Source organism: Trichosurus vulpecula, chromosome 2 (genome assembly GCF_011100635.1).
Source record: "Trichosurus vulpecula isolate mTriVul1 chromosome 2, mTriVul1.pri, whole genome shotgun sequence".
Taxonomy (NCBI): domain Eukaryota; kingdom Metazoa; phylum Chordata; class Mammalia; order Diprotodontia; family Phalangeridae; genus Trichosurus; species Trichosurus vulpecula.
The window spans coordinates 394,542,151-394,614,239 of record NC_050574.1 but is presented as its reverse complement, the minus strand read 5'-3'; the positions used below and the strand labels follow the sequence as shown (position 1 = coordinate 394,614,239).

The 72,089-nt window shown below is 37.8% G+C and overlaps 1 protein-coding gene and 1 pseudogene across 1 annotated transcript; one reads left to right on the top strand and one right to left on the bottom strand.

Annotated features, from left to right (window-relative positions):
- The first annotated feature begins 20,841 nt into the window (after window positions 1-20,841).
- Window positions 20,842-66,863, top strand: TUBGCP5 (tubulin gamma complex associated protein 5). Its single transcript, XM_036746373.1, has 23 exons — window positions 20,842-21,120; window positions 27,264-27,317; window positions 27,672-27,780; window positions 30,338-30,434; window positions 30,737-30,816; window positions 31,370-31,505; window positions 36,207-36,324; window positions 37,097-37,186; window positions 38,170-38,263; window positions 39,185-39,431; window positions 39,595-39,797; window positions 44,602-44,717; window positions 49,741-50,009; window positions 51,171-51,369; window positions 52,074-52,262; window positions 52,583-52,765; window positions 58,248-58,332; window positions 58,430-58,550; window positions 59,063-59,241; window positions 60,071-60,196; window positions 60,796-60,884; window positions 64,276-64,376; window positions 66,191-66,863. The coding sequence occupies exons 1-23, from the start codon at window positions 20,975-20,977 to the stop codon at window positions 66,235-66,237; spliced, it is 3,078 nt and encodes a 1,025-aa protein (XP_036602268.1). The 5' UTR covers window positions 20,842-20,974; the 3' UTR covers window positions 66,238-66,863.
- LOC118840235 lies at window positions 63,275-64,254 on the bottom strand (annotated as a pseudogene).
- Window positions 66,864-72,089: the final 5,226 nt, after the last annotated feature.

Genomic DNA, 72,089 nt, shown 5'->3' with positions numbered 1-72,089 from the left:
AGTTTCCTGACTATTTCTCATAAACTATGAGAAAACTTTTAAGGAAATGCAATAAAAATCAGTCGATGAACGATCCTTGAAGAATCAAAATGACGTTAAAGATATAAGGAATGGTGTATAGAAAAAATAAAGACATAATAAATATATACCTAATATTGTATACAAGATTCACTTCATACTCAGATTAATATTATATTTAATACTCAAAGAAATTATAGACATCTTTGAAAATAAAACATCTGTACCAGGGGTGGGGAAGCTGTGGTTGAGGCCACATGTGGCCCTCTAGGTCCTCAAGTGAGGCCCTTTGACTGAATCCAAACTTCACAAACTAAATCCTAAATCTTAAAAGAATTTGTTCTGTAAAGTTTAGATTCAGTCAAAGGACTGCACTTGGGATTTGTTCTGTGAAGTTTGGATTCAGTCAAAGGGCTGCACTCGAGGACCTAGAGGGCCACATGTGGCCTCAAGGCCGCAGCTTCCCCACCCCTGATCTATATAGTCCCTAAATAGAAGCAACTATAAATATTGTATGGCTCCTATCATTGCCCTAAAACTCCCAGAGTAATTTTCCAAGTATTTCTATTTTTATTTGGATCTGAGCTTGGAAAAACATTTTAAAAATAGATAAACTTGGAGGCTATATTAGATGGTGTAACAGCGATGCTGAAATCCATGTTTACAGAAGCCCTGTCCTATCTTACACTGTTCTGCCCTGACACAATTTGATATTAGAAACACCTCACGAACAACAAATGATAATCTGTCAGCAAAGTAGTATTGAACTGATTTTATCTTGCTTGCCTGCTGCCAGAAATAGTAGTAAACACAATCTACCAGTAAATGAGGTATTTGAAACATGTTCATAACTGTACAGATCTCCTCTGGAGTTTCTGAGTAATTCTCTGACTATTCTTTCTCATGACATACTTGGCTTACTTATGTATTTATGTGCGTCTAAGTTTCCTTGCCAAAGAGTATAGTAGGAGTTTTGTCCATTCTCCTGTAGAGATAAACTAAGGCTGCTTTTCTTTTTTAACATTTTTTTTTTAAATAACTGTGTGAAGGGAGGGAAGAGAACAGAAATGGTTGGTGTTTACTTCTTTAACTCTTCCATTCATGATGCTCACTAAACCCCAGAGGAAATATATATAGAAGTTCATTGACTGACCTCCCAGGAGAAATCATTAGACTCTGGCAGTGACCTTAAGTGTCCTGCTTCAAGAACTGATAACCTCTTTGTAGAGTTATCTAATACGTTAGTACATATGAACACTTGAGACAAACCCTGACAATGATGACTTTAACAACCTTTCCCTAATTTTGATACAGACATTTACTGCTTAAAGGATTGAAAATGACCTACTTAATCTACTAATATTGGTGTCTTATAAATATGCTCTCAGTAAACATTTAAAGAGGCCTATTAATGCAGGGTGAATAAATAGATGTAGATTCAGCCACTTGTTTTTTGTCATTAATCATGCTCACAGGCTTTGCCAGGATAGTTAAGAAGATAAGAAAACTAATAAAGTGGTGATTTTGCTTCAAGAAGATCCATAAATTATTCTAAGAGGCAAATAATTACAGTCTATTTTGTGTCTGTATGACTTTTTAGAATGCAAATGGGCAAATCTGTATAAATTTTAAATGCTTGAAGCAAGTTAAGGAGAAGAATGCCCATAAACATCGGTTTGACAGCCAGAGGGTAAATATGGGCTCTCTTCCAAAACCTGGGCAAGTTCCTCATAGATTATTTAAAATTCCATGTTTACAGAGTCTTTATCTGGGCAAAGAATCATATTTTCCTAAATCTCACAGAAAATATGAATATATATGTGTATACATACAGACAGACAGGGAGAGAGAGGTACTTATAAAGAATTTTGGCATAATTTTATTCTTGAAAGCTTTTTAAATGGTTGTGCAACACCATACTTAGAGGTAAAACAGATGTCTTAGGGTAGGGGTGGGGAATTTGCCTTTTTTAACATTATTGTGCTCCAAGCAGCTAGTTGGGGCAGTGCGCTATGCCTGGAGTCAGGAAGACCTAGGTCAAATCTGGCCTCAGACACTAGTTTATGACTTTGAACACGACACTTAACCTCTGTTTGCCCCAGTTTCTTCAAAAGAAAAGTGGGGACAATGATAGCAGCTACTTCCCAAGGTGGTTGTGAGGATCAAATTGATGAGGTGTTTGGGTGCTTGTGCTTGGACCCCAATTCCAAGATCACATTTCTCCCTAGCCTCAAAACACTATCCCTGTCAGTGTTCTCCCCAGCCCAAGGACACTACGTCTAACAATTACTCATGAGTGGGCCCCAGTAAGACAAACTACCTTTCCCCACAATTATTCATGAGTGGGCCCTGGTAAAACAAACTATCTTTTCCCATCACAAGAACAAGCTGACCTCTGAAGAAATTCTCTTGTAAAAACAGGACTATCTTGTAATGTCATGTATTGATTCCCAAAGTTATCATATTCAACCCAGAGGTCAAGCTATGAACATCAATTCTCAAAGCTGTCTTATAACAGATCAAAAATACACCCCTGAGAAACTCCTTCCCCTGGTTTCTAGTAGTGAATGACACCTGTGACCAAGGTTGTAAGTTATCACCTAATTAGCATATCTGCCAGACAATCCACTACTTTTCCTATGTAAGCATCATTCCTACTAAGTGTCAGGCTCCTTAGGGAGCTCTGCCCACCATATTGGTGTTGCAATAAACCTTTGCCACCTTGACTTAAAGAATGCTTGAGTCTGGGAATTCATTCGAGATGACCCTGTCTAGTACTCCAGTCCTTGAGGGGTCTCTGAACCCCTTAAACCGCGACAAAATGATATAATATTTGAAAAGCATCTAGCACAAAGTAGGTACTTACTAAACATGTATTTCCTTCCTTTAAATATCTTCTGTAACAGGACATGATAAAGGATACTAACTACTTGTTGGGTATGTTATAGTGAGGATTCTGTTCAGGTATGGGTCGGACTGGATAGCCAATGACGTCTCAACACTCAAGTTCTCCGATTTTGGAATTCTGGATTAGTATGTGGAAGCAAGATGTGTTAGGGGGTGGGAGTATTCATACTTTCTGCTGTTGGCAGTGATGGGTTGTTTCTGGTCCAGATTAAAAAAAAACACTTTAGATCAATTACAACATAAGTAAAGAACAAAAAAAGTGTTACGTTCATTATACTTGGGCTTTCAATTGATATTTATCATTTATGAGCTTTCCAAGAAGTTAATTCCTAACTTTCAGTCACTGTAGCTTAAATGCATGACATCATTACTGAATGAAGAAGTTTAAAGAACCTCACATGATGTTTAAGTGAACATCAAAGAATTGATTTATGGAAAGATTAGGATAGGAACTTAAAAGTAGATATGAAAGCTAGGTAACATTGATCTTCCAAGCTCAAAACCAAACCTTCAGTAAACCAAAGCCTTGTGCTTCAAAAGAAAGAATCTAACAAACAAGTGGTACAAGCCCACAGAAGGGTGGATGACTCACCCCGGGATTTAGTGAGCTCACATCACCAGTGCTTCGAGGTCCCTGTCTCAACATGCTTTCATCTTACATACGATACATTACTAAGTTTATATTAGAGCTGTTTGTGCCTCCCGTTCTAAGGCTTCCTTTTATCTATTCTGTATTTGTTTTATATGTAATCGAGCTTTCATCCAGTCCTGTAGCATTTGGAATACTGCTGGGTATGGAAGAGAAGAAAGGCCTCTAGATTGGTGGAGATAACCCAAGTAAAGGATGGAGTTGATGCAAGAGCTTCTTGGAAGAGAGACAAATGTAGTTTGAGATAGATTCCAGGGAAGAGAGAGAGAGAAAGAGACTTTGAGAGTTGCAGCAATGTAAGGGAAGCCAGTACCTCAATCTGTCTCTGATTTCTACCTTGCCCCTCTAGCTATTCCAGAGATTTTCCCCCAGGTGATATTGGGTCCTCTCTAATGGTTGAGCTGAAATCTCATCTCATTCCCATCTAAAGAGCTCATTCACTTTTGTGTATTTTCTGGTTTATCCTCAACTACATAACCTCTTCAGTTTCTATTGACTGTTTCACTTGGATAAAAGGATTGCTCCTTATTCTCTTTTTTTTGCATAACCAGAGTTTGTTAGGAAAGGAGTTAAGCTGGCCAGCATAAGCTAAGAGCTGTAGAACAGAAAAGCGGATTTTGTTCTGAACCACTCAACCAGTGATATTTAGAGGGTAGGGGGGCAGGTAGATATTGTGGTCTGATACCCCTTTTGGAGACAGTCAAGGGAAAGAGCAAGTACCTAAACACAGTAGGAAATGCCAATCTCTCTTCAAGAGAGGAATGCCAGATTCCAGGGATACCTATCCATGCTATTCGTGAGCCATCTTTAGACAGCCTAGGACACATACATATATTGTTCTTGTCATCGTTCAGTTGTTTCAGGTGTGTCTGAGTCTTTGAGACCCCATTTGGGGTTTTCTTAGCAAAGGTACTGGAGCGGTTTGCCATTTCCTTCTTCAGCTCATTTTACAGGTGAGTAAACTGATATAAACAGGGTGAAGTGACTTGCCCAGGGTCACACAGCTAGCAAGTGTCTGAGGCCAGATTTGAACTCAGGAAGACGAGTGTTCTGACTCCAAGACCAGCACTCTATCCACTGTATAGGATATACACATCATACACATATGTACTGATTTACATATGTCACCTCCCCCATTAGAACATAAGCTCCTTGAGGAAGGAACTGTTTCCCTTTTTCTTTGCATCCCCACTTAGCACAGTGTTTGGTATATAGCAGACCTTCACAGCTTGGCTCAGGATTCAAACTTAAAATGGGCTAAACTTCTTCAGGCCACAGATAGCCATTTTCAGTGGCTCACTTTCCAAGTAAAGTATAATCAATAATTAAACTACTTTGCAAATAAACCATATTAATATCAATTAATTACACTTATTAAGATTTTTATTTATCATGAAATCATATTAATATTTAAAAAATCGCTTTGCCAAGTGGTACAAGTTTTAATACATTTTTCAGGTTTTCTTACCATTTACATTTAGTTAATGGGACATAGTACACTTTTTGTGAGAGATCAGTTTATCATACTCCGGAATCAGGTTTGAAATTGATGTTTTCAAAATATCTTCCCAGTGTTCATTGGTTAGAATTGATTGTTGTTTGTTTTTATTCAAGTTCAAAATGGAGAAGGTTTGGGCACATATGTAGGAACTCCTGAATATGCTTGTAAGGGGGTGGGGGGAGCAGTTTTGTTTCCACAGAGTTGAAAGCATTCCTCTTCCTCCCCTTCCCCACCCCCCAGCTTTACCAGAATGTAAGTCAGGTGACTGGTTAGAACTAGTTCTTGTCAAAGCTATGGGGTGAAAGGTTAAAGGCTTGTACTCACGCTTAAATGAGCCATTTGAGGAGGGCATGATGTAGGCAGTCAGGGGGTTGTATCAGGCCAATGAAGAGCCTGTCAGGAGATTCAAAGGGAGAGTCAATAAAAGGACTGGCGTCCATCTGAGTCCTTTGTACTCTCCTGTACTCTGTTCAGGGGACATGCCCATTTATTCAGACTGAATAAATGTAAAACATAATTAAAGCGCCCCTGCTTGGGTGGTGTCCTTTCTCATGAGAAAGCAATAAAATTCCTTTTTGCCTTCTCTCAAGAACAGTCTCTGTCTATTTTTAATGTGAGCAATGTTCTCAGACCCACACGTGCTGAAAACCTAGAAAGCACCATCCTGCAGATTTTTAAACTTTCCCTTGTCCAAACTCTTGTAGAGTTGAAGTTGTGTTGAAGGCTGGTTTCTCTGTGTTTATTTCCATAAACTGTTGAGCACTGAAGTTCGATAACCTCTAGCAGTAAATGCGCAGGGAGTTCTTGTGGATCCACAGAGAAAGGATCTTCAATAAACTTAAATTTAGTGTCGTTTTCTTTGGATAGTGTCAGTCTTCTGTCAGATTGTCGTTTGATATTTTTTCCTAACTCAGCATGCTTACACAGCAGAATATGTTTCATACGCATAGTAAAAGTGGTGCATTTCTCCTTTTGACAGTTGGCTTTTGAATAGCTTCAGTTTCATTTTGAAAGCTTTACTGCTTTTATCACCCATTTTACAAGACACCCTAAAAATTTTAGTTAGAACCAAAAAATCTCCACAGCAGCTGCTCACATACAAAGAAATGCTGAATTGAGTGTCTGGCCTTGCAGAGAGCGCCAGACACTCATCTAACTTGGAGGGCCGCTGCATAGTGAGGGAGGGGAAGAAGCCCTGGCGTCGTTGGCACTCATCGCATAGGGGGCGTAGGCTGCCTTGGCACGTGGCTGCAGTCACTTTGTCTCTCTTCAATGCCAATAAAGACTGAAAACACAGCAAAAAGATACGCCTCTGGCTCCTTTCAAACTAGAGACAGACTGCTGATGGTTGGTTGCCTTGGGTCACGTGACAAACAGGAGAGCATATGCGGTGGCAAACCACAACTCCCCCCCAAGTTACAAAAGGGGCACAATATTCACTAGTGGAAGGCACATTGAGCAGGGCACAGATAAGGCACTCATTACATCCTTACTTTCTTTTACAAAATTCTTTGGCAGGCCATGTGTTATGTAGGTCTGGTGTATACTAATCCTTGATAGAAGGATTTGTTCTATAAAATTTGGACTCAGTCAAAAGGCTGCACTCAAGGACCTAGAAGGCCACATGTGCTTGCTACACCAAAGAGCCTTAGGAATAGCCACACCTCCTGAGGCCACCAGTCTTGCTTCCTGCCTGATTCTTGTTGTCATCAAGGGCAATACTTGTGGAGAAAGAGTTAGCTATGCCCTCCACCACCAACACCAATTGCCATCAATGGGGCAGACAAGCCAGCCTACCTAGAGCAGCAAGGCACCCTAGAGAAAAGATGGGGTACTATGTACCATACATCAAATCCCTACCACTACTCAACCAGTACCTCTTCTCAGATAGGTGGATATAGCCCCGGATGTTGTACATAAGAACTGGGAATTCTAACACTCTTCAGACCACTAGCTCTGCTTTCAGTCTGACCCAAGCAGCCAACACTGGATGGAGGGAGGCAACTGTTATGGAGAACAAGATATTCCTGCCACCACCAAAGCCTATACCACCCACTGAGCAAAAGCCAAGATGGGCAGATGATCCTAAGACCCCAGGGAGTAGCAGCACCTGCCTGTCCCCAGACCACTAACCTTGGTTCTAGCATGACCCTTATAGTCCTCATCCGGGGAAGCACCCCCAGAGAAGGGATCTACCATTCTCACCGCCACCAACACTAACGGCCTACCAACCGCTAGCAACAAACAAACTTACTAGCCCAAGAGCTCTGGAAAGAGAAGTGGGATATCGTTTCCCCCGTGATACCCCACTCGCACCCATCAACCCTGCATTTAGCCCACTCCAGGAAAGTGATCCTTGTGAAGACAGCCTGGCAACTTGCAGTTGCTGCAGTCTCTCACTTTCATAGCATCCACAGCCACTGAAGACCCAGAAAAGAAAGTTCTCTCACACCAAAATCCTTAGGCTACTCAACATTAGACAGTGATACAGTTTGATCAATGGAAATGAACTCAAGAAGATTCATTTTAACTCAATACTTCCTCGAAAGCAATTGATTGAAACAATAGTGTTAACAGCTTCCTGTTTGCTAATTGTTTGCTAATTGTAAGACGAATGGGGAAAGCAGTGGCATATATTCTTAATAAGTAAAAAAAGAAGAACACAGTTTTGAATTGCTGAAGCCACCATGGTATCATTTAGGAAACATCTTATTACAGTGCTAGATAGTAATGTTAGAAGGTATGTGCCTTATTTATGAGGGTGTATGATGGCCTCTAGTGGTGCGTATATGAAAACTATACAGCTATATAATTTAAAACTCTAGTTCCTAGACATTGATTTTTTCTTGTTACCATCTTTGTAAATGGTGTCCCCTTTGTCTTTTGGATGGCCCACTAATGTAGGCAGATTTTTAAATGAGGTTACTTTTCATCAGTATGACCAGAGGAAAAACTATATACTGCAAAAGGGAATATTAGGGAGAACAATCTGGGTATTTTTCATATTTGTTGAGTTTTTTAAATAAAATGATTATATAAGGGACAGATGTTTTAGAAATACATCATAATAATGATGTATATGAATCTACCAGTAATCAGAAGGCAACGCAAAACCCTAAATGGTGGTTAAAGGACAAAATATTAGCACCAATTTTCCTTCAAAAGACATTCACTGAGAAGGCACATCCCATTTACAGAGGAAAGTTGTTCTGTGAAAAACTACAGGCAAGTTTTGACACAATTTATACAAGATTTGTTAATATTTAATAGCATGTATTTCAAGCTCTTTTCCATTTCCCTACAAAGATTTTAAGGTCTTCCCAATCATAAAAAGCCTTCCCTGTCACCCCTTCTACCTATTGTTCTATTTCTCTCTTTTTTATTTATAGAGTTCTTGGGAAAAGGTATAAGTGTGCTGATCAGGTAAATGCCTGATCAATTTAATAAGTTGAAAGGATAACTTTATTTGTGATGAAAAATGCTATTCACCTCCAGAGAATGAACTCTTAAGCATGGATTGAAGCATATTTATTTTTCGCTTGCTTTATTTTTGTTGTTTTTTTTTTGCAACATGGGTAATATGGAAATATGTTTTGCATGACTTCACATGTATATATATTGTTTACCTTTTCAGTCAGTGGGGGAGGATTGGTAGAGAAGGAGAGAATTTGGAATAGAAAATTTAAAAATGAATGTTAAAAAAAAAAGAAAAAAAAGGCCTTCCATGGAGGTAAATGTATACCCTGGCTCCCTGGCACCTTGCTGAGAGGACATAGAGTTTCACAAATTAGGACTGCCTCCAAGATGATTGAGGACAGAGAGTCAAGGGGGGAAAGACTGTTGTTGAAGGGGCAGTCCTTTCCCTATAATCTATAAAAAAAAAATGAGCTACGAAATGGCTCTGCTTTTTTTTAACGTGGTTTCTTCTCCCTCTCATTCTTGGACTTCCAAACTGGAGTACAGTAAACATGAGGGAAAGGGAAGGGCATTTCTGTCCTGACACTCAGGAGTAGAAACTGGCAACATGCGGGGGAAATACAGGGTGACTCTGTGCTTACTCAAGTGCCCTGGACTCCCAGGTCCTTGACATCTTTTGCCTTCTTAGTTCTTTTTCTAGGGCATAGTTTAAAGACTAAAGTTCCTGAGAATGGACTTTCAGTGCTCAAGAATCAGAAACAACTAGGGCATTGATGGAGTTCTGCAGAAGCATACGGTATCAGTAGACGTGTGCTTGCATGTTACCTGAGAGAAGACAGTGGACTTTTCTAGACTTAGTTGTCACCTCATCTTCAATCCCAAATTTGAGAGTTCCTGAGTTTGATCATTTGGGCACTGGCCTCCTAGAAGGAGGCAACTTTCCTTAATAACATGACTCCTAGTGAAACCCGGTAAAAGAGAATTACCCTGCAGCTGAAGGGCCAAAGTGGAGACAAGAGATCCAGACCTTGGCTAACTCCCTTCTTGCTATGGTTTGCTCAGACAGTGTAGACCAGATACAAGGAATTGTTTGTTCAGCAAACATGTGCATACTTTTGGGAGAAGGTGATCCTAGTAAGTCTTATGTATCACTTTGGTGCTTTATGTTTCTCAATTTGTTTATAGCATCCTCTGAGTCTTTGGTATCTTTGCATTTTCTGAGGTAGTGGAATAAAGGCTTTCCCATACCCAATACCCATATAATACATTGAATGTCTGTAAAGATGTTGGAGATCCTGTTACCCACATTTTGGGAAACCTAGACAGAAACTCTACCTCAACTTTATTTTAGAAGTTTTCTTCTCCAGGTGAGGACAATGATCTAGCTTTTTAGGATGTAGCTCCTGAACTGTCTAAAGTCTTTGGGAAGCCCTGGGTAATGTATATTTATACCTGGCATTTTGTTAAAAACAAAAGAAAAAAAAACAACAAACCTCTGTATAAAAAAAAGTATAGTTGAGCAAAACAAATCACACAGTAACCATATTTGAAAGTGAATGTCTTTTTCTGTACCTTGAATTCATCACCTCCCTGTGATGAAATGGGTAAAATGCTTCATCATAGGCCTTCTGCAGACATGGTTGGTCATTGCTTTGGTCTTAAGTCTTTCAACACGATTTTCCATATAGTGTTGTTATTCTTGTGTGAATTGTTCTCCTGATTCTGTTTACTTCACTGTACATTAGTTCATGTTCTCAAGATTCTCTGAAATTATGTCTACGATCATTTCTTATGGCACAGTAATATTCCATTCCATTCATATACCACAGCTTGTTCAGTCATTCCCAAAATTATAGGAACCTCATTAGATTCTATTGCTTTTCTTTCCTTTCCTTTTAAGCTAACCTTCAGGGTCAGGCAGTTGTTTGTTGTTTTGTGTGTGTATGTGTGTGTGTGCTGGTAACTATTTTATCCCTGATATTCTCCTCTTTAACTTCACTTTCACTTCTTTCCATGTTGAGTTTGTTGTATTTCTATACCCAACTCTGTGTGTATGTGTGTACTCATTTTTTGTTCATTTCAGATAAGTAAGTTTCATCTGATGCCCAATTCCCCCCTCCCCATTCCTCTATATTTTTATATTCTTCATGAATACCAATTAAGACAATTGGTTCCATCCCCTGTTCCTCCTTTCTATTACTGTCACTCTCCCTTTTCTTTCCCTTTTGAATCTCTCAGAACAAAATCAATCCACACCCAAGCTCTCTGTTTTCCTGATTTAACTCCCTTAAAACTTTTTGAGGACATTAATGTTCTGAAAGGACATTCGTTCCTTCTTCCCTTATTAGAATGTTAGCACAGTATAAATTGCATAACCCTTCTCAATTGGTCAAATAAATTTGTTTTTCTAGGTTCCTTTGACACTTGTGCTTGCGTTTCACGGTTGCTTCTTAGGTTTGGTCTTATCGTCAGAAATACTTAAAAGTCCTCTATTCCATTAAATATCTATTTTTAAATTAAATATTTTTATAAATATCTATAATATTTTAAAATTAAATATCTGTTTTTTCCCCATGTAGGATTATATTCACCTTTGCAGAATGTAATTCTTTGTAAGCCCATATCTTTTGCCTTTTAAAATATTATATTCCAAGTTCTCCACTCCTATCTAATAGATGCTGTTGGGTCTTATGTGATCATAACTTTGGTTCTTTGATATTTCAAGTTTTTTCAGGGTACTTGAAATAGTGGGAAAAAATGACCTGGAAGCTCTGGATTTTGGTTATGAGATTACTAGGGCACTTCCTTACGGGTTTTCTTAGTTTTCTTCCTTTTTTTTTTTGAACTTAATAGTATTTTTTTCCAACCACATGCAAAGATAGTTTTCAACATTCATTTTTGTAAGATTCTGATTTCCCCTCATTTCTTCACATTGTCTGATGAATTATTACTCACCTTTTAAAATTAAATTCATATTCCATCTCTTCATGAAGCTTTCCCTGATCTCTTCTCCTTTAGATCTCAGAAAATACTTTGTCTTGCTCTGACACATTTGTCATGGAATATTATATATTATTATTATTTTCATCTTTTCCCCCACTAGCTTGTAAGTTCCATGAAAACAGAGACTGGGTCTTATCTGAACTGTGTCGCAGTGCTTTACACACTGTAAGAGCTTAGTGAATATTTGTTGAATGAATCAATGTGCTATTTGACATAAAATTTTAATTTGTTAATCAGGTCCCACTTGTGCAATGTAGATTATTTTTCTGTCTTGGGATCTATTTCCCTGATTAAGAAAGAAAAGCTAAAGAAGTTTAATGTATTATTTTAATGGGATACTTAATGAAAATCAAGCTGCTGCTTCTGATTAAATGACTTAATTAGGAAGCACAATTCCATTTTACATTACCCAAAATGACAAAACCACAGGAAGGCCTCCATCTAGATTTCAAGTTGCAATCCAAAGCCCTATTCTTTCTTAGTCCTCTAGTGGGTATTCCCAGGATGTTAGCTCTTTATAAAATTTTTATTATTATTCTGATCTTGACAAACAGGATTATACATGTACATAATAAATTCAGCACATTAGTTCAAAAACAAGGTTCTACTTGTCTGATTCCCTTTTGACTTCCTTCTACTCTCTTTTGTGCATTTAATACAAATGCTTCCTTGACCCTAATATCATTCTTCCTTTTTCTTTTTTTTATCACTATTACTAGCCTCCCTTTCTGTCCCCTACCAAAAAAAACCCAAACAACCAAACCCCAACCCTTCCCTTTTAACAAATAAGTATAGTCGAGCAAAGCAAATCTGCCTATGGGACATGTCTGTACCTCTAGAAGATCATCTCTTTGACAAGAAGTGGGGAGTATGCTTCATCATTGCTCCCTAAGAGTCTTGTTTGTCATGATTAGAGTCTTTAACTCTTTTAAGGATATTTTTCTTTACAATGTGATAATCAGTCTATAAATTGTTCTTATTTTTCTCATTTCATGCTGCATCAGTTCATACAAGTACTCCAAGGTTTTTCTGTTGCTTCTAAAATTTCTTATGATGCAATATGTTCCATTACATTCAAAGGCCATAATATGTTCAGTCATTCCCCCACTAAAGGTCACCCACTCTCTTAGTTTTCAGTTCTTTGCTACAAGAAAAAATGCCGCTATCAACATTTTTGTATACATTAGGAATTGAGGAAGATTTGGATGGAAAGATAATGAGTTTGGTTTTGGTCATGTTGAGTGTAAGATGTCTATGGGGCATCCAGTTTGAGATCTCCAGTGGAGTATGAAGGTTAGGAGAGATATTAGCACCGGATGATTGGATCTGAGAATTATCACCATAGAGATGACAATTTGATCTAAGGCAATTGATGAAACCACTCAGTGAAATAGTATAGAAGGAAAAGAAGACCCAGGACAGAGACTTGGGGGACACCCACAGTTAGCAGGCTTGATCTACATGAAGGTCCTATTAAGAAGACTGGAAAGCACCAGTCAGATATGTAGGAGAGGCAGGATACAGAAACCTGGAGAGAAGAGAGTATGAAGAAGAAGGTGGTCATCAGAATCAAAGACTGCAGAGATGTCAAGAAGGATGAGGACTGAGAAAAGGCTCCACCGATCAAGATACTCCCTGGCCAGGTGCAAGGTAGAGTGAGCTTTGACAGAAGCTGAGAAGATCATTTGAGGTAAGGTTTGTTTAAAGATACTGGAGTGATGATGCGTTCATCTGGTATGTTTTGCCTTGTACCTCTACAAGCAAAGCTCTGATAGCCACAACTGATTCAGTAGCCCCTGCCGATTCAGTCAACCGTGGGAGGTAGGTGCTATTACCATCCACATTTTATAGGCAGGGTACAGGGACCCTAATCATGGTTCAAAGGAAGACACCAGTGTTTGTGGCCACTCACAGATCAGAGCATAAGCCAAGAGAGCAGTGACCACACCTCTCCTTGGATCGTGCCACCTTGGGAGAACTGGGGGTTTGTAGACCCCCAGAACTAGCTCTGATAAAAAGCACCTGGAAGGAAGGAAGTCTCTCTTGGAGAAGGGTGGGGGAAGATGAAATTGGACATGACTATTCTGCCTCCCCTGCAGTCACACACAAGACACAACTGCAGACAAGACACAACTATAGCCCCTTGCCACCTGTGGTCCTTCTCTCCATTTGGGGCACCATACCTTCACATGTGGGTGTTCTGTCTGAAGGAATATAATTTTTGGTTGCTTATATTCTATAAGATATTTTGGGGCTCGAGGGCTGTTTTTTTTTTTCTAAAAGCTGGGACGATTTGCTTTTTGTCCTGTGCAGTTTTCATTTATGATTTCTTGAAATGCAGCTCTGAAAAAACAGGCTTTAAAAAAATTGGTTTTAAAGGAGTACAATGATTCTCTGGACCAGCCCATTGTGTTTCAAATGGAGCTACTTGACTCTTTGTAGAAATCCAAACCACTCTGGCTTTCATTGAAAGGCCAATAGTAGCCCCTAGCCCAAGCCTCAATGGCTCATTGTTTAGGTTTTGGTGGCTTAGAATGAGAAACTTAAAAAAAATTTTTTTCAAGTTAACTATTTCCCTTCTAATTTGAATTGCGTTGATTTCACTAGTGCAAAACCTTTTCAATTTATTTAATCAATGCATATATATAACCCATATCAAATTACTTGCCATCTTGGTGGGGAGGGAGGGAGGAAAAAAATTTGGAACTCAAAAATCTTTTAAAAATGAATGTCAAAAATTGTCTTTACATGTAATTAGAAAAAATAAAATACTATTAAAAATTTAAAAGTTTATTTAATCAAAATTGTCCATTTGGTCCTGTGGTATTCTCCATCCTTTTTTTGGTCAAGAACTCTTCTCCTATCTATAGTTGTGAAAGATCTCTCCTCTTCTCAAATTTGTTTATGATGTGATGTTTTATATCTAGGTCATGATTATTTGCAAGAGGATTACATATGAAGTTTCAATTTCCATTTCATACCACAAGCTTTAAAAAAAAAAAGGATATAGTAATTCCACACTGCTTTCATAACTGTCCTGCTTGTCTGTGTTTCCTTCTGAACTTCCTTCAAGCCCCATTCCATTTAGCATAAGGACCAACAGGCATCAAAGGGAAGAGGGAAAGAAGGAATATCCTCTATAGGCATACAAAAGGCATTTTTCTGATAAGACCAGCATTTTCTGGGTGAGACTTTCTGGACTTCTTCCCCAGACAAAACCTGATTTGCCCCAGCTTCCCTTATGCAGCTTCCTAGCCTAGGAGCATAAAGGATCCCAGATGCCTGTAGTGGGTACCTCTCCGACTGGGCTGCCTAAGACCACTGGAGAAGCCATATCCTGATGACAACATACTAATCAGATATATTTCAAGTTTCCAGATGGAGGTGAAGGAAAACAGAAGAGCTGAGTGCCACTGTAACTTTGCTGTATATCCTTGCTGTGTTTGGGTAAAGTAAACCTCCCTCATTCAATGACTCATTTCTCAATATCGAACATGAAATAAGAGGGTGCTGGCTTTAAAGTCAAGCTTATAACAATTGGGAAAGCTGTTTCTTCTTTTTTAAAAATTTCTAATTAATTAATTAATTTTTAGTTTTCAGCATTCACTTCCATAAGATTTTGAGTTCTAAATTTTCTCCCCTTTCCTGCCCCCCTCCCCAACACGGCATGCAATCTGATATAGGCTCTACATATACATTCATATTAATCATATTTTCACATTAGTCATGGTTGTAAAGAATTAGAACCAATGGGAGGAACCACAAGAAAGAAGAAACAAAACAACAAAAAAAGGGTGAGCAAATTTTATGCTCTGATCTTCATTCAGACTCAATAGTTGTTTCTTTGGATATGGGTAATCATTTTCTATCATGAATTTTTTGAAGTTGTCTTAGATCTTTGCATTGCTGAGAAGAGCTTAGTCTATCAAAGTTAGTCATCATATAATGTTGCTCTTACTGTGTACAATGTTCTCCTGGTTCTGCTCACTTCACTCAGTATCAGTTCATATAAGTCTTTTCAGGTTTTTCTGAAGGCCTCCTGCTCATCATTTCTTATAGCTCAATAGTACTCCACTACATTCATATACCACAACTTGTTCAGCCATTCCCAAATTGATGGACATCCCCTCAATGTCCAATTCTTTTGGCCACCACAAAAAGAGCTGCTGTAAATATTCTTGTACATGTTGGTCTTTTCCCCTTTTTTATGATCTCTTTGGGATACAGCCCTAGAAGTGGTTTTGCTGGGTCAAAGGGTATGCACAGTTTTATAACCCTTTGGGCATAGTTCCAAATTTCTCTCCTGAATGGTTGGATAAGGTCACAACTTCACCAACAATGCATTAGTGTTCCAATTTTCCCACATCTTCTCCAACATTTATCATTTTCCTGTTTTGTCATGTTACCCAATCTGATAGGTATGATGTGGTACCTCAGAGTTGTTTTGATTTGCATTTCTCTAATCAATAGTGATTTAGAGAATTTTTTCATATGACTATAGATGGCTTTAATTTCTTCATCTGAAAATTGTCTGCTCATATCTTTGACCATTTATCAATTAGGGAATGACTTGTATTCTTATAAGTTTGACTCAGTTCTCTATATGATAAATGAGGCCTTTATCAGAGATATTGGCTGTAAAAATTGTTTCCCAGCTTTCTGCTTCCTTTCTAACCCTGGCTGCAATGGCCTTGTGCGAAAACTTCTCAATTTAATATAATCAAAATCACCCATTTTACATTTCATAATGGTCTCTATCTCTTTGGTCATAAATTCTTCCCTTCTCCATAAATCTGACAGATAAACTATTCCTTGCTCTCTTGGTTTGCTTATAGTATCAGCCTTGATATCTAAACATGTACCCATTTTGACTTTGTCTTGGTATAGGATGTAAGATGTTGGTCTAGGCCTAGTTTCAGCCATACCATTGTCCAGTTTTCCCAGCAGTTTTTGTTAAATAGTGAGTTCTTACCCCAGAAGCTGTAGTCTTTGGGTTTATCAAATAGTAGATTAGTATAGTCATTTACTATTGTGTCTTGCGTACCTAACCTATTCCATTGATCTACCACTCTATTTCTTAGCCAGTACCAAGTAGTTTCGATGATTGCTACTTTATAATACAATTTAAGATCTGGGATGGCTAGACCACTGGGGAAACTGTTTCTGAGTGACCTGGACTTCTCTGGTGAGTAAACCCATTTACTCAAGTAAAACAGTAACCAAAGACAGGGAAATCACATAGATTAGAATAAACCAAAGAATGCACAATAGTAAAGGAACTCTGGGAGTGAAATAATACACCTCAGCTAAACCAAAGGAAGAGATTGATTTCACTGTTGGATTCTCTAGTTTCAGATGCAGAAATGTAAGGGACATTTTGGCGAACTAGCTTCCCCTACATGTCAGTAACTCTGAGAGTCCAGGAGCCATTCAAGAATTCCCGTTTGCTTCTCACGACTGCCTATCTTGAAGTCCTTTTCCAAAGTGTGATCTCCAATAGTTTCCTTACAACTCTCAGAATCGTATGAAATGTTACGCTCAGCATTTTCTCAGTTAATTAAGAGTCACATCTCCCTCGGCTTATACAGCATGACATTTATAGGGTTTATTCCTCAGAAAAACCAATTGAGGCTTGACAGAAGGGAGGATAAACATACATCCTGTGTGTGTATTGATGGATGGACACCAAGTTATTTTATACATTCTGTAATTATTTTTTAAGGAATTTCTCTTTCTCTAGGGTTTTGTTAATAACGTACAGGTAGGTTGTTCTGGGCTGGGCCTGACTCATGCCAAACCTCCTGGCAGTTAAGATTTGATATTTAAACAAAATGAGACACTTGTCGATAATTCAATAGTTAACAAAAGGTCATTTACTTAGCCATAGCAGGAACATATTCAACAAAGAGATATTTAGAATCCTTTAGTTATATCAATTTAATGGTATTGTTTTGATTTCAATTTCGTTAATCTCTTCTTAATGTGAGAAATGATGGGAGCAGTTTTGTTTCCACAGAGTTGAAAGTATCTGCCCCTACCCCCCAGCTTTAGCAGAATATAAATCAGGTGACTGGTTCTAATCAGAGCAGTGATCTAGGTGGCTTCTGGTTGGGTGAAAGGTTAGAGGCCTGTATGCATGCTTGACGAGCCATTTGAGGAGGGCATGATGTTACATCTGGCCAACGAAGAGCCTGGAAAGAGATTCAAATTGGTAGTCAATAAAAGGACTGGCATTTGTCTGAGTCCCTTGTACTTTCTCCTATACTCCATTCAGGGGATGTACCCATGTATTCAGGAGGAATACATGTAAGATATAATTAAAACCTTCCTGGTCTTCCGATGAGTAGTTTATTCCTAAACTAAGTATGTTTCTAACATTAACCTTCAGAATTTCCATTTTTAGTTTTTTAAAAAATTGTTCTTTTTCTAGTTGCATGCCCAATGTAATGGCCTGTTCTTTCCTTTTTTTGATGAAAGTGTTTAGAGATATCAATTTTCCTTTAAGAACTGCTTTGGATGTATCTCAAGTTTGGTTTGTTATGTCATTTTCTTTGTGAAATTAATCTTTGCTTCTATGATAAGCTCTTTGACCTACCAATTTTTTAGGATGAAATTATTTAATTTCCATTTGAATCAGAATACTTTCTTCAAATACTATATATTATAATTTTATTGCATTATGTTTAGTAAAATATATGTTTAAGTTTTATGGATTTATGAGGTTTTATTCTCTAGCACATTTCAGTTTTTGTAAAGGTGCTATGCACTACTGAGATATACATATGCTCCTTTCTATTCCCATTCAGTAATTACTAGAGGTTATCTCATTTTACTGAGGTTCTATTCAAATATTTAACTTCTCTCTTGTTTATCTTGTTAGATTTATTTAGGTTTGAAAGGAGTACAACCATAATTTTGTTTTCTATTTCTTCCAGTAACTCAATTAACTTTTTTTTAAGAAATTAAATGCTATGTTATATTAAGTATTGATAACATTTACTTGCTTATGATACCTTTAAGCTTAATGTAGTTTCTCTCTTTTGTCAGTACCTTATCTGACTCTTAGTAACATTGCCGTATCTGACATCATGATTGTCATCTCTGATGTTGTGAGTTCACTTGAAGCATAATAAATTCTCATTTTATCTGTATAAATCTTTATATTTCTTTTTTTTTGTAAAATACCTATTGTTGGATTTAACTTTCTATTCCATTATGCTTTCCTCTAGTTTATGGGTAAGTTCATTCAATTTACATTCATGGTTATCATTACTTAACGGTCAAGTCAAATCAACAAGCATTCATTAAGTGTTTATAAAATGCCAGGTACTATGCTAAGTGGTCCAGATACAAATACATGCAAAAAGAAAAGGTCCCTTCACTCAGTGGAGCTTGTATTCTAATGGAAGAAGACAACACTTTAAAGGAAGCCAAGAAGGCCTGAGGTGGAAGGTTTCAGGAGGAATTCCCCAGTGAGAAAAGGGGAATACAGGAGTTAAAGTAGAAGGCTGCTGAAGCATAGTACTCTAGGTCAGAGGATGAAGGATGGCTCATCATATCCTCCTCTATTTTATGCTCTCTGTGCCTATGCCCACACCCCAAAAGAGGGCGGCTAGGTAGTTCAGGGGATGGCTAGGTAGTTCAGAGGATAGAGTGCTGGAGTGGCTGGAGTCAGGAGGACCTGAGTTCAAATATGGCCTCAGACATTTACACTTACTTGCTGTGTGACCCTGGGCAAATCACTTAACCTTATTTGCCTCATTTTCTTCATCTATAAAATGAGCTGTAGAAGGAAATGCCAAACCACTCCAGTATCTTTGCCAAGAAAACTCCAAAGGGTGTCACAAAGAGTCAGACATGACTCGTCAGCTAAACAAGAACAACAGAAGAGGTGAGGAAATATGAACAACACCTAGTGATCTAAACTGTAGCTGATTCCATTCTACGGCTTCTCCTTTCTTCCCCTCATTCAGACCCTGATCACGGGCTTTTAGCCTTTCTTTCCCTTTAATCTTCTCTTTATAACACCTGTCATCCACTGTTTTTCTTTTAATGCTTTATGTCATTTTTCATATCACCAAAATTTTCTTAAGTATTCCTTACCTGCCTTATTTCTAGAGAGCTATCTCCCATAATAGATAAAATATATATTCATATATTGTCTTATAATCTATATATTATATATATATACATACACACATATATAAACATACACAAGAATATACATATGTGTGTATATGTGTATATAATCAGCTGAGAGTCTGCAGTGGATAGAGTGCCCAGCTTGGAGTCAAGATTAATCTTCCAGAATTGAAATCTGGCCTCAGACACTTACTAGCTGTGTGATGTTGGGCAAGTCACTTAACCCTATTCGTGCCTCAGTCCCTCATTTATAAAAGGAGGTGGAAAAGGAAATGGTAAACTACTCCAGTGTCTTTGCCAAGAAAACCTCAAATGGAGTCACAGAGACTCGAAATGTATGTGTGTGTTTAAATATACATATATATAATTTTTATTTCATATATATGTGTATGTGTACATATGTATGTGTATGTATATATGTGTGTATATATCCACATGTGTATAAAGAAGAGCCTCATATCCCTACTACAGAAAAGAACAGAATTAGAGAAAGTCCCGAATCTGTAATCAAGACAATCATACTTTTAGTCAACATTAACTACACTTATTTGTATACGGCATTCTACTAGATTCTTCGAAGACATTAAACTAGACCACCCGGCTCTTTTATCCCTCCTGAAATTCACACAGAAAAATGGCCACAAAGAGGCTTTTTAAGGGAACAAATTTCCAAAACCGCAATGAAACAAAGAGCTCCCCGTCTCCTCCTGCAGACTCACAGACGTCGGGGACTGTCTTTGGAATTCTTTATCCATCTTTTATCTCAAAGCACCACTTGCAGATGCAAAGAGAGGTTTCCAAAATAAATGAAAAAGAGGAGTCTAGGAATAACTCTTTACCTTCTCTTAAACTAGGGAGTTAGACTAAAACGGGTATTAAACCTCTTTTCATGTCGTGGACCCCTTCTCAGAATGTTTTAAAACAAATCATCTTCATCACCATCATCGATGATACTGCTATAGAGTAATCAAAGTATTTTTTTAAAAAGCAAGTTCACGGACCCCACGTTAAGAACTCCCGGACTAGATGGTATCTTAGACTCTTTCCCAATCCGTGTCCCAAGGGAGCCTCCCTTCCCCATCTTCCCGTTTCTCCCAGGGATGCCGCCACGCCGGGCACCAGCCCAGTCAGATCTTCGGCGCACGCGCACTCACTCCCCTCCTCCCTCCGCGAGCTCTACGGGCTGGGGAGATTCTCGCGAGAGCCGTCAGCAGCCCCGCCAGACACAAACAGAACCCGCGGGAGCCTCGGATTCCGGGGACGCTCCCCTCCGGAGGATAAAGAGATCTCCGTTCTCTCCTTCGGTCGATTCCTGCGAAGCCCGGGGGCGGGGCCTGATGGCCGGGGCCGCGCCGCCCTGGAGCCGGCTGGACAAACAGCAGGACCGGGACGTGCGCGAGCTGATCCGGCGCGTGAGCGGCCTCCAGGACGAGGCGGACAACAACTTCCAGCTGGCCCTGCACTTCGCCTGGAGCAATTTCAGGTCAGCGGCCGTCTCTGAGCATTCTTACCCCGTCTTCATTCTCCTCCCCGCCCCCTCACCCCGGCCTTTGGCTCTTACCGCTAACCTTCCGGGCCACCATACGCGCGGGCAGGTACGGAAGCTCGGCTCTGAGCATCTTTCAGACTCTTCCCCGGATTTGCCCTCCTGCTGGTGCCCCGATCTCTATTGGCCCTTCCGGGCCACCATAGTTCCCCCTGCTCCTCGCAGCCAGTGCGGTCCAGGATCGTAGTCCGGTCCCGGTCTCCCCCTTTCCGTGGGCTAAGAAGAGGGACTGGGCACGGGTCTGAGAGAGCCGCGGCACTCACTGGGCGGATTCCTTTCAGGGTGGCATCTTCGGGCACCTGCGGGGCTCAGTTTCCTCCAGAAGTTCGTACCCCGGGTCGGGTGTTTATTTTTGGGTCCTCGTCGGTGTCGATACTTTACCTGAACGACCCCACGATGGTAGAGTAACCCGAGCTCCAGGGGCAAGGAGCCGGGGGTAAAGGGGTCTTTATCGACTTTGTACAGCCCCTGCCCAGACGGGAGTTAGCCAGCAAAGCAACGGCCAAACAAAATAATCATTGATAATAGTGACATCCCATCCTTGAATAATATTTTAAACTTTTCAAAGAGTGTTTCACATCCGCCTTCCCATTTAGTCCTCAAAACTACCGGGTGAGGCAAGCTGGGCAAGTGTATTCTGATTCTTTACAATTAAAGAAACCGGAAGTGGTGGTGACTTGCCCCAAGGCTACACAGGTTTTTTGCAGCAAAGATAGATCCTATTCCTTAGTGTTTTCTGTCTATTACACTGCATCTGAAGTATCCTTTTCTCCTCCAACCATTTTCCTTTTGCCACTAATTTGCAGATAACTCTATAGATTTCCTTAAAATTTTTTGACTCAAAAACGATTATGCATGGAGTAAATACCATTCCGAATTAATCAAGCAGATGTTATTAGGGAATTAGTCCACTCTTAATGAATCTCAGCATCCGAAGACCATGAGGTTTAGCAAACATAGCCATTTTTTTCTTAGTAAGCGCTATGTAATGTTAGCTATTACTGTTACTAATTAAGATTCTTATGGGTTCCTTGTTATGTTTGAGGGAAAATGGTGTACTGGGCAAGTACAGTAGAAGTTGAATGATTTTATCTATTTAAGACAGACTTTGTAGAGGAAATGATATTTGAACTATAATTAGGAAGATAAGGAATTATCAGGTATTTATTAAGTCCCTATTTTGTACCTATAGCCTACAAAGCTATGTGATAGGTACAAAAGTGCAATGTAGACTCCTTGCACTTGAGGAAGTTACTATTTTGAGGGGGAGACAAGATATTTACATGAAACAATTAGGATACAATATAAGAGAGTAAATGCTAAATTGTGTGCCAGACTGTTTTATAGACTTTTCTGGTAACTAGAATTAAGGTAAAATCTTCTTAACTGGTCTCACTTTGGAAACAGACTGAACATTAAAAGTCATCTAATTCAGTCTTCTTCTCAATTTCAATAAGATGTTAAGATTGAAATAGGAACTTTTGTTAAACAGTTACCAGTAAAGGAAAATAGCAGTTTAAATTAACGTTTAAGAATAGAAGCTTTCAAGAATGTTTTCTCATAAGCTGTTAGATTTTATTCAGAGTCCGATGTTTTAGTTAACATCATTAGATCAAAAAGGACCAGTGACAAGAAGATGATGTCATGGTGAATTGGATTTAATTGAGGCAGGGTTGGTCAATGTCACCAGCCTCACTCTCTCCTCTTGAGCCCTCTATGTCCAGTGGCAAGATATAGGTCAGGACAAATGGAGATAGCCCCAGATGCAGTGGGAAACCTTGGTGTAAGGTCTTTTCTGGGTCTCAGTTTGTCTTCAGCAGTGCCCATTCAGTGATTAAGGCTAGGTAAGAAATGAGGCAAACAATGGCCACTTTTACCTAGTCGAAAAAAAAAATCTACATGGCAAGGGAAGACCCTCAGGTTTCTGACCAAAACAGGAACAATTGCTATTTACACTCTTTCGGAGCCATCAGGACCCAAACAATGACCAAGTGCATGGGCTAGGATCTGTCGTTGGCCAATCAATGAGAGCTGGAGTGATTTGGCTTTAAGGCATGGGCCTTAAAGAAATCTAGCCTGTAAACCCCTGATATCTTTTTGAGGTTTCAGGGATCAAAATTTATATTCCTTTGGACAAAGCATCTGCAGGTGAGGGTATGATTCCCTATGTGGATAGAGGGAGAGCAAGGAAGGCAGGCGTTATGCTCTATACTGACAATAAAAGAATTTAAAGTTTTAAAATAACAAAATGGATTGTAGTAACTTAGAAAACAATACAAAGTTTGAAATATTTTATGTTGGAGAAATAGGATTTAAAATAACATAGCCCAAAGGAATTGGCTTTTATCTAATTATAGGCTGGCCTCTGACATAAATGAATGGCCATCCAGAAATAAGGTGACTGAATGCCCCTCCTAGAGAAGTCCCTTCCCTCTCAGCTGCTAAAATCTTGAATTTTCCCCCTTCTTTTCTTCTTGGATGGTAAAGCCCTTACTTTGCTGTATGATGAATAAAAAAACCAAGAGATAGAGTTTCTGGGTAATTAATAATCAATTTATTAGGCTAGCTGGCAACAAATTGATGGTAAGTGATTTCTCTTGGTAACCAAAAATAAACTCATGGCATGTCTGAAAGCCTTAAATACTTTTTTGAAAGGGAATGCTCCTGACAAGTGAAAATCAGTCCTGATTGGTAGACATTTAATGAGGTGGTGGGCTAGAAGTTTTCAGCTCTTCCTGCTGAGAACATAGCTTGATCATGACACTCAGCTGCCTCCAGCAATCTAGACAGGTCTCCGTCCAGACCACTCTGGTAGGTTTTCTCCTTCATGAGCTGAGTCACCCTAAATTCTAATGGAGGAATACAAGGACAGGGGCTCCTTTTCCCAAGGTAAAAACTCTCCCAGATAGGATTCTGTTTATACTCTAAACAGAAGTATGGTCTCCTAGTTGGGTGGGATCCTAACAAAGATTGAAGAGCATGTACCTTTAGAGCTAGACAACTAGGGGCAATCTCATCCATCAGAGACAGACTTTTTTTGTAGGAGCTGAGCCTTAAGGAAATAAAGGAGAAAATCCTGGATCCCAATTTAATAATTAGTTATTAATATAATAGTAAAAGAATATTTTCTTTCAGCTGCCCAAAAGCCTTAAAAAGAAACAAACAAAAGACCCATTTTCCTGTGTTTTATTGTTAAGTGCCTGAAAGGTCTGTAATTTCATGAGTGTATGTCCCACCTGATAAAATTTACCATTTCTTTATAAGTTGTAAGTGGTCTTATAGACTTGACAAAGTGAAAAATTGTATCACTTTGTGGCCAACCTGGTAAAGAGCTTCTCCAAACTAAGCTAGGCTGGTCTTTGGGAAACAGACATGTAAGCAATCACTTGGTCCAAATTTAAAGTCTTTTCAACTTGCTAGGGCCTGACCGAGTTTTGCTTTTCTGGCATTGCCTTAGAGAACCCAGGGTTACTTTCATGCCACCACAGCACATTAGAGAGGGCTTCAGGGGAGGATGCAGTGCTTTTGCCATAAAAAAGAGAAATTTAAAGGACCTTCTAGTCCAACCTCTTTATATTAAAGTTGTAAAAACTGACACATCTCCTTCCAGCACTGGTTCAAAGGAAATGGCAAACAAAAGAATAAACTTTTATGACTATCCTTCACCTTCCTCCACTTTCCATTTTCCCACAGATTTTTGTAGGTAGCATCCCCAGCCCAGGTTTCATCTGCTTATCCCTGTGTCTGTCTCTTTGTTCGCATCCCAATTTTGTCTTGTGTGGAAAAATTTATAAAGACTGTAGCAGTCACTCAATCTGGATGTCACTCCAAAATGACAGTAGGTTCTACTTTAATCTTTTGTGTAATCAGAGGATATCTGTATTTCTCACAAGAGGGTTTAAGTGAAAAAGAATAAAGTGGGATAGATCTTTTTCCTCTTCCTTTAATAAATGCTTATTGAATTAGCTTACCTAGCCTTGGACTCTTTTTTGCTAGCCTAACGTCTGAGCAGTTTCAGTTTTGCTCCCCTATTCTAAATAAAGTGAAAGCACTTAGCTTTGTAAAGCACTTAGCACAGTGCCTGGCACATAGTAGGCACTATATAAATGGTAGTTATTATTTTTATATTATTATAATGTAATATAATTATTTGTTATTAATTGTAAATATTTTATGCTCTCTTATTTTTCCTCTGTATTCTCTCCCTTAGTGATTTAATTTGCTCCAAAGGGTTCAATAAATATAATTTCTCTATGCAGATGACAAGGCAGCTAGGTAGCACAGTGGATAGAGTGCTGGTCCTAGAGTCAGGAAGATTCATCTTTCTGAGTTTAGATCTGACCTCAGATACTTCTAGCTATGTGACCCTGGGCGAATCACTTCACTCTATTTGCCTTAGTTTCTCCATTTGTAAAAAGAACTGGAGGAGGAAATAGCAAACCACTCGAGTATCTTTGCCAAGAAAGACCCAGATGGGGTCATGAATAGTGAAACAAAATGCAGATGATTGCCAATTCTGTATATTCAGTCATAATCTTTCCTCTGAGCTCCAGTTTTCCATCTCCAATAATCTGATGGATACATCACCTGAATGACCTACTGGTTCCTTAAACTCACTATTTTCAAAACTGGATGCGTCATCTTTCTCTATAAACCTGCTTTTCCTCTTAGTTTCACTATTTCTCATGGTGACAGTATTATCTTCCCAGTCCTGAAACCTTGGAGTAATCTTTAATTCATTTCTTTACCTTCTAGGGTAGAGCTTGAATTAGCAGCTTTGTGAGCAGAGAGAACATGGTGATCTGCACCTTCCCTCCATCTAATCAATTGCCAAATCATGTCTCTTTTCCCTCTTGTAGCCCTTATTTTCTCCATACTACTATCACCATATATCAGGTCTTTATTACCTGACACTTTGGTGATTGTGATAGCTTCCAAGTTGGTCTCCTTCTAATTTCTTTCCTTTCTAGTCCATTCTTCACATAGCTGTGAAAATAATCTTCCTCTGACCATATCACTTCCATAGGCAAGAACCTTCAGTGATTCCCTGCTGCCTAAAGCAGAGATCAACAAATCAGTCAGAGGATCATCTCTTCCTGCTGCCTGGTTTTATATAGCCACTGAACTAAGAATGATTTTTACCTTTTTAAATACAATAAAACTGTTTTAAAAATGTAAAAACCACTCTTAGCTTGGCTGGTTGGGCTTACAAAAATAGACATTGGCTGTAGTTTCCCAACCCCTGGCCAAAAGGATATAATACAAATTCCATAACCTGGTGTTTCATAGGGCCCTCTGCTGTCTGGTTCCAGCCTAGGTCTAGCTCTGTTTTACATCGTTTTTCTATGTTATTTTTTGTATATTTCTGTATTATTTTTCTAGCATTTAATGGTGCAGCTAAACTCGACTAATCTTAATCCTTCTCTCTCTTGCCTCTTGACATTCACACAAGCTTTCCAACATACCTGAAATGTACTCCTTCCTCATCTCTGCACTTTAAAACCTTTCTTTTTCTTCAGAGCTAAGTTCAGGTTTCTTCCATGGCTTTTCCTGATAACCTCAGTTGAAAGTGTTCTTACTCATCACGTATTACTAAAGCACGTTGTCTGGATATCTTCCTTGCCCCATCACACACTACCTTGTGTTATATTTATCTCAGTATGTCACAGAATCATCATATATCAGATTTAGAAAGGAACTCAGTGGTTACCTAGCACTGCCTGTACTTGGACAGGAATTTTCTATACTGTCTCTAGTAAGTAGTTACTTAGTTTCTGCTTGAAGACCTCTAGTGCAGTAGAAACCCTAGTAGATTGTAGGCTGTCTGTGGGCAGGAACTCTGTTATTTTTCAGCTTTCTATCACTGTTGTGTAATACAATATTTTGCATATAGTTAATGTTTGTTGAGTTGAATTAAAATGAAAAATATGTTGAGGAAAGTGAATTTTATCAGAGCCTTTAATCTGTTGGGTGGAAATGGTGCCAAATGTTTATATTTTGCTTCCAAATTTATACTTCAGCTAGATGTTTTATGCAGATACGATAAAATTGCCATGAGTAAATGATTTTCTTTCATTTAGATTTCATCGTTTCCTGGATGTGAGCAGTCATAAAGTAGAGAGGACGATAGAGGGGTAAGTCACTGCGTGTGTGCTTGTGTGTTCCGGTACTTTAGGGATCTGTGGGTACTGTCTTCACCACAATGCAGGTCACAGTCCCTCTATGTCTCAGTCATTATATTGCGATCAGTCTTCTGGTGATAAGCTTTTCTGAACTTTGTTAAGATGAGCCTTGGATGACAAATACAGTCTCTTGTTAGTCTGGTACTTTATATCTTGAATCTCTTGGCTTTGTCTTTGAAAATCTAGAGTCCCCAATATACTTTGATAAGCTACCTGATTAAGAATGGAGAACATTATGTACATTCAGCCTAAATACTTTTGTTAATACATTTCTTTTGAAATATCAGTTATCTTTTGTTATTTTAGAATTTATGAAAAGCTCATCATTCATTCAGATCTCAGCAAAGCTGCTAGTTGGAAGAAATTAACTCAAGAGTTTCTACATGCTTCACTTCCAAGTACTAAGGCACCAAAGGTATATTATTTTTAAAATTCCATCTTGTTAATATTAACCTTTAAGCCCTCATGGTATTCTAAATACGTTACGGATAAGAACGCTTAGCCTCTAGTTTTCAATTTGATTAGTTAACTGATTATGGCAGTGTGCTGCTGGGGAAAGAACGCTGGATTTGGAATCAGAAGACTTGGATTTGAGTCAGCTCTTGTTGTTATCTGTGACCTTGGGCAAATCACTTTCCTTTTCTGAGGGTCTGTTTCCTCATCTTGCTTTTCTTGTTGCGAGGAAAGTACTTTGTAAACTTTGAAATACTACATAAATGTGAGGGTATTATTATTCACATGTGAATTGACTCAGGTATTTCTGTTATACTCAGTACAGTTTATGCTTGTGATGAAAACAAATATTTTATTTGGCCAGTTATTTGCTTACTATCAGAAATGGAATTCAGAGCCTGGAAGAAGCCAATAGCATTGTCTAGATGGCTTTAAAATATATGTTGAAATTACTTGATGGCATTTGGCTGGCTTTCACAGAATCGCAGAATTTGAGAGTTGGAGGAGACCACAGCAATCATTTAGTCCAAGCCATATATGAAAAGCAATTTCCATTATAACATACCAAACAACTTGTTGTCCAGGCCCTGCTTGAAACCCTCAAAGGAGGGGGAACATACCATTTCTCAAGGCACTACATTCCATTTTGGCACAGCTCTAATTGTTATGAAAAAAAAAATTGACATTAAGCCTAAATTTCCTTTTTTGTAATTTCACACATTTCTCCTTCTATAACACAGATTCAAGGCCCTTTTGCCTTTCTCTGGGCATTCTTTCTTAACCCACAGCACTCTGAACATTAGAGGTTTAGAAGTGATCTCCACAGGAGACCTCCAGAAAAGGTCTAACAAAGGCATAGTATAATAGGACCAACATCTCTGTATTTATGGAAGATGGTTCTCTGATTGTAGCCCAAGACCGCCTTAATTTTTCTTGGCTGCTTTATCATGCTACTGATTCATAGTGAGTTTTTCAGAGTAGTTGCTGTCTAGCTACGCCTCTCCAATCTTATACTTGTGAAGGTGGTTTTTTTTTTTAATATTCAAATGAAAGACTAGATTTATCCCTCTTGAACCTCATCTTGTCGCTTCAGCTAAGTAATCTAGCCTGTCATGATCCTTTTGGATCCTGACTCTGCTGTCCACTGTATTACCTTTCTCTTTGGCTTTGTGTCATCAGTAGATTTGATGAGCATATCCTGTACCTTTATCCGAGTTGTGGCTAAGAACTATAGCAGTTCAAGCACAGATTCCTAGAATATTCCACTGAAGACCTCCTCAGATGTTGACATTGAATAATTAACAAATGGCCTATTTGAGTCCAGCCATCCAACCATTTCTCAATTCATTGGATTTTATTATTGCCTAATAGATATCTATCCTCTTCATAAGAATAATATGAGATAATCAAAAGCTTTGCTAAAATCTAGGTAAACTATATCCACCGCATTTCCCTTATCTACTATTTTAATAATCCTTAACTATTTCTCACCTTGGGAATAGGGTACCTAGAGGAGAGACCAGGATGTTTCTTCTCCACTCTAGAAGCAAATTGAAATCCTTTTAGGGAGCAGGGTGAGTACATAAGGTAGGGAATACAGTTGGGAAAGAGATACCAGTATGCATTGCTGTCATTTTGAACCCTAAGAAAGAAGTTCCTTTCTGTTATTTAGTTGTCATTACATCCTGGGAGAGATTCAGACCTATTTAAATTATCTACTTGCTGTGTGATTTGGGATATGGTAGCCCTCAAGTGACTATGAGATGAAGTTATTAAAAGGAAATTCTGAATTGGGACAACATAATGTAGTAGGAAGCTAATTTGATTTGGAATCCAAACACCTGTGTTTCAGCAATGGCCCTGCTTTTTGTGACTTTGGTCAAATTTCTTAATCATCTGTGAGCATCAATTTCTCCACCTGTAAAATAGGAATAATTAATGTGCCTAAAATTTAGAAATTGTCTTACCGATAATATGAAGTATGGATAACAGTGTAAATTTTGGCTAAAAAGAAAGAATAACAAACCATAATTCAAAGGTTAATCATAACACAAAACCTCAAGGTTTCACCAACATTTGAAACAATAGAAGTTACTAATCATAGGAACTATAAACAATGAGTAGCAGTTGCAGGCTTACTATTAGTAATCATGTACTGACAATCAGAGTTATCCTAAAGAAGAATGAGCTGTCTCAGGAAGTAGGTTCTTCCTTGTTGAAGATCTTGCATCAAAAGTTCCATGACCATTTATTGTGTATCTTTTAGATGGAATTTTTTTTATCAGTTATTGCTTGGACTAAATGGCTAATTAGTTCCCTTCCAGCTCTCAAATCTGAGAATCCATATTTAGAAGTTGGTAGTTATAATATTATCCAGGTTAATGTTATCTTAGAAAAATAAACTTGGAAAAGAATATTATATAAGCATCAGAGGTTGAGTTTTTATTCACTTAAACTGAAATTTAGGTTTTAAAGGTATGCTTTAATAACACATCTTATTCACTTTACTTGTTTTAAAGACAGATACACATTATGCAATACTGTCACTCCTTTTGTGTCTTTCTGATTCTCCTTCAAACACCAATTATGTGGAAAAGCCAAGAGAAAAAGAAGTGGGTAAGTTACATGAAGATTTAATATAGCATTAGAAGAGGACTTTTGTGAAAGTTCAAATATTGTATGAAATGGAAATTAATTTCATAATGAAATGTGTTTTGAAGATATAAAAATTATAATGTAAATTAGAAGCTGTAGAAGTGAGCGGGATTTTTTTTTGTATTTGCTTATTGAAAGTCTTCATTCTTGGATTTTGCATTTATTAATCTAAGTTACTTTGAAATTTGTATGATTTCTTCTTTCTGTAGTTGTAGGTCTTTTCTGAGAAGGTTAATAATAAGCAAAACTATGTTGTATCTTAGAAAAGAAAGAAGAATTTGACTGGGGAAAATACTTGATGGAAGGTGAAGAAATTGAATTGGGTCCAGATGCAGATACACCAGTAAGTTACAGCAGTTTTGCTGTTAAATACTTCAACACTTGCCAAGCATACAGACATAATTCTTCCCTGGCGTAACCTACTGCAGTGGGTTGGTTGTTTTTCTTACTTATTTATATCCTGACTCTTTCCAAAAAAGGTTTTTGAGAAGCCACCCTTCCCTTTTGAGGGGGTGGGGGGAGGCTTCTGCTCTCAACAGAAGCAGAAGTCCTCTTATCATACCACTACATAAATAGTAAGATTTGCAAAGTTCACACCCAAATAGTAAGTAATTTGGAGTTTGAGTAGAATTAAAGTTAAGCTAGCCATTTTATCTGAGAAACCTTTTTTGTAGTTAATATTTTGGTAGGAATATTGTCACCAAAAAAAAGTGGTTCTACACTTGATATGAAAAGTCTCTGGCCATTGTCAAATTTAATTTTATGAACTTTAAGAAAGAAGCAACATTATTAACATAGTTCTTCTTTTGGTATATTCTCAAACTAGTTCACTTGTTTAAGTAGCTCTAGTTTTCTTACTGTTTACTAAAAGTAAGCTCTGTTAACTTATTTGATAGAATTGGTCTGAAGAAAGTGAAGATGATGATGATCAACAACCTCTTAGTAGAGAAGACTCTGGGATTCAGGTGGATAGAACACCATTAGAAGAACAAGATCAAAATAAGAAAATAGTACCTCATGTCAGTTGGAAAGGTAGTGTAAAGTTGGAAATGGCATTGCGAATAGAGAGATTACCTAATAAAATATCAAACTTTAAAATTTGGCTAATGTATCTCAAGTTCATATATTTCCTCACATTTTCAAAAGCTCCTTTAGGCCAGTAAGAGACCTTTAATTATATGTGACATAAAAGCAGCAGTGCATCATTAATATTAAAAAGGAATGTTTACATGCCATTTTGGTTCTTTGATTTTTTAAGTAAATATGTATTTTTTATAAATATGTAAATTTTCCTTTAGATTTCATGGGGGAAGGCACAAAATTTCAGGTTGAATTCATTCCGATTTAAGCAAAAAGAAAATTAGTTCAGTTTCTTCTTTAATTTGTTATAGAATCATATCACTTTTAAGCTGAAGTGGCCCTAAGAAACCATTTTTTCCAACTTACTCATTTTATATATGAGGAAGGTAAAGCCTAGAGAGCAAGCCTAATGTCTTACCCAAAGTCACACAACTAGTTAATGGCACTAGAATTGAAGTTTGCTTACTCTTAGTATTTCCGTTTTTATTAGCCTTTCTAGGTTGGATTGGAAAATTTTTGAGATTCTTTTCAGCATTCATTCAGAAAGTATTTGTTGAATATGTCCTAGGCACTGTGGTAGATTGAAGGGAGAATAAAACATGGTCCCTGATCTCTTGGAGCTTATAGGCTAATAGGAGAAAGAAGAGTTCAGTGTGAAAGTTCAATAAGAAAGGCACAAAATGCTATGGTAGTTTAGAAGAAGAGTTGTTTCTAACTAAGAGGGATCAAAGAAGTTTTTTTTTTTTCCAGAAGTCTTGATATGAGAGAACATTTAAGCTGTATCTCAAAATAAACAGTTTTTGAGGCTGGGGAGAGGCATGCTAGGTGGAAGAAAGTGCACACACATGGGCACCGAGAGTGAAAGGCATATTAATACAACCATAGAGTTTAGCATGTTGGCGAAAGGGGATAATGGGGGAGAAAACTAGAGAAATGTAAGTTGGCGCCAAATTTTGCAGGGTCTATGAAACCTGTCTTAATGGATTTAGGGGAGGTAGGTGATAGACAGGATCAGAGCAAATGAGAAGAGATTTTTTTTAAAAAATCTTTTAAAAAATATTTTACTGATTTTTTTTTTTACAGTGCTTTCACTTCTCGATGTCTCCCCTTTCTCCACTCTTGGATCTTTGCTTTGTGACAAAGGAGTACAGTTAAGCAAAACACATGGACACATTGACTATGTCAGAGATATTTTGGTTATAGTCAGATTAATCTTGAAGCATTGTATAGAATAGATTGGAGATGGAAGAGACTGGAGGACAGGAAACAAGGTAGAGCGATATTTCAGCAACATAGGTAGATAAAAGTAGAGTGCACTGTAGCGATGGTGATGGAAAGATGGGAAGGGATGGTTACCTCTATGGAGGTAAAAATGATAAGATTTAGACTTTGATTAAGATGGAGGTAGAACAGAGGGTCACAGATGGGTCAGGTGTTTCAGCCTGTATAACTGGCTCTATAGTGTCATTAACAAATCTGCCTTACATGCAGAAGGTCCTGAGTTTAAAACCCAGTGGAACTCTGGTTATCCATTTGAGGCAGCAGTTCAGTATAAAGAGTACTGGATTTGGACTCAGAAGACCTAGGTTTGAATCCTGGCTTTACTTGTATAATCTTTGGCAAGTCACTTCACATCTTTGAACCTCAGTTTAGTCATCTGTAAGATGAAGTTGGCCTAGATGGCTTCTGGAGGTCCTAGCTCCCACCCTGTGATCCTGTGACTCCCACCATTTTACCACTCCATTTTCGGTGCACAAAAAAGACAAAGTCAACTGTTCCTGCTCATTTTATTTCAACATTGGAGCTTGTCATCATGGAGACAGATATTCTCAGTTGTGCAATCAACCAACCTTTAGCCAGACCGTCTTGATTCACAACCCCCCAAAAAGTACACAGATGGTTGATGGCCCACATTGCACAGTGAGCACTGAAGTGCAAGAACACGATGGTCAGTTTTTTGAGAAAGTTTTTACACAAATGGAAGAAGAGTATGGTGAAGTTGAGATGAATATTTGTGATAACCTTGGGGATCATCTTGTGGGAAATGTATATGTAAAGTTTCACCATGAAGAAGCTACAGAAAAGGCTGTCCTTGACTTAAACAATCACTGGTTTAATAAAGAGGTAATTCATGCAGAGCTTTCACCTGTGACAAGCTTCATAGAAGTCTGATGTTGCTATTATGAGAATACACTCAAGGAGGCTTCTGTAGACTTGATGCATCTGAAACTCATCTCTAGAGAACCATAGCTGGAGTTGTATGGATGTCATTGTAAGAAGTGTGAGGTCTTGATCAAGATCTTGCAAATGTCATTCTTGGTTGAAAGACGATTGTGGTTGTGGGGGCAGTGGTGGTAATAAATTGGTGAAATGAATAGAAAGAGGAAACTAAGAAGATGAGCACTTGGGTGGGGGTTGACAATCAGTTTTCATAGAAAAAAATACTGCAATTAAATTTTTTCTAGTTAACTGTTGAGAATTTATGGCCTTTTTATTTAGAGGTACCTTTTAATATTTCATAGTTTTCTCATACTGGACTTTGTAATCTGTGAGGGCAAGGATAATGTCTTATTCTTTTTGTCCCATCTGGTACCATGAGCACAGTAGGTACTATTTGCATATTTGTTGATTGAATCTTTTTAGTTCTGGTTAATTACATTTCATTGAATTTTGTATTTCGTCACACTAATATATTAAGCTATGTAACATTTGATTCAGTTCAATAAATGTTTTTTATACTTGCTATGTGCAAGACATTGTACTAGGTACTGGGGATACAAAGACAAAACCAAAATGGTCTCAACCCTCAAGGAGCTTACATTCTACTAGGGTGATGCAATCTAGTATACAAATGAGTAAAGTCAAAGTAATTTTAAGAGAGATGGAAAGATAGTGACTGGAGGGATCAGGAAAGGAGATGGCATCCAAGGTGTGCTTTGAAGAAAGCTTGGGATCGAGAGATAAATGTGAGGAAGGACCTTTTCCAGATGTGGGAGACCACCTGTGCAAAGTCACGAAGGTGTGAGGTAGAAGGTTATGTATGAGGAACAGCTAGCAGGCTACTTTTGATTGGAATAGGGAATGTGTAAAAGAAAATCACATGAAATAAAACTAGAAGGTTAGGCAGGAGCCAGATTGTGGAGGGCTTCAAGTGCTAGCCTGAGGAGTTGGTATTTTATTGTAGAGGAAATAGGGTACAATTGAGTGGAAGGCAGTGACATGATTATATCTTTGTTTTATGTATTTCTCCTTACACGGAGATGGATTGAAGAGGAAGAGAGAGGGGAGACATGAGGGACCATTCAAAGGTGTTGCTGTAGTCCAAATGAGAGATGAGGGTCTGAGCTAATCTATATAAATGGAGGGAACAAGAGAGATATAAAATATTTTATAGGAGGTCAGATTATAAAGACTGGGTAATTAGATATGGGAGTTGAAGGAGAGGGAATAATTAAGGGTGACTTCAAGGTTTGTGAACGCTGGGTAATTGGAAGCATTGTCCACAGAAGTAGGGTAGTTTGGAAGAAGGATAGTTTTTTGGGAGAAATGTAATGAGTTATGTTTTGAACACATTGAATTGGATATGCTTGTGGGATGTGCAGGTGGAGATATTCAGGCATTTGGTAAAGTGGGAATTAGGAAAGAGGTTATGGCTGACTATGCAGATTGGAAGCTGTCTACAACAAGATGATAGCTGAACCTGTGAGACTTGTTGCTCATTTTTTGTTTTCAAAGGGGACCAGTGACATCACAGGGTGATATCTTGACTTGCTTCTCAATTGGATTTAAGTGAGGAAAAGTTGCTCAGTTGTCAGCCTCACTCTCTCTTCCTGAGTCCTTGAAGTCCAGTGACAGAACAAGAGTTAGGACACAGGATGCAGTGGATGACCTTTGATGCCTGACCAAGCTCTAAGTGCCCCACAGCGCCTGCTTCAGCCGCCTTCATGGCCATTGGGACAAATTGTTCTCATCTGCCCATTCTGCTTGGAAAAGTCTTCACATGCTTGGGGTAGACATCCCCCTAACTTACTGATGGGTTTGAAGCCTGTGTTAAATCATGAAGAGAGAGAATGTCCAGAGAGAACAAAAGAGGACCCAGGATACCCCTAGTGAACAGGAAGAAGAGGATGATCCAGCAAAGGCTGTAGAGAAGGAGCTTTCAGACAGGTAGAAGGAGAACCAGGACCAGGCACTGTTAAGCCAAGGAAGAAGGAGATTAGGGAAGAAGAGTGGTTAAACAGTGTGAAAAGCTACAGAGCAGTCAGGTGGGCTGAGAAATGAGAAAAAGCACTAGATTTAACAGTTGAGATCCTTAGTAACTACATAGCATGACTTGTTTTTAGAAGTTGGAGTATAGTGTATGAATAATGCTAAACTTAGAGTCAAGAACACTTGAGCTCATATCCTGCCTCTGACACTTTTAGCTTTGTGAACAAGGGGAAGTCATTTAACCTCTCTGAGCCTCAGTTTCTTTATTGGTAAAAATGAGTATAATAATACCTGTTGTAACTACCTGACATGTTGTGAGGCTCATATGCTATAAACTAGTTTACTGTGTATCAGTTACTATTCTTACAAGAAACCATTTATTGCACATTTAAACGATAGTGTAGTGGCTGTTACAGAAAACTCAGCTTTCAAATATCTTTCCAGCTGGTGAACCAGATGCACGAAGCTGGTTGGAGCAGCACGTTGTGCTTCAGTATTGGACAGCCAGACCCTCACGTTTCTCTCATAGTTTGCATTTGCACTCCAATTTATCTTCTGTCTGGTAAGATAATAAAAATAGTATTAAAAATAAGGTCAGAAGTAACTTTCAATTGGATAGTTCTTGTTCGTCTCCTTTGAATTTTAATTGAGCTGTTTTGCTGTACAAAGATAGTACTCTTCTACAATTTATGCTTGGTTCAGTTATTTCAAAAATTTGACTTTAGTTTTGGATTCCCATGATTTATCTTTTACAATTCAATATGTAGATTGTTTTATTGGCTTATTTTACCTTATAGACCAATCAAGAAAAATGTATTAAGCACCTACTGTGTCTCAGGTACTGTGCTAAGTGCCGGGCACTGTGGTCAGAATGACTGTAAAAATGAAAGTGCAGTTGTTGCTGGTGGTGATGAGGAAGGTGGGCCCCTTCTTCACACTGTTTTATATTAATTTATTCCGAAATCTTAGAATGAGAATGAAGTTTTTGTTTTGAAGGAAGGAAAAAACAATAAAGATAAAATGAAGGGTTTTTTTTAAATAGCTGAATAGAATGTATTATTATTTCTTTTGACTATAAGGAAAAATAATCATTATGACTTGAAATGACTGAATATCTTTTTTAAAAGTGTACTTATTGGCTTATGATTATGATTCTGGGAATGTATTAAAATTATAATTCTCACTGTTTACTTTCTTTTTGTCCACTGGCTGTTACCACTAGGTGGCTCATAAAATATAAGAGATATATTCAAAGTGAAAAAATGATTCCTACCTTATTTTGTTTTAAAAGAAGCATTTTATATCTTTGTTTATGATGTTTATGATCTTTTTAGGGATCAACACTTGTACAGTAGTGATCCATTGTATGTGCCAGATGACAGAACCTTTGTTACTGAAACACAGGTTATTCGAGAAACACTTTGGTAAGACCCATTTGCACTAAATATGCAAGTAAATTATAATTTATACAATATAAGGAGCAGGAGCTAAGACTTTCTGAAGTTACTGAGGGGAATCACCTCCCTAGCTAGGTAAATCCTGGGGATTTGTCTGAGACACATGGAAGTTAATTGCTTTGTCCAAAATCACAAAGTTAATAGATGTCAGAGATGGATTTGAACTTAGTTCCTTCTTAATTCTAACTCTGTATTCTATCCACTATACTTCACTATCTCTGTTGCACTAAATATCCAAAATAACATAGCATAAGAGAATTTAGTAGTGGAAAATTTGAAATTTAGTTTGTTAAAGAGTAATATTTTGAGGGTATTACAAATGCAAGTCAGAAATTAGGTATAATGGCAGCTTTAACACCCGTATCATTTCAAAGTGGAAATATAAGATAATGCAGATACCTAGAAACAGAGATAACGGAAGACTAGAGGTACCTAATAAAGTTTGAAGAAAACATAAGCATGGTTATCTTAATTAGTTTTAGAGTAATCATATAAATTGGTATGTGGCTACAGGCCTCCATATGGAAAGAAATTAGATTTCTTAAGAAATCAGACTATATACAAGCAAAAATGGAAATTATACTCTGCAGTATTAATACTGTATTCAGGCTTCATCAGCATTTTCAGGCTTCATCAACATTTTCAGGCTGACATTAAGTTTGGGAAGAGCTGACTGTAAAAGGCTTTCGCTGTCAAATTTTGAGGCATAAAATAGATGTTTCTCTTGAGTCAGAAGACTTTATGATTGAAATGCTTTAATTTTTATGGTTAAAAACCTTATGGGAATCAAATGTGTACATTTGATATATTTGATTTCGTTTTCCATTTTTAAAAGAATTTACCTTTTTTAAACCTTGGATCCTTTTATGGAAACTTTTCAGATGTTCCTGTGAAAGAACTCTTTTTCTAGATTTTAAGTGTATTAACTTCTCTTTTTTTTTTAATCACAGGTTACTTTCAGGGGTAAAAAAACTTTTCATATTTCAGTTGAATGATGGGAAAGTTACTGTGAGAAATAACATTGTAGTAACTCACTTGACACATGTAAGTTATTAGTAAATAAGCTTTTCCTTCCTTTCATTGGTTTAAAGTCCTGAGTTTTAAGAGGTTTTTGTGAGCTATGTCAACAGTTAAAAATAAGAAGTGATTGTTTGTTTGTTGTGACTTTATTAGTTGATGTAATTTTCCTGGTGCCTGAGTGTCCTTATAGGTAAACCGAGAATGTTATTAAAGGAAGATAGGTTTTCTTCCTTTCTGGCTCACAGAAATGTTAGGGCAAATTATATATTTCATGTATAGATTCAGCATTTGTGTAGTAGTGGTCTACAGTATGTGCCATATGACAGAACCTTTACCCTGAAACACAGGTTATACAGGAAATACTTTGGTAGGACCTATTTGCACTAAATACACAAATGAGCTATAATTTATGATAATCCTTAGGGGTAGAAAAAGTGGCTCGGGCAGAGAGGGAAAGAAGAGACAAAATACCTGCTTCATTGTCTTGAATTTCCCAATCTTTCTAGGTTTCAAATTTTCACTTGAAAAATTGAGAGGGTTGGACTCAATGATCTTTAAATCTCTTAGGTTTAATGCTTTAAACTCCTAGGCCTTGGTTTTACCCAAAAGCTGTACATATCCTAGTAGAATTTATTACCTCTATAACATACCCTTTAAGTTACACCCAGCTCTCTATGATGTCTCTGTTTTTTTAAAAAAGATAAAAAAATATAATTTGTTATAATATAGCATTACAAAATGAGTATTTTCTGTGTATTTTCCCTGGATATGAAATTTGAGTATTCATTCTAACTTTATTTTCTTTTATAAAAATATTCTGAATTATAATTAAAGCCATACTTTAAGTATTTTACATTACAGCAACCAAATTTTTGTGTTGCCGGGTAGAAATTTCAGCTTTCTGGTTTTGAGAGAGACTAATTTAATTATGAAATACTCTTACAGAACTGTTTAAGATCGGTGCTGGAGCAAATAGCAGCATATGGCCAAGTTGTGTTTAGACTACAGAAGTTTATTGATGAAGTAATGGGGCACAGTTCAGAAAGTACATTACATGGAAATACTTCCACACCTAAGAAGTCTACTGAACCTCCATTTAGAACCTACCAAGCTTTTATGTGGGCCTTGTATAAATATTTCATTAGTTTCAAAGAAGAACTTAGTGAGATTGAGAAGTGCGTCATTAATAAAGGTATTGAAATAATTCTTTGGTTTTACTTATGATATTATAACTTGTAACTTTTAAATATTTTTTGACTTTGTGATTAATTTGCACATTTGAAACTATAAAAATTTCATGCATAGCATTCATCTTATAATTTTAGGGTTTTTTGTTATTTGATTTATTTTTGCAGATACAACAGTTACTCTTTCAATAGTGGTAGACAAATTATCACCTCGACTGGTACAACTCAAGGTTCTTCACAAAGTTTTTAGCACTGGAGTGGCGGAAGTACCACCTGATACTCGAAATGTTGTTCGAGCTTCTCACCTCCTTAACACACTTTACAAAGCCATTCTGGAATATGACAATGTTGGTGAAGCCTCTGAACAAACAGTATGTGGAACTGGTGTTTATTTTAAATCACTTAAAGTGGACTGACAAAATTGTGGTGTGGAGGTGGCCCTTGATTTCCACAAGCTTTGTCAAAGAGTACAAGCTTTTACAGATTATATTTACCTGAAAAAGTTTTGATCCCAGACTAAGTGAAGGAATGTTAAGTCTGTCAAAAAAAAGAACGAACTTAGCTTACATTCAGAGAGGATCAACAGAAAGTGACCACAGGAACTCACAAACCTAGGTGTGGAAGGCTATGAGCTGAATTGCTGGAGGGGTGTACCCATATCAATAAAATTAGGACTCTTGGAGTATTGAAGGAATTTAACACTTACTAGGGCATTCATGACACCTGAAGCTGTGCTATGAAATTTAAAAACCTAAACATTTTTAAGCCTGTGTGTTCTTTTGGCAAAAGCAGAAATGAAAGGAAATGTTTAGAGACTAAAATTTGTAAAAGTAGAATTGAACATTCATTCTAGCAAAAGTTTATAAATATAATTTTACCCGTAATATTTACCTTATTAATAGCATTTATGGGTAAGATAGTGGCAACAATGTGGTGGAAAATGCTCTAGGACTAGACTGGGAGTCAGAAGATTTGAGGTCCTGCTGCAAACCGTCACAAACTATTTATTCTGCCACAAACTATTTGTGTGAATTTGGGCAAATCACTTCACCTTTCTAGACCTCAGTTTCCTGATATGCAAAGCAAGTGCTTAGATTAGATGATCTTTAAGGTTCTGTCCATCTCTAAGTTCTATCATAATTTTTTTGGCTTTAAAATCCTGTCACTATTTTGTTCTGGATGTTAATGATTTACATTAGCATTTTAGTACAGCATTAGTCATTTGAGTTATAGCTACAGGGAGATATACAACATATGGTAAACATATGAAGTATTTTTAAAGGTCCAAATAGTTTGTGTCTTATTTTAGTGTAGATTCACATTAATAGAGTAACCAGAATAGCTCAGGTAGAAGTGGTAATTCTTTTGAAATGTATGCGTTACAAGTAATGTTAAGCATTATTAGCCTATACAATCTTGGATTGAGAAAGATTGGTTGATGTTCCTTGCAATCTAAAATATCATAACACTTTTTAGTGGGGATGATGTCTTGTCTTTTTGATTTTTTTTACTTAACTGAAATTTTTTGACTTAACAAACAGCACAAAACATGACCGCTTAGGTCTGTAAAGAATGGAAAAGAGAATTTTATGTGAAATTGTGAAATTCTGTTTCGTAGTTTGATATTTAAATGTATATTAAATTTAATATTTTTAGTAACAAAACTTTGCTAATCTATTTAACCTTCTGAATTTTTTTTTATGTTTCATTGAAACTCTCCTTTATTTTCTTTTTCTTCTTTTATGCACTTTCACTGCCTGTCACCTCCTAAGTTTGTTATTAACTTTCAGTCAGTAAACCTAGATTAAGCACAAATTATGTGCTAGACTAACTTGGTAAATTATACCTAAATCATACCTATTTTATTGTATTTTAGTTTATATTGTATATAAAACATTTGCCAACCCCTGCATGCTAATGTTAGGCTTTAGCCTGTTGAACATTACCTCCAATACTTATATGAAAAACAAGATCTTCTAGACTTAAGCAATGAAGTGGTAAGATATATGGCAAGATAGAATAAGCATGTTCTATTTTTAAAAATCATTCATATTGAAATTGAATTATTTTAGTTATATCACTCAGATTTAGGCACTACTTAGACTAATACTTACAACTTCTGTTCATCACAAATTTATCAAACATCTACTACATGCCACACGCAGAGCTAGGAATAAAAAGACAAAAATTAAATGATACTTACCTCGTAATTACCTTCTGCGGGATAGGAAAACAACACGTATTCAGAGAAGTAAATATAACATGTATACATTATGATTGTAATATATGAGGGTGGAGCCCTAATAATAGGGAGAATCAGGAAATTCCTCTTAGAAGAGATGGCACTTGAGGTGAGGCTTAGAGAGTCTTTTTACATTTTACTCCCTTCCACACACACTGACCAGCTACACTGGCCAACTTGCTTTTACTTGTACCTGACTGTTGTGTACAGGGAATAGCAAATGGGTTGGCTTGGTTAGAATATAGAGTGTGTGACAGGTAGTGATGCATAGACAACATGGAAAATAGGCCAGAGCCAGATGATTGAAGGACTTTGATGTCAAATAGAAGAGTTTGTATCTTATGATAGAGATAGTAGGGAGTCACTGAAACTTTTTGATCAGGGAAGTCACATGGTCGGACCTTGCTTGTCTACTTAACCAGCTAAACTTGTGCTTTAGTGGTGTCAGTTTAGCAGTTGTGGGAAGCGTAGTTTAGAGAGGGTGATGGACTCAAGGAGACTAATTAGTAAGCTCTTGCACTAGTCCAGGCAAGAGGTGATGAGGGCTTGAACTAAGGTGATGGTGGCGAGGTTAGAGAAAAGGCAGAGGTAGAGTTGATAAGACCTGGCAACTGGTTTGATATAGGAATTGAGTGAGTGAAGAGTCAAGGATGACCGAGGTGAACCTAAGTGACTGGAAGAATGGTGGTGCCCTTGATAGAAATAGAAATTTAGAAAGATATTTGAATTTAGGGGGAAAGGTAATGAATTTAAGTTGGAGTTAGAGAAGCGGCATGGTGCAGTAGATAGAGAGATGGTCTTAGAGCTGGCAAAGCCTAGGTTCAGATTCTCCCTCTGATAACAGATACTCCCTGACTTTGTGTCCTTAATTTCTCAGTTCAGTTCTCTTAAGACTAAAAGTTGTAGAGTAGTTTCTGATCTGCACTGATGGTGGGAATTTCCTCCCCTCTGTTCCCAAACTGATTTTCCTTAAGTGTTGGTCTGATCGTGTTACTCATCTTTCCCTCCTCAGAAACTCCACTGATTGCCTTTTACCTCCAGGGTCAAGCGTAGAATCCTTTGTTTGGCATTTATAGTCCTTCACAACCTGACCCCTTCTTACCTTTCTGGTCTTATACTTGGCTCCCTTCTGCACACTCTACTCCAGCTTCACCGGCCTCCTTGCTTTTCTTCATACCAGATACTCTGTCTCCTGATTCCATACGTTTTTACTGATTGTTCCCCTGGCACTGAATGCTCTCCCTCACTTCTGCTTCCTGGCTTCCTTCAGGACTCAGCTCAGATTCTACATAGTGCAGGAGACCTTTCCTGATGCTCTTCCTTCCTGGCCTCCAATTCCTTCCCTCTAAGATTACCTTTAGTTTACACTAGATATCTGGTATGTTCATAATTGTTTGCATATCCGCTTCCCCATTAGAGTGTGAGTGCCATGACCAGAAGGACTGTTTGGCCTTGCATTCCCATAGCTTTTCACAGTGTCTCCTGAATAGTAAGCACTTAATAAATGCTTCTTAATTGGCTGAGTGACTGACAGAGGGATGATAACTTGAGGAGATAGTAGAGTCAAAAGAAAGGTTGTTTTTTTTTTTTTTTTAAGGGGGCAGTTCTGAGCATTGAGCATGCCTAGTTGTAGGCATCAGGGAGGGAACTAGTGAATTCATAAAGACTGAAAGTTAGTATGAGATGGGGGTATTCGAAAGGGCAGGCCCCCGAAGCAGACATGAAGGGATGGAATCCAGAGCATGTAAAATAGAGGGATTGGCACTGGCAAGAAGGGTTGCCTCTTTCTCTAAGACTATAACAAAGGAGGAAAGAATCTAGTCTGATGTTGAGGAGATTTAAGGTGCACAGTTGAGAACAAGAAGATGTTCATAATGGGTGGCCCCTTTTTTTCCCCCCCGCAGTGAAGTCTGAGACTATCATCCTCAGCTCTGAGGAAGGAAGGAGATGGATAGTGTGGGTGTCTTGAGAAGAGGTTTGGAACAGAGGTGGTGCAACACAGGGTATTGAATCAATTGGGAAAAGTTAAAAAGATCTCCTGTAGCAGTGAGGACCTAGTTGAGATTAGGTAACATACATTTGTAATGGATCCATTTCACAAAACTGTGTAACTTCCTCCAGTGGTGTTCAACAGCATGTTTGTAGATGTGGAGAAAGTATTGGGAGCAATCTGAAATTGGAGTTTGGAAAGGAATGAACATAGATAATAGGTAGCCAAGGATAGCTGTGCTAAAGTGATTCCATATCAAGCACTGGAAAGTATTTCCTTTAAAATATGTTGGCAGGAATTTGGGGAGCTCAATGTGGTGCATTATTAATTAGGAGGATCTGTTAGACTATACTAAATGTATTCTTCAGGATGCATATTCAGGAAATTCTGTGCAGCCTTACAAATTAATAGACCACCTGTCCTTCCAGTTGTCTTTAATTTTTTTTTTAAAAAGTCCTTTTTTTAATACATGGAGAAGTCTCATAGCTCATTTATTAAAATTTCAAGGTTGATGTGGGTGATTTCTAATGAAGCTCAGTCTTTTTATTGCGTCTGTATATCATTTTGATTTTTCTCTTTCACTTTAAATACTAGACCAGAGGAGAAAACTTGACATTTAAAAAAATCAACGCCACTTTCTTTTCTTGTTGCATCATTTTTGCTGTGTGAATATTTCGGCTATCAGTTGTTTCAGGAGGAAGTTAAGATAAATAGTAATTCAGATAATGATAAAAGTTATTTCCCCCGGTAGATATTAATAATAAGGATTTTTTTCCTTTGTTTTAGTTTTCTGAGACTTCTTGCATTTTTTCCCTTAACTTTGCCGTATAAAATATGTCACTTTTTAAAACTGAGTTGCAGAAATGCTTAGAATATGTATTTCCTTAACGTATAACGTTTTTCTGTAACTGAAAATTTAAACTATGAAATTTGATGTTACCAGGTCTCCCTCCTTTTTTCTCTTTGGGTTGAGACTGTAAGGCCATACCTGCAGACTGTGGATGAATGGATAGTACATGGTAACCTGTTTGATCCTGCAAAAGAATTCATCATTCAAAGGTAAGAACAAAATAATCACTGTATCAGCAGCCTATAATAAGCTCGGTAATACTGGAAACAAGCTGAACAGTAATTGTTTTACCATATCATGACAGAGAATGATTTTCTTTCCTTTTACTCTTTGAGGGTGTGGTATAGTAGACAGGCATACCTCATTTTATTATGCTTCACTTCATTGAGCTTTGCAGATATTGTGTTACAAATTGAAGGCTTGTGGCAACCTTGCTTTGAGCAAGTCTCTCAACGCCATTTTTCTAACAGCTCGTGTTCACATCGTGTTTCTATGTTACATTTTGGTAATTCTTGGATACTTCAAACTTTCGTCATTGTTATATCTGTTAGGGTGATCTGTGCTCAGTGATCTGATGTTAGTATTATCATTGTTTTGGGGCACTATGAACTACACCCATATAAAACAGTGAATTGAAGCAATAAATGTTGCTATACTTAACACTTAATGGGCTTAGTCTGCAGCTAAGGACTCCTGAGCTCAAGTAATCCACCATCCTCATCCTCCCTGCGGTAGTGGGGATTAGAATCACGTACCAACACAGTTGGCTCCTTCTCCTCTTGTGATGGAGTTCAGATAGAAATAGTTGTGGGACAAGTTTTTACCCTACTGATATTCTTTTATACTTGATGTTCTGCAGGTGGTTGTACAGGTGGATAAAATAACTGCTTTTTTGTAGTTCAACAAAAATATTGGGATGTAAGCATATCTTCTTGTAAGGGTAAGCAAAGTGGATTTTTGTTAGTATTTCTTGGAGTTTAGTTTTCCAGGACCCATGGCCATAACATTCTCTTATTCCTAGGTATTTTGCACCACTGAAACACATCAGGTGCTGAGTCACATGGAGCCAGCTACATATGTGGGCTCTCATGCCTTTCTGTGCTGGGCCAGTCAGGTGCCGAGTGGAACTGTATTTATAGAGAGTGTTGAGCATGGAGCGTTGAGAAAACTAGCTGCAGTGGCAGCGGGGACTCACTAGATAGCAAGAACTTACTTAGTGGAGAAGGGGGACTTGCTAAAGGGCAGAAACTTGAGGGAGAGGAGACCTCTGACAGCAGAGAGGAGACCTCTGATAGCAGGAGAGGAGACCTCTCAGAGATCGAGTGAACCTGTGCTAGCAGCCCTACTGTTGGTAGGATCTGTGCAGACTAAAGGGAAGTATGAGGTTTAGTGAGACTGGGTAGTTGTCTGTTGTTTCCCAGTTATTGCATCATTTTTTTTGTACCTAGAGCTCCTATAGAGACAACAAAGGAGAGAGGGGAGAAGTTTGTTTTGAACTTCTCAGAGCCAAGGCCATGGCTGGAGGCAGAGCTTGAGTGGAGTAGCCCCACCTCAAATTGTGCCTGAGGGCTAGGGGCCCTGGAAGTGTGTGGTACCCAGAGTTCAGGCCTGAGTGGCTCCTCCCCATGTGAGGCTGAGGGAGGATGAGCTGCCCCAGAGTTGGGGTGGTGTGGGCCAGAGACAGAAGCTGGGGGCAGGAGCCCCTGGAGCCTGCTGTGCCTGGACCCAGGCAAGAGCAGGGAGAGCTTGGAATGAAGCAGTCCCTTCTCCTCAGGACTTGGAAGTGGGGGCTGGAACAGTATTAGAACTTGGACTCTTTGGCTCATTCGAGCATGCATGCACCTGAGAGTGCCAGATGGGAGCCTGCAGTGGTAGGGTGGAAAGGACACACTCCCAGTAGGACTTTTAGGACTTGAACATTCTATTTTGATTGAAGAGATTGCACCCTACTGTGACCTAGGGGTGGAGTGTGTTGTGATGTATTGTGCTAGGGAAGACCCTGGCCTGGGACCCCTGATTGTACAAGCAACATTTTGGACCCCAGTGAGGAGGAGCTGGCTGCTAACTCTCCAAAGATTTTAGCCCCCCAAAGAATGGTGGGGTACGCTGTGTTAAATACTGAACGCAATAATATATGCTGTGTACCGTGTTACGTACTGAGTGGTATGTTATATACTGAATGATATGTTTTGTTTTAAGGCCATGTGGCCACCTTGGTAATAAGTTGTTATGTTGTTACGAATTTTAAATGCTTTAGTTTCTTGAATAGGGTTTAGTTTTGAGTAAATAGAATGCTTATTATACTGTGCGATTCAACCCTAAATAAATATATACATTCACAGCAGCAGCCCTCAAATGTGCTGTGTTGATTGACATTAAACTTTTATAGGCACACTGAAAGCATCTTGAGACAACTCACAAAGCAGACAGGGTTACAAGGATGATCTGTACCTTCTTTTCTTCCATCTGGTTGTGCTCTCTTCCACTGCGTCTTTATATTTTGAAGGCCTTTCATTCCATATAGTTTGTAGATTGTGAGCGCTTAATATGATGACATCTATTAAAAACATTCTTAAATTTTTATGGGTCATTGTTATTTCTGAGAAATTTTGGACAACACTTTTGTCTGATAATACGCTAGTTCCAGCAAAGTTTATTTGTTGAATTCTTAACAATTCTGTAGTCTGTATTTCTAGTGTGGAGATTTCTTGTCTGTTAGTTTACAAAAGATAGCAAGCTTCTGGTGTAAAATTTTCTTTCTTTATTTTTTTCTTTCTCTCTCTCTCTCTCTCTCTCTCTCTCTCTCTCTCTCTCTCTCTCTGTCTCTCTCTTTCCTTCTCTCTTTCTTTCTTTCTCCTAGCTACCTGGTTATGTCTTGCTAGGTAGGTATTCATTAGGTGCTCAGTTTTTCACAACCTGTAGTAACATATTGAACAGTTTCTACTGTTTATTTAAATAATCTGCAATGATTAATAAACTTGTTACATGTTAATAAATATGGTAATGACAGATAATATAGTGTAATATATAGAGCTGGATTTGGAATCAGGGAAAGGAAATCAGGGAATCAAGAAAAAAATCATAAAAATCCTACCTCTGATATTGGGCGACCATAGGGCAAGTCATTTAATCTCTTTGAGCAACAGGCACTTCTGTAGAATTATAAATTATTGATGGTTTGCAATCCAAATCAGTAAAGGGAGTTCCCACAATAACAAAGTCATATATCTTTGGTGTGAGTTGATGTTTATATGGCATTTTTGTTCTGTGTTCTATTTAAATGGATCCTAATAGCATCATTGTTGGATAGGTACTACTTTTCCATACTTTCCCAATTTTACGGATAGAAAATTTGACTTGCCCATATTTACTTCAGTATTTACTACTTTTCTTCTCATGTTATTGGTTGGTGATGTGTTGTAGCCAGTTGCCACCTACTGAGCCTGTCCTTGTATTTTGGGGGCCCCATAACTTGAATTCCTTGGAGATTGTAGTGTTCTGTAGTTCACAGCCATATGGTAGCACCCAAATATTGTAGTGTTCTATAGTTCACAGCCATATGGTAGCACCTAAATAATATTAATAAAAGGATGAGCTTTTGTTTCAGGGAGAAACTTGGGGTCACTAAAAGAACTGTTCAGTTTCACAGAGGTAGTCTACCTCACTCTTCTCCTTTGGGTTCAGTCCTGGGCTCAACTTTTGGACATTTTTAATGTCTGTCTAAGATATATGTACTAACAGATAAGCTATATGGGTTGTTCATCCAACCATATTATTCTTCATTTGTTTGTTTTCTCTTCTGTAGATAGGTAAGCCAAACTCTTTATGTTGTTAAGAAAACATTTCAAGATACTGGAGCATCTCATTTTGGGAATAGAACCAAAGCACAAAGCAGGACCCTTTGATGTATTTACTTGTATTTTTAAGAGTATCTGTACACAGATGGTAATGGATATAGTCAACATGGACAGCATGGGTGGGAACAGACAAAGATGTTTCCCAGTTCAGTTTAGCAGTAATGTAATGAGAGAGTTTTCCCAAAAGCTATCCTCTGATAAAAAACAAATTGTTTTGTTTTCAAAATTGTTGTTTTTGCTAAGGGAACACATTTTAATAGATTGCCACATTTAATGTTATTCAAGTTTCTGTGAAATACATTTAGCTAGACTCAGCTTGAAGTATTCTAACTTGCCTAGGCATTGTCCCAATAGGATTAGCTTACAGAAATAAATTGCTATTCTTTTGGTATATATATTAAAAATAGATTCTATATTTAATCAGTCTTTAATTTTATTATTAGCAAGCGCTTCCTCCCAAGGTTCTTCATGATATCATATAACTTCTGATAGTTCTGACAGATTTGCACACTTGAGTACAAAACTTTACATTTGTGTAAACTAGTTTTCAATTATAAAATGTATAACTTTGACATTATTTAATAGAAGCAATTTTAATGTAGAGTGTAAACTCCATGAAGGCTAGGATTTTGTTGTTTTGTTTTTTTTAACCTTTGCATCTCCAGAAACTAGTTCAGCATGCTGCCAGGTTGAACACTAAATATTTGTTGAATCGAATTTTGTTGACTTTCATAATATTTTAATTAACATGTCAATGATGGCATGATTTTGAAAATCTAACCCTCTTTTATAGCAATAAAGGAATCTTTTAATAAACTAAAATTTTCACTAATTTTTATGCTGAACACTTTCCTGTGATGAGAATTAATTCAAATGGGACTCTGACTTGCCATAGTTACTTCTTCTGGGATAGATGGTTTAACTTTTTTTAATTGTCGAAAGTAATTCACTTGAGAATTTCATTTGCCTGTGCTGGAGTAATACAGATTTGCTGAAATTACTTTCACAGAGGGTGGTAAGAGAGGTTATTAGTTCCCTACCAAGACAGCAACAGTGTTAGATTAGGACTGTAGAGACACAGTGGGACATGCTGTAGTGCATTTCTTAATTGATAAGTCTATGTTGGCAATTTCATTTCATTAAGAGTAAAAGATTAATCATTAATGCTTTGTAATATTCCAGGTCAGGAAAGTTCATTCTGTTCCCTTAAATTTTACCATCATTATTCAGTTTGTTTTAAAAGTGGAGGGTGCAGCTCCTGCATATATTTGGGGATGCCTGGAAAAGCAGATATGGTTTGCTAGGATGGGTGAGTGCGTTTTCTTTTTAGCACAGAGAATTTTTTAATTTATAGTTATCTTGATTTTCCTTCTAGAAACAAAAATGTTCCGGTGAATCATAGAGACTTTTGGTATGCGACCTACACACTCTATAGTGTATCCGAAAAGACAGAGAATGAGGAGAAAATGAGCGATAATGCTAGTGCCAGTTCTGGCAGTGACCAGGCTCCCTCAAGCAGGCAGCACACCATGGTATCCTTCCTCAAACCTGTCTTAAAGCACATTATAATGGCTGGGAAATCTATGCAGCTACTGAAGAACCTACAGTGCTCGGATAGTTCCCCACACCAGGCCGCTTCAAGAGGTGAAAATGTTTGCTTTTCATGTTGCTGTACTTAGCCTTAGTTAAGACTTTCCTGCATTTCAACTACTCACTGTTTAGAATCTAAATTATCTTATTATACATGATTGAATTACAAGACTACCGGGGGTATGTCACCCCTGACAGATGAGGAAATTATGCCAATGTTAATGGTTCTAGGAAGATTTAAATGCTTTACTTAAAGGCTGCAGTCTTCATTAGGAGTTTTTAGCACAGTGTTTGAATAAGCAAAATGATAAATTGTGCGTGTACTGTAGTCATTTTTTTAAACAGCCCCCTAAAAAGCTCTTAATGAGGTGAGCTAAATAAAGCTTTGAATTGAAAATAGAAGTATTTACATAGGAAGAATGTAGAATTGGCTGCTGTTGATGCCCATGGATCCTGACAGTTGTCTTACAGGCAGACTTAGACCTTCTTGTGTATTTTGAGACACTCTTCACAGGCTGACTGTTGATACAGTTTAAGCAGTGCAAAAGAAAAGGAAACAACTTCAGCATCTGAATAAAAGAATTGGCCCTTGACAAGTGTAGACATGGATTTTTTTTTTCCATTTTAAATCACTCTAATGACAAACTTTTTGTTGCTTGCATTTTAACATTCTTTCAATTCAGAAATATTTCTTTTCTAAGTAATAGGTCCTCATTAAGAAATATAGTAGCTCCCCTAGGGAGATGAGCCATCTTCCTGCAGGCACTTCTCAGAGTGCTCTACTATCCCCATAGGCAGGCTAATTATCTAGGACAACTGTCTTGAGTAATTTTTGCAGACAAAAGTATGACTCCTTGAATGTTAACACAATATTATCCATTGTGGTCATTTTACCGCTGTCAATACATTGAGTTTTTGGGAGTTATGCTTATGTTGATGGTGGCACTTTGGAATAGTTCTCTGCTTTTGTAGAGAAAGGCACAGAGAAAATTTATTCAGGACAAAGCAGCTTATATTTTGTTGCATTTACACAAAAACCTATGACTACTGTCCATAGGCTACGATAATCATAAAAAAATTCTTCCTCACATTTAAAGATGAATGTCTTTACTTTTAGTCCAGTATTAATGTGCAATGATTTATTTTGGCATGAATTAATCACCTTTGTTTACCAGGACAAATTTTAATCCTAAATAATTTTCCTTTGTGCTTCAGATGCGGAAAGAAAAAGCTTGTACACCCTGTTTCTTGAGTCTGTGCAGTCCCGACTTCGGCATGGGGAAGATTCCTTTACAGATGTCATCACTGAAGAACAGGCTACCAAGGAGAGTTTGATTAAGATGCAGTCTATAGCAGAAAGACACCTGGAGCTGGACGATGTTCATGATCCCTTGCTGGCCATTAACTTTGCAAGGTAATACAGACTTGTCAGATTTGTGACAGTGGAGATCCCAGAGTCTGTGCATTGTCTAGTAACTGGTCAGGTAAAGCTTTTTCTTTTAAAAAACAATGACAACAAAACACACAAATCTTTTTGTTTAAACAGTGTTAGAGAATGGCATTGTTCAAATGTTCAGCAGCATTATTTGGTATTTTTCTTACCTCATGTAAGGTTTGCATTAGTTGACATTAACACATTGATGTAGATTTGTTGCCTTATTTTTTTCTCTAAGATACCTGCAGAAAATATTTCAGAAAAGGGAATTTTCTGAAGGCTTTGGTCCTGGGCAAATGTGAAGTAACGTATGAAGTCATATTCTTTCATTGGGTAAACTTTAGCTTGGAAGTATGACACTTTTAAAAACTTGAACTTCCCAGGGCTACTGTAATGTCAGTACCATGTAATTGCCATAGTGTCCTAGAGTTGTTATTCACTAAATCATGCTTAGAAGAATTAAAACTTCTAAAGATGCCTGAATTTAACAATAGAGCTATGGTCTAACAAATTTTCACATGCTAAAGTGCTATTTTTATGGTATGACTTTTGCTGCTTTTAGGATGTTTGATACTTCTAAGAAGGATAAGTGAGCGTAAAAATCAGTCTGTGCATTTCTGAGTCTAAATAATCCAGTTGCTGGCAGCAGTAAAAAAATCAAGATTCCTATTTTTATTTTGAAGGTTGTATTTGGAGCAGAGCGACTTTCATGAAAAGTTTACTTGTGGTGATATTTGTATGGATAGATCATCTGAATCTGTGACATGCCAGACTTTTGAACTAACCCTGAGATCCTGCCTTTACCCTCATATTGATAAGCAGTATCTGAAATGCTGTGGAAATCTAATGCAGACTTTAAAGAAAGATTACAAGTAAGATGGGAAATGAATTTATAATTAAAAATGGTTGTTTATTGTATTTTAAGAACAGTTCAAGAAGTGTGATTGCAGGGACTTATTTTCCAAATTTTAAGTTCATTTTAGAATTCTTGTGTTTGGAACAGTTTGCCTTTCAATACATTATTTAGTGTTTTCTGATCATGATTAAATAATGCAAATAACTTTGTTATTAAATTAGATAATTATTTAACTTGATGTGATATTTAGTGGGGAAAATTTTTCATGCTTCTGGTCTTGTGAACGAACTCAAGATGTTGCTATAAGTTGTTTTTTGTCTTATTTTTTCTATTTAGATTGGTTGAATATCTACAGGCCATGAGAAATTTTTTCCTACTTGAAGCTGGAGACACAATGTATGACTTTTACACATCAATTTTTGATAAAATAAGAGAAAAGGAAACCTGGCAGAATGTTTCCTTTCTTAATGTTCAACTCCAGGAAGCAGTTGGACAACGTTATACAGAAGACAGTTCTCGGTAAAATTTGGGTGGTTTCATAATAATACAGTCATGAAAGAATACCATGGAAATGTTGAGGTTTGAGGGAGATGAGGTCCAGGAATCCCAAGACTGGAGTTCCCAGACAAGGGACCCGAGTTCTGAAGAGGGTCAGGGCCATCTGGAATGAATGAATTCACAATCTCAAGCATTCTTTAAGTCAAAGTGGCAAAGATTTATTATGCTTTACAGATGGCAAGAGTTCTTAGGGAACTTGCAACCTTACACGGGTGCAGGAAAGATTTTATATGAGATGTGGGGGTGAAACATGTCAATTAGGTGTTTTGGGGTGGGATTACGGAGTGGTTAAGGGGTGGTCAGTTCTTAAAAGAACATACACTTTTTGTATCTACTGCGCAAGTATCTTACCCAGAGTTCGCTGGGAAATAGCCCAAGGTGGGGCTACCTGGAGGTGCGGTTTTGACTGTGAAATGCCGCTAAGTCAACTATCGGTCAGGGCTGACTGGAAATATTCAGGTGGCTTCCATCAAATGTCTTGTTAGACAAAATGAATGTAGGGAGTATACATTTGACTATGTCTAGGATACATATCAGGAAGGTCAGTAAGTAGTAAATATCGTTATGCCCCAGTGCATAGCCAATAAGCACGTACACAGGGAGTCCAAACTAACAAATTCTATAGGTGCAGCTGGCTGCAGTATCAGGAGGAGAGATAAGTGTTTTGCTAAGGCATGCTGCCCTTGAACTGGAGAGAAACTGCTAGGGCCAATGTTTTGAAGCTAGGGAGAGATGTGATTTTGGAACTGGGGTCCAGGCACAGTCACCCAAGCAGAGACTAAGGAGAAATGTTAGAATTAAGGTCCAAGCACAAGTACCTAAGCACCCCATCACTAGGAACTTTTTTTTAACCTTTTAGTTTGGGACACAGATATGTCAGTGTGTACTTTAAGAGTATTATACAAATGAGACCTCTTTTGAATTCACTCTTGATAGGTTTGCTCTTCTTTGCCCTCTGTTTCTGTCTCTCTCTCCCCTTCTTCCTACTTCTTTCCCCTGTCATCTCCCATTCCCTCTATACTACTCTCTCTCTACTCTTCCTTGCCTTCTTCCCATACAATTTATAATTTTAGAGAATTGCGTAGAGCACTGAGAAGCCAAATCACTTTCCTAGTGTCACACAGCCAGTATTTCTCGGTGTCATAGGTGGAACTTGAATCTAGGTCTTCTTGGCCCTCTGGTGTGTGTGTGTGTGTGTGTGTGTGTGTGTGTGTTGTGTCACACATATGTTATAAAAGATGAGTTCTGGCTGATGACTTTGGCATAATGGTCAACATGTACAAATTATGCTGCTGAATTTGAGAATACTTCTTTAGGGACTTATATTTTGTTTGAATTATCAGTGAATAAAAGTTCTGCTGAGCCTGGCATTCTGGTGTGAAATGCAAGACTTTTAAATTCAAATATATTTATGAAATATCTGTAACTTCATATATTTAATCCAGAGAAGAGAAGACTTAGTAGGTAACATGATTTTGTTGTTATTCAGTCATTTCAGTCATGTCCAACTTTTTGTGACCCCATTTTTTTCCCAGGGGAGGGTTTCTTGGGAAAGGTACTAGAATGGTTTGCCATTTCCTTCTCCAGTTCATTTTTCAGATGAGGAAACTGAGACAAACAGGGTAAAGTGACTTACCCAGGGTCACACAGCTAGTAAGTGTCTGAGGCCAGATTTGAACTCAGGAGGATGAGTCTTCCTGACTCCAGGCCCAGCATTCTAAGGTCTGATCCATCTAGTTGTGGAAGAAGGAATAGACTTATTCTATATAGTTGCAAAGAAAAATAGGGACAAAGTGTGGTAGTTACAAGGAAGCATATTTTGGCACAGTATTAAGAATTTTCTAGTTGTTAGAACTGTCCAAAAATGAGATGAGCCACAATGTGCTACAATGAGTTTACTGTCACCGAAAGTGTTTAAGCATAGACTGATTAACTAGCTCTTAGAGTTTTAGGAAATATTCTTGCATGAGATGTAGCTAGATCTCTAAGGCCTTCTTTGTCTCCAGTATGCTATGATTCTTTTAATTCCCTATAAAGACATGTGAACCAATTTATGCTTGATGGATTCTGTAATTCTTTCCTTCTGTGGAGATTAGCTAGAGTTTGTATTTAATAATTTTTACTAATGATGAGACCATAAAATTCTACAAATACACTGAAGTTTCCCCATCCTTAAAAAAATCCACACTAGACCTTGCTTTCCCCTCAAGCTGTTCTCAAAAATCTCCCCTCTTTCCGAAGCCAACTTCCTGGGGAAAATTTATTTGTACTTGATGCCTCCCCATCTCATTTCACTCACTTCTCAAGACTTTGCAGTCTGACTTCCTGTGACTTCTCCAAATTTACCAATGATACCTTAATCGTCAAATTTGATGGCCTTTTATCAGTCTTTATCCATCTTGGTCTTTCTGCAGCATTTGACACTGCTGACCACCATCTTCTCCTAGATATTCTCTTTAAGTTTTCATGACACCCTTGGTTCTTCTAGCTGTGTGACCGCTTCTCAGTCTCCCTTTGCTGGTTCATCATCCATAACATCTTCCCTAAATGGGCACATTCCAAGGCTGCATCTGAGGTTCTCTTCTCTCCCCTCATTTTTCTCATTTGGTGACCTTATTATCTCTGATGGTTTAACTATATAGTCCCTACATAGATGACTCCCAAAAGTATACCCAGTCCTCATCTCTCTCTCTGGAGTTCCTGTTACACATCTTCAGTTGCCTATTGGATATTTCAAACTGGATTTCCTGGAGATATCTCAACCCCGACATGTACTAGCTGTGTGGCCCAAAGCCTTTAACTTCTCTATGCCTCAATTTCTTCAGTCAGTCAATAAGCATTTATTAAATGCTTGCTATGTGCCAGACACTTTGCTAAGCACTGGGTTTGCAAAAGGCAATAAACAGTTCCCGCCCTCAAAGAGCTCATATTTGAATAGGGGAGAAAATAGTCAAAGAGCTATGGATAAAGATATATACAGGGTAAATTGGAGATAGTCTCTGAAAGAAGGCACAGTCTTAAGATGGACCAGGAAAGGTTTCTTACAGAAGGTGGCATTTTAGCTGAGACTTGAAGGCAGTTAGAGAAACCAGGAGGGAGAGAATTCTAGGTAAGGAGGACAGTCAGTGTGAGGGAAGAGAGGCTTTAGATGGCGTGTCTAGTGTGAGGAACAGCAAGGAGGCCACTGTTAATGGATCGTACAGTCTGTGGAGAGGAGTAAGGGGAAAGAAGATTGAAAAGGTGAGAAGGGCTTCAAAAGCCAGATAGTGGATTTTATATTTGAGCCTGGAGGTAATAGAGGACCACTGGAGTTTATTGAATAAGGGGAGCGACAATGAGGAGGTTGGGCTAGAAGGCTTCCAAGGTCCCTTCTAGCTCTAAATCTTGGATCATATGTCCAAAATTGAGCTCATTGACTTCTCCTAAAAACTTACCCCTCTTTCAAACTTCCCTCTTTTCATCAATGGCACAACTTTAGTCATCCTCTACTTTTCACTCATCCCTAGCTCACATATCCAAAAGTTGCCATATTTTGTCATTTTTATCTCTACTTCTCTCCTACTTGCTCCTTTTACTCTATTAACATAGCCACTATCCTAGTTCAGGACTTTAACATCTCTCACCTAGATTGTAATAGTCTTCTAACTGATAGGTTTCTCTCAAATCTCTTCCTACTCCAGTCCGTCCTTCACACAGCTGCTAAAGTAATTTTCCTAACACACACGTTTACCATGTCATTCTCTTACTCATTAGATTTCCCTTGTTCCCTGTTGGATTTAGGATCAAATGTAAATTCCCTTTTTGGTATTCAAAGCGCTTCATGTGGACCCAAATTACATTTCCAACCTTGTTATACATTACTTTACCTAACTGGTCTTCTTGGATTTCCTAATAAGTGACACCCTATATCCTCTCTCTTTGACTTTGTATTGACTGTTCCCTATGCCTGGAATGAACTCTCTTCACTCCTGCCCCTTAGAATTCCTTGTTACCTTTTATTACCCAGCTCAAACACTTTTACTTACACCTTTCTTCATTCCCCAAGGCTAGTGACTTCCTCCAGGAAATTACTTTGTGTCGATTTTGTTTAAACTTTTATATATGTACCTGAGAGTTCCCCCAAGAGAATATAAGCTGTCTAAGGGCAAGAGCTGTTTCGTCTTTGTTGTTTGCTGTTTTATTATCCTCAGTGCCTAACACATCAAGCTTAACAAAAGCTTGTTGATTTATTGATTGAGACTTGGAAATCATGTAATCTAAGCCATACCCACATCATGAACACCATCTACAAATCCCTGACAAGTGTTCATTCAGATTCTGCTTAAACGCTTTCAGGGATAGTCAACTCAGTCCCTTCTTTGGGGAGCACCATTTCTTTTCTTTTTTTTTTGAGGGGGGAAGGTAAGGCAATTGGGGTTAAATGACTTGCCCAAGGTCACATAGCTAGTAATTGTGTCAAGTGTCTGAGGCCAGTTTTGAACTCAGGTCCTCCTGACTCCAGGGCCAGTGCTTTACTCACTTCGCCACCTAGCTGCCCCAGGAGCATCATTTCTGGACCTCTGTCATTGTTCAGTTTTCTTTTATAGGGATAGAACCTGTGATATACCTATGGGAACTCTCAGGTGAGGAAACTCTACCAGTGGAAGTTGGCACCTTTTCTGCAGCTTCTATTCATAGAGCATTGCCCAGAATGCTGAGAAGTTCATTGACTTGCCTAAAATAAAAACAGGTGTCAGAGGCAGGGCTCAAGCCTAAGTCTTTTGAGCTCTGAGAATAAAAAGCTGGAGCCCCCATAACTAGGACCCATGACCAAGTCAGACAGATCTTAGCCATCTTAAAAATGCACTAGGGTGTAATAGAAAGAGATTTTGCTTTAGAAACAAAAGACCCGGGTTCAAATCTTTTCTCTCATGTCAACTACTTATGTGGCCTTTTGCGAGTCACTTCACTTCAGGGGGCCTCATCTATAAAATGAAGAGGTTGGACTAGATGGCCTCCAAGATCTCTTCGGTTCTCTGGCTCTTCTCACTGCAACTGAGTCTTCCCCTCTTCAAGTTCAACATATTCACTTCCTTTAATTGATGGCATCATTGTGTCACTAAATTATCCCATTACGTTCTCCTCTTGACACATTCCAGCTGGTTATTATTGCCCTTCTGAAATGTGGCCAGAACTGGACGTGCTCTTCCAGGTTTGTCACTATATATATTTAGCTTGATGATTGTTGGTTATATATTTAATATAATTAGGATCTCCCTTCTGGAATATTGTAGGAAATATTTATACAGTGCTTTCTTTGATAATACATTGAAAAGATAAATCGATATATGCAAACTGAATGTTTTTCTTTTTAAAGATCGTTGAGATTTTATTTCCTAAAAAAGAGTTTGGATAGCCAGGGAATAGATTTATAAATTCAAACTTTGAAATTTTCTTTATTTAGCTTATCAATATCTTTTGAAAATGTTGACACAACTAAGAAGAAACTCCCTGTTCATATCTTGGATGGCCTAACATTGAGTTATAAGGTATATAATTGTCTTGATTACAAAAAAATTGCTTTCTCTTACAAATAATTCAGGAGAACATATTATTTTCCATTCACTTTTTCTGTCCTTTTCCTAGGTTCCCTGGCCTGTGGACATTGTTATAAGTTTAGAATGCCAAAAAATTTATAATCAGGTGTTTCTTCTTCTGTTGCAAATAAAGTGGGCCAAATACAGTCTAGATGTTTTACGATTTGATGGTAAGAAATTATAGTTAATTGTTAAAAACTAACGTATTTGGAGTATTGTCTTTGACACTTCTACATATACACAAACACTGAGATGATACCTTTTAACCAATTATTTTATACACTATGCAAAGTTGAAGATAAATTCTCTAGGATACTTAGGCAGATATAAAACTGAAATGCTATAATTTAATTTAGAATTTAGCAAGAATACTATTCTTGCTAATGTGTAATGTGAATTGAGGCACTGCCAAAGTTCTTTTTTAAATGAGAAGTTAATGTTAATGAAATGTGAGTTTTCCTTTTTGTATGACAGTAATAATAAAGGGAGAATGGGAAACCTTCCTTTCCTAAGCCATTGAAATTTGAGCCTTTTTTCCAGTTTTTTTCAAAGTATTCCTGTTTGGTACATCCTTTGAAATGTAAATAACCACTTCCATCAGAATTCAAGACCATCTGTAATGATAAGTATAGTGCTTTATGTAGATGAGCTTCCTACCCACTGTCCTCTTTTTCTTTTCTAGAATTGGTTAGTACTGCAGAAAAGCCACCCATTAAGGAAGGACCATTATTTGAACAAGACTCTGCTGCTCAGTTTGGACCACAAAAGGAACCTGTAAAACAACAAATTCATCGAATGTTTCTCTTGAGAGTGAAACTCATGCATTTTGTTAACAGCTTACACAACTACATCATGACTAGGGTATGTGCTTCTAATGTTTTATTCCATTTCTCATTCTTACTGCAGATTTAAAAGGAATTATTCAGCATTTCTCATAAGAACATATGCATCCTCAAGAAGTTTACATTCTAGATGGGGCACAGGATACTTAAATATGTAATTATAAAGTCATGTGATTGATTTCTTAAAAAATTATTAACCCAGACAAGCATTTTTCTTTCACAAAAGCAACTTTAGGAGACTAAACATTTTTTCGAATGTTGCCATGCTTTTTCAGATCATTTTTGGAACTCATTTTGGAATTGTCTTCATAGCCTATAGCATATTCATTTGAGTATCTTCAAGTTTGGCAAATCTTTGTCCCTTGTTGGCAGATTTAATTTTTTAAAAGAATGCCAGACCATTTTGTGATCAATTCTGGTGATCAAGGTAGATGATCAACCTATGTAATAGTGGATTTAATTAAAAAAACAAACTCTATATCACTGTCACTACCGTTTCTTCACCCCCTCCCCACCGAGTGTGGCTACAGAGTAATAAGACTGGTTCTATTAAACAATAATTTTGATTTTATGTTAATGTCACAGTCACAAAGTGTTTCAGTTTGTGCAAAATACATGTCTTGAGCAACTTCCCATTAATGGCAAGCATATTTTATGTCAAATAGCCATAAGGAAACAGTATAGAAAACCTTGAGTAATTTATTTTGTAAAGCTTTACAAACTTAAGTATTTTCAGTATGAGTTTGAAACAGAAATTGGAGACTAGGGTCCACCAAAGTATACAAGGTCAGGGAAGAGAAAACATGATCAGTCTGAGGAGCTAAAGCTTCTTCTTTTTCTTTTCCAAGATTCTTCACAGCACAGGCCTGGAGTTTCAGCACCAAGTGGAGGAAGCAAAGGATTTAGATCAACTGATTAAAATTCATTATAGATATTTGTCCACAATTCACGATCGATGTCTTCTGAGAGAAAAGGTACAGTAGCAAATAAAACTGGAGATACTTGCCTATCAAGGCAGCACATCATCCTGGGAGTTGGTAATCAAGCAGTTTATCTGGTTTTGACAAATTATAGTTAATGGACCGCCAAGTCCATACTGCTGAGATGACTATGTTCTGGGAGAAATGTTCTGTCCTTTTATAAAAGTTAGTTCTACTCTTTATTTGTAAAAGAATAATTTCATTTATTCAGTAGAGGCATAGTTTAGAAATGTTTACAATTGTGTGTGTTTGTAAGGTTGAGCACAACTCAATGCATTGACACTGCCTGCCAAATTTTACACTTAAATGATAGACGATTTATACTTATGATAGGAGATTTTGGTCTGGTTGGTTAGAGCATATTGCTGATAACATCAGTGTCTCCCTTCTTCTTCATCAGTGTCTCAGTATGATTAGATCTCTGGATTTTTCAGTGCCCTAAACACAGTAAGTGCTCAGTATATATTGATGATATGTTTCACTATCATTTCATTTAGAGTGAATACAAGATGGTCCTGTCTTCTTTGGATTAAAATTATCAAAATCCTAGCCACCAAAATGAATGTTTATTTTTGTATTCTAATTCCAAACAGGTGAGTTTCGTGAAGGAAGCTATAATGAAAGTCTTAAATTTAGTCCTCATGTTTGCTGATCGTTGGCAGGCTGGTTTGGGAGCCTGGAAGTAAGTAGGAGTCATTCATTAAATGCTACTGTTTTGAATGTTTTAGCAGTTTTAAGTTGGGTTCATTTTGTGGTAGGGTTTGTTGTTTGTGTTTTTCTTTTGAAACAATAACTTTGGCCTTAATTCTTATTTAAAAGAAGAGTTAAGTTTGATGTTTGTTTACTTAAACTAATTATCAGGAACATCACTGCTAACCTCTTCTTTTCTTTTTTATAATAATTCAGAAGATTAAATGTTAGTAGGAAAAGTCTGGAGAGAATTTTTTAGAGAAAGTTTGTGTACTAACAAACAGATGGGAATGGGCTGATCTTAAGTTATATTTCCTCATTTTATTTTGTTGCATCTTAATTAATGATTGTGTGTTTGGTGAACTTGAAAAGCTGACATTAAAGAGTTTACCATTTGCTGATTCAAAATTTTCACTTGGCTTTGGAAGGCAGCTTGCCTCAGGTTAAACGACAAAGTAAAATTCAGAGACTTCGGTTTTTATCTAGTTCTCTCATCTTTGCACTCTGTCTTTAATGAAGAAACATGGTTTTTCTGCTTTGTTTTCTTATTTGTAAAATTAGAATAATGATCATTCTGATATTCCTTCTAAAAGATGTGAATAGTTTCACAGGATTGTTAAAGAATCACAGAATTGTAGAGTTACAAGGGACCTTAAAGATCATCTAGTCTATTTCCTGACCAAAGTATGCCTATTGTCTGCAGTATTTTCATGTGCTCATTCAGCCTCTGCTTGAAGACCCCCAATGATAGTAGGCTCACTTCCAAAAAATTCATTCCATATCATTTTTGGAAAGCTTTGACTGTCATGTTCCATGTATGGAGTGAAATAGAACAAATCTAATCCATCTCTGTATGTCACCCTTTTAAATATTTGAAGATGGTAGTCATGTACCTCCTAAGCCTGTCACTAGACTGAAAGCCAGAGGCTCTGAGATTGAATTCTGGCCCCTCCACATGCTAGCGACGTTAACCTCTCTAGGTCTCGTTTTCTTCCTTTATAAAAGGAGGATAGTACACAGTGTCCCAAAAGTCCCTGTATGTATTGTCTGTCTCCCAGGATTGTTATCAAGTGAGATTGTGTCTGAAAACTTCTCATAACCCTAAGGTCCATTATAAATGTAAGAATCACTTACTATGTGCTTATACCCAGTCCTCAAATTTATTTAATGCTTACTGTGGTAGTTATTAAGGTAAAAAAACCAGTCCTTGCCCTCAAAGACCTTACATTCTTTCAAATTATTACTAATGATTGTTCATTTTCATTATTAGTAAGTCATCTTTTCAGGCTAAACATCCTATTTCCTTCAGCCAGTTCTTTTGTTTATCTTGCCAGTTTGGGTGTTTGTATGAGGTAAAACTTAAGTTGTTTTGATTTGCATTTCTCTTATTATTTAGGGTAGCCTTTCAAACCATTCCCGATTTTTCTTTTGAGAACTATTTGTTCATTTCCTTTGACCACTAATCCATTGGGGAATGGCTCTTAGTTTTATATGTGACATTGACCCTTTAATCAACAGTTTGGGTCTAGTGGGATCTCCAAATCCAACGAACTGTACTACTGTCCTGTCCACATCTTTGTCCTCTTTATCCCAGGATATGGTGGAAAAGCTTTGTTAAATTTCTTGTTAAAAATCTAACTGAATTATGTCTAATGGTCTCCTTAACTGTGTTAAATAAGAAGTGAAGTTAACATGGCATGAATCGTTTTTATTTAGCCCACACTGACTCCTGGTGCTCACTCTTCTCTTTCTAAATATTCATAAACCACACCTTAAATAATCTGTTTGATCATATTACCAAGAAGCCATTGTCAAGTACCCTGGCCTATAGATTGAATTATCAATCTTGTTTCCTCTTTTTAAAAATTAGGACAGTGGTTTACCTGCTTTTAGTTCTGTAGCATTTCTGCTCTGGAGCTGTGGGAATTGTTTTTGCCACAATTCCTCAGAGATCAGCCACAGAGGTTAAGCAGCCAAATCCACAAGTTCTTTTTGTACCCTGGGACATAGATCACCAGGAGACTCAAATTCATTGAAGGTACTTATCTTGAGTTTCAGTTTCACTGTTAACAATTTTTATTCTACCTACTCAGTCTAAATATAATTAGGAGTTGCACTGTTTTGGTCTTTTATCATCATCTCACCTTCTCCCAAAAAGAGTCCTTATTCCTTTCTTGATCTTACTCTTTCCTCCAACATTGCTGCTCTATTCCCCTCCCCTTTTTTTAGGAACAAGTTTATTGTTTAGAGTTCCAAGATAAGATAGAAATTCCATGGCAAGTTTATTTTCACACTGACAAAAGTTAGGGGGTTCTTTCTAGAAAGGGGAGTTGTTTTCAGCCATTTGGCATCATCCAGACTAGTTCTGACCCATGGGGCCCTTCACCCTGACAGGATTTGCCTCACAAATGCTTCATAGTTGATACAGCCGTTGCTGTCTTCATGCCCTGCCACCAACACTGCCACTTCTTCCTCTGTCATCTTCTCACCCAGGGTGATGAGGACGTGTCATATTTTAGCCCCCATGACTGTGCTGTTCTCTTCCTTATCAAACACCTGAAGCCTTTCTACGTAGTCTTCATATGTGCCCTGGTCCTTATTCTTTGCCATGGTCTGCAGCATTGGCAGAAAGTGTTCAAAGTCCAGCACCCTCACATTCATCTCATCACTCTTGGGATTCCCTAAGACCTTGAGCACCTCAGCATTGGTAGGATTCTGGCCCAGGGCCATTCATGTTCCTACACTGGGTGTATAAGATCTTTCCATCCCTTGTTCAGTCAAACAGCTGGAAGGCCTCCTTGAACTCTGCTGGCTAAAGACAACAGTGAGACTTGGACGCTGTTGTAGAAGCATCAGTTGAAGGAATGGATTGGGGGCAGGAGCCATGACTAACTTGAAGAAAAGAAAATCTGGCAGGTAGGGGTCATGATAGCTATCTTCAAGTATTTTGAAAGGCTTCAAGAGAGATGAAATTTGTTCTCATTGGTTCCAGAAAATAATTAAGAGCAACTGGTACAGGTTTCAGAGAAGCAGATTTAGGCTTCTTTCAATTATACCTGTTCTAAAGGGGAATGATGTGACTTGGGAGGAAGAAGAGGGTTTCCTCTTATTAACAGTATTCACTTTTCAGGGGAGTTGTGAAAGCGACTTGTTTTTAGGCACGAGCTAGATTGGATGATCTCAAAGGTTCATTTTAATTCTGAGAGGCTGTGATAAAATTTGTTTTAATCTTTGATGTACTTTTTGGTTTAAGACTTTTATAATTAAAATAAGGCAATTTGAAATTAATTCCAAAGGGAGATATATATACCTAATGACTTCTTGCTTTGTATGCATGATTTCATCACTGTATTTTTAATCATAGTTGTATTTTTCTTCTCTAGGATGGAATCAATTGAAAAGATGGAGTCAGATTTTAAAAACTGTCATATGTTCCTTGTAACTGTTTTGAACAAAGCAGTCTGTAGAGGATCCTTTCCACATTGTGAGTATATATAATCAGTTAATATATTTAAACATCTTTTGAGCTATGATGGATGCTATACAAAATTGAGGTGTTCTAAAAATCTTTATTTTAAGAGATGATAACCCATTTATTTAATTACATGATTAATAGTATTATTAATTTTTGATAAACAAGACTGGCTTTTGACTGATCTTAGTGAATAGGAATAATAATTCATATGTATGTTTAGGCATAGTCCTTTTTACAGTTTGGAAAAGTACAATCTTCATGAGGACTTATGACATAGGAAAAGCAGATGTCTCTTAAAATAGTCTTGCAGCTAGGTGGAGCAGTGAGTAGAGCACCTGCCCTGGAGTCAGGAGGACCTGAGTTCAAATATGGCCTCAGACACTTGACACACTTACTAGCTGTGTGACCTTGGGCAAGTCACTTAACCCCAATTGCCCTGCCAAAAAACAAAAAAAAACTTAAAAAATAAAATAGCCTTGTAAAGTTTACAAGTTACACATTAAATCATTGTATACACTATAGACATATGTATTTCCTCTACAAAGGAAAATGTAAGTACCATCTGTTATGTCATTAGCACATTCCCCCAAAAAACAAATCAACACTCCATGAAAATACCAATAGATGACGGAAGCTGTTACCTTATGACACATGTTATAAGATTGACCCGAATTATAGCTCTTCATTTTACCTTGTAGTTTATATTAGTGGTAATTTTTGTGGTAAAGACTAAGACTAAGTTTCTTTATTGTAACTTTAATCTTGCTGAATAGCAGTAGGTGGTGTTCCTCAGCATTTTAAACAGTGGTAAAACCACTTAGCAGCACTATATTGAATTTTCTCATTAGTCATATAACAAAATAAATATCAAATTAAAAAACTAAAAATGATGATTTTATTACCTTGTACCCATAGTTAATGAACAGAGATGACAAAATTTGCCACACCATTGGCCTTGAGTTACTTTATTTTTTATTTTAATATAAATCAGAAACTGGTATGGATTTCATTTACATTTATTATGCCATTGGTAGGTTTTTGCTACTCCTTTTAAAAATATTGAAAGTTATTTTTATTTTACTAAGTTAACTAGATTCAGAAGAGGGTATGCGAAATAAACAATTTTGAGAAGAAGCTACCTGATGAGTCATAGTGAGTGGAAACAGTGAACATAAGTAGTCACCTTTTTGCCACGCATTGTTTAGAAAATTTGGTAGGTTGAGTCTTTCTGCTACAGAAATCTATTGAAAATGCGTGTAATATCACAGTAGTAGTTATTGCTAGATTTGTGTTAGTTTCATCTCTTATTGGGCTTTTTTTTAATGTTGGTTGCTACAAGTATGCAAGATATGCAAGTAGATTATATACCAGTATGATTATAGCACCTTTATGTCAAGAACTCATCTTTAAGTATTTATGATACCGGATATAGCTGGACTGCTGCATGGTGATGTCAAAAAAACAAAAACAAAACAGTGGACCTTGGAGAGCTCGCTCCTAAGACCAGGGTTATATTTTAGCAGTTCTACATTGGGCAAAGTCACTTGACATTTCTGGCTTCAGTTTTCTCATCTCTACAATTGAGGTGGTTGCCCTAAAAGTTCCAACCAGAATCAAAGTCCTCAGATTGTAAGTACTGAGACTGAGATAGCAACTATTTATCTAGAAATGCAAATTATGAATAGAAAAAAACTTGTCTTCTTGGGTACAATTTTTGTTATATATTTAAAATTTGATCAGATAAACATAAAAACTCTGATATTTCTAAGATTATTATTAAAGTTATTGAAGACTGATCTAAACATTTCTTTTTTTTTCTACAGTGGAATCTCTGGCATTGTCGCTCATGGCAGGCATGGAGCAGAGTTAAGACATGTGCAGTCTAAGTGAATACCTCAAAAAGTTACTCTTGTAGGTTTTATTTTCTGCATTATATTTATGTACTTTTTAGGTTTTTTTTTAAAAAAGAAATAATGCAATCTATTGTATAACTGGATGAATATTTTGCTATTGTTTCCCTTCAGAGACTATATGGAATTGTGCATATGAAAGTATGTAAATAATGTATATTAAGTACAGGCTATTAGTACTTTATTTTTTCTTTTGTAAGCTATAGATTCCTGATAATTGTCTAAAGTATCCTAATTAGACCATAAACTGAAATATTTCATATTTTTAAAACAGACTTAAGGCACTTTAAATTCTCATTTTGCTGCTATACATTCAACATAGGATTTTTAAATGTAGTCTTAGATTATCTATTTCCTTGAAGGTTGCTTTGAATTCATTTTAACCTTCTCTGAATCACATGTATCTTTTTTTTTACATGAGAGCCATCACAAATAAATACACTGACCAAAAAAAATTTCATGTAATGTTACAAATAGAAAATGCTTATTATGCGATAATACCAACCACTAGAACATACCTACTTTTGTTTGCTGTTAATGAACAACTTGCTTTAGCCAGACAAAATAAAATGTGGTTACCATGCAGTGTGTTTGTATTTTCTTTGTAAACCTCATGGCAGGCTTGTGCTCACATTTGACTTGATCTTTATGCCATCTATAGTTTCACAGTTATTTCTTAAAACAAAAAATGGAAAAAAAAACTCTGCAGCACACTTTACTAGAGGTCTTTGTAGTTAAAGGGGCATGGGAATAACCAATTGTGTCAGGTCACAGGTTATGAATAAACCAATTATGTTAAAAACATGCCACCCTATTAAGTCATAGGCAAGCCACATATGAAAATTCAGTTACTTTCACTCCTGCTTTAATTTTTAGTAAGCTTGTAACATTTTTTCTTATATAACTTCAAACAAGTGGGGTGAACCAGGAGGACTAGCACCTCTGGTGTGAGGGCTTGCTGAGCCCTTTTCAGGGCTGCTTATCCACCTTTGGTGTCCACCTTCACCCAGCTCTTCACCTGTGGTGTAGTATGTAGTATGTGTAGTATGTGCAGTGGCCACACCATGGTAAAACTATTGGCAGATGGACTAAACCAGGTTAAAGGTAACTGACAGACCTCAAACCCATAGGTGAATTAGGGAGATGTCTGCCCCAAGCATGTGAAGACTTCCCCCAGCAGAAGGGGCAGATGACAACAATTTGTTCCAGCATACATGAAAGTGGCTCAAAGCAGGCACTGTGAAGCACTTAGAGTTTGGTCATACATTGAAGATGCCAAGGTCATCCAGTGCATCCTGGGCCATAGCCAGTCTTGACCTTTGTCCTGCCACTGGACTTTGATGACTCTGGAAGAGAGAGTGAGGCTGAAGACTTTGTGCAACTCTGCCTTACTTAAATCTAACTTAGCCACAACTCAAGACATCACTCCATTATGTCACTGGGCTTCTTCGAAAACGAAGAACGTAGATCCTAACTCAATCTGTGTTTTTTCCACTGTCCCGTGTTACCTCTGTCTTGGTCTCATTTTGGAATTATATGATAGAGATGCTATACTTTGTGACTATTACATATTACAGCTTTTTATCATATGTATTAGAAGACTGGCTGCATTTGTTGGGAGAAGGCCCTACCTATAAAATTCTCCATGATATAAAATACTTATTGATGTTCTCTTACTCTCAAATGAGATTCAGTGACTGGCCAAGTAAGGACCATTCTAGTGACATGAGATAATTTTTCCAAGTATCTTGGGAGTACCCTTTCAAGCAACATAGATTGGCTCCCTTACCCTTTGTAAAAAAGAAAACATTTATTGACAACTATTGTCAGAGCTTATTTGTTGACCAGCTTTAAGTATTCAGCTTTATTGAGAGAGCAGGATTAATATTTGGCTTCATAGCCTGTTGTATCACTATGGCTTTCCTCTTAGTTGGAGTTTTGTAAACGTACTGACTTGCGAGCTTCATTTATTTGGTCAACTTTCTGGAACACTAGCTAATGATCCCTTTGCTCCCCAAAGAATGGTATAAAGTCTTTTTGTGCTCCAAGAACATTTGTCCACAAGAATATATGTAAAGGACACAATTCACTTTAGCAGTGAGGTTGGAATGGTTTCCTTAAGTTTGATTTTGGTTATTACTCTTGGAATGAATACTCTGACAGGTGAAATTGCTAAAGTGAACATTTCTTTCAATTAATCTTTACGCAATTTGTAGGATTGTGGTTTTTTGATTAAGAAACACATATGTACTTTTTAAAAAATCTGAATCAAGTTGCCATTTCTTGATAGAAATGGTTGGTTGGTTGTTATCCTTCATTCTCAAAGAGGACCAAAATGACATCACTACGCTAGAGTCAAGATTTAATGTATCCAATTGTGGCTGATCAGGCCAATACGAGCCCAGAATGCTCTAACAACACAGGTTGGGCACAAATAGTCCGTGTGAACATTTGGGGTGGATACTCCAAACTTGTGCATCCTGTGTTTCTTTTGCTTTGCTCATAGAGCACAGCACCTTCTCTGAGGTGGGCACGCCATACTAAGTAGTCCTGTGCCAATGTCTCCCATGTCACACAATCAATTCCTAAGTTCTTGAGAGAGACCTTGAGAGTATCTTTGTATCGCTTCTTCTGACCACCATGTGAATGCTTGCCCTGTGTGAGTTCTCCATAAAATAGTCTTTTTGGCAAGCATTTGTTTTGCGTTCAAACAATGTGGCCAACCCATCAGAGTTGCACTCTGAAGCAGAGTTTGAATGCTTGGCAGTTTAGTTCGAGTAAGGACCTCCATGTCTGGTACTTTATCCTGCCAGGTGATTTTCAGAATATTCCTAAGACAATTCAAATAGAAGCAATTCAGTTTCCTGGCATGGCACTGGTAGATTGTCCGGGTTTCCCAGGCATATAACAATGAGGTCCACACAATGGCTCTGTAGACCTTCACTTTGGTAATCAATCTAATACCTCTTCTCTCCCATACTTTCCTTTGGAGCCTCCCAAACACTGAGCTAACTCTGGCAATGCGTGTATCAAACTCATTATCAATGTCTACTTCCCTGGAAAGTACACTACCAAGGTAAGTGAACTTATCCACAACATTTAAAATTCCATTTGAGAGGATTCTGGGAAGATGGAGTAGGTCAGAAAATTCCAAGCTCTCAAGATTTTCCCCCACAAGAGTTGAAATAGCACCTTGGGGAAAACAAGGTATGGATGGAGACAAAGCATAGGGGCACAACCAGAATCTTCCTGGGACGATTTGAGAAGATCCAAAGAAAAATATCTGGCTGAGGTTTGGTCCCTGTGAAGCGTAAACACCTCCAGGCGAGGTTCCGTTTTAACCAGCCGCAGGCTGCTTAAACAACTAGCTGCAAGTCCTGGGGTTAGTTGGTTTGACAGACTGCCTTGGCTGCAGCTACAGGAACTTTTCACCTCGGATAGTGAGGAGAGTTGGGGGTTTGAGCCCAGGAAGATTGAGGGAACCTCTGCTGACCAGGAATGCCAGAACTGGCTATGCTGTGAAGAGCGATGGGGGCGAGAAGGAACCAGCACATGCCTGGTGAGTGCAGAAGCAGTGGGGCAGAAAGCCCCTGGCTGTGGGAACTTCCAGGAGTTGGAGGTTTGGCTTTGGTTTCAGGCTAGAGGGCAGAATTGAAGATCTGGGACAAGAGGCACCATTTCCCATACCCCAGGGCTAGAGGTGATTACAAAAATCAAGTTATTACCACAAAAAATGCACAGGCAAAGGAGAAAGAATCCAACCATAGAAACCTACCATGGGAATAGAGATGACTGGGGTTCATCTTCAGATGAGAGTATTGAAGTAAAGAAACACCCAAAGAGTAATGTCAAATGGTCACCTCCCCAAAAAGAATTAGATGAGGGAGGAGGGCTGGTAGTTCTGGAAACCTACTTTCATCGGTAATAGGTTTATAGTACATGTATTTAGAAGAGCATAAAAGTCTTCTAAATTTAGTAGAAATAAAGTGGTAGGGGTATAGAGAGGGGGGAGAGGACAAGGGAGGGATTTTTAGAGGGGAGAATGAAGGAATAGGTGAAAGGGGAATATAGAAAGGTGTTTAGATTTACGGGAATGGGAGGATAGGGGAGGGATCCTTGGAGGGGGGGAGGCAAGTAACAGGAGGGCAAGGTAGTTGGTAGAAGTAATGTAGAGGAATCAGGAGGGGTAGGAAACGAGATAAGCACAATTACAAAAACAAAAATCAGGAGTAGAGTATGTTTGGGAAAGTATATATCTATATATGTATGTACATATGTATATGTGTATGTATATATCTATAGCTATAGAGACACATCTAAACTTTATTGTAGCCTTGGGGGGGTGGGAGGAGAGGAAAAAAAGTAAAAAAGTACACAGCAGAGAACAAAAGAAAACTCACAAGAAAGCAAAGAAAAGATGGACCGTTCTCAACGCAACATGTATTATTTATCATAGGCTTCCTTGAAATGAAAATCTATTGTTATATATTTTGAATCCTCTCTTACGTTCTGCTATGCACATGACATGCTTTTTTTTTCTTTCTTACTTTGTATTTAAGTTTATGGTATGTGTTGTTCCTTTTCTCTGTTCTGTATTTGTGTTCTGGCCCTGAGTCTAAAATAAAATTAACAAAAAAACTCCATTTGCTGTAACTGATGGTTCCATGTATGGATGGTGTGGTGGTGGCTGATGGAGCACCTGTGTTTTCTTGGTGTTTATTGTCAGCCCAAAATTAGCACAAGCAGCAGAGAATTGATCCATACTTTGGTGCATCTCACCTTCAGAGGCTGCATTGAGTGCACAATCATCTGCAAACAGAAAATCATGCACCAACACTCCCTCCACTTTGGTCTTGGCTTGTAGCCTTTTCAAGTTGAAGAATTTACCATCGGTGCAGTAGCTGACCTTGTTCTTCCTCATTGAAAGCATTTGACAACATGGCTGAAAACATCATGTTAAAAAGCATGGGAGCAGGCACACAGCCTTGTTTCACCCCACTGGTGACTGGAAAGGCACGGCAGCATTGTCCATTATCTAGAACCCGGGCAAGCACGCTGTCTTGAAATTGATGTACGGTGCTGATGAACTTCAGGCAACCAAATTTTGACAAATTTTCCATAAGCCCTCATGACTAACAGTATCAAAGGCCTTGGTCAGATCTACAAACATTGTATACAGACCTTTGTTCTGCTCCTGGCATTTCTTCTGGAGTTGTCAGGCAGCAAACATCATATCGACTGTTCCTCAGCCCTTTCTGAAGCCACACTGGCTCTCAGGTAGATGACCATCTTCCAGGTGAAGGATCAGCCTCTTAAGGAGGACTTTGGCAAGAATATTGCCAGCAATGACTAAGAGAGAGACCCCCCCCCCACCCCCATGATTGTCACAAGACAATCTATTTACCTTTATAGAGATGGACAATGGAAGCATCCTTGAACTCCTTAGGGATAACCTCCTCTTGACATATAACCTGGAAAATTTCAGTCAGCTTTTGTATGAGCAATGGACCCCCTACCTTGTAAATCTCAGCTGAAATAGAATCAGCACCAGGTGCTTTGCCACATGAAAGGGGCCTAATGCCATTCAAAATCACTTCTTCAATTGGAACTTCAGCTAGAGAGGAATTGACATCAACCTGAGATAAATGGTCATTGATTTCAGCATTGATTGATGATGGTCTGTTGAGATCACTATGGAAGTGTTCAGCCCATCTCTCTAGGATCACGTCCTTTTTGCTAATCAATGTGGCTCCATCAGCACTGAGTAGTTGAGATGCACCATAGGTGCATTGGCCCATATATAGCCTTCAGG

What these genes read in the sequence shown, in the direction of transcription:
- TUBGCP5 (XM_036746373.1), top strand. Translation starts at nt 20,975, where the DNA reads ATGGCCGGGGCCGCGCCGCCCTGGAGCCGGCTGGACAAACAGCAGGAC. An exon ending in ACCTCATGTCAGTTGGAAAG is followed by an intron (nt 31,506 to 36,206) that starts GTAGTGTAAAGT and finishes ATATCTTTCCAG; the next exon opens with CTGGTGAACCAGATGCACGA. An exon ending in ACACCAGGCCGCTTCAAGAG is followed by an intron (nt 50,010 to 51,170) that starts GTGAAAATGTTT and finishes TTTGTGCTTCAG; the next exon opens with ATGCGGAAAGAAAAAGCTTG.